The following is a 72,089-nucleotide window of genomic DNA, read 5'->3' as shown; positions in this document are numbered from 1 at the left end:
CCGTTGCTAAAATGCTTGTTAATTTGTTGTATGCAGTGCTGTGCCCATTGTACTGCTATCGTCAGAAGCACCCAGTCAACCTGCTGCTGCTCGGCGTTTTCACAGTGGCCATCAGCTTCGCTGTGGGCATGACATGTGCCTTCACTAGCGGTAACTGTCTCCCCCACCATGAATTATGTTCTTGCCCGCAGATCCTAGCTTCTTCTTGAGTCTTCTAATATAATGCCCCTCTCGTTGTGTCAATTCATTACATGTGTATGACCAGTAAGCTTGTTAGTCACTATGTATGGCAATTGGATAGTTGCTGCCAATTTGCCATGGCCATGCAAATGTTAGGCAACCCATGTGACTGTAGCTGATGCATTTTCCCGGTTTGTGTTGAGGGCTAAGTTGGTCACCTTTTATGACTGTAGCTGTTGGTCACCTTTTATGATATGCTTGTCTGAGTTAAGCATTTGTGATGTGCTTGTCAGATTTAGCATGCACGTACTTAATTGTTTGGTCAAATTTACATGGAAGTTAATTTCTGTGGTAGAAGAGATGTACGAGATGATTTTTTTAGAAAAGGAGGATGACCCTCGGCCTCTGCATTTGGAAGATGTACGAGATGATAAGAAAGCAATTAGTTCATTTAATTAGTGGCTAATTTTTCGAGTTCTATATTATGAAATAAAGAAACCGCTAAAATAAAATATTCCGGCATGTGCACATGCAAGGTCATTTTGGAGGCTGTGATTCTTACAACGGTGGTTGCTTGAGCCTCACTCCTTACACCTTCTGGGCTGTAAAGAGGGGCAAGGACTTCAGCTTCCTTGGTCCTTTCTTATTTGCTTCTCTCATCATGTTGCTCATCTTTGGGTTCGTTCAGGTCAGATATGATGCCCATTTATCAGGCTTCTCTATTCTACAATCAATCAATACTGATGATGGCTTCTCTAAATATACGGATCTTCTTCCCGCTGGGCAAGCTCTCTCACATGATCTATGGCGCGCTGGCGGCACTCATCTTCAGTGGCTACATTGTCTATGACACGGACAACATCATCAAGCGTTACACCTATGACGAGTATGTCTGGGCCGCTGTCTCGCTCTACCTTGACATCATCAATCTGTTCCTGGCCCTGCTGACCCTGTTTAGTACGGGTGACAGCTAAAGCGCATCGCCCTGCCCCTGTTCACGAGACCTCGACTTGAAGAATTGTATAGGCTGCTCTTGCTTGCACGGTGAAAATGTTGGTTAGTAGTTTATTAGTTGAGTTGATCCCTAGCTAAGAGAGGAAACTTAAGAAAACTGCTGTGTGTGTGTTCTTTCTATGGATGGTGGGTGTGCTGTTCACATGCTGGATTGGTGGTGTGCTGCTGCGTTTATGATATCATTTCTTACTATAACGGTTTCTGAATTCTGATATGATATCATCTGGACGAGCACAATATTGTTTCCCAGCTCCTATGAATTGGTCTCTTGGCCCGTCGTACGTTTTGATGGCGTCTGCCCTGGACTATGAAATAAACTCACAATCAGACCGATTCTCTGCCAGAACTAAATCAAAGAGACGCCCGTTCTCATTTAGTATGAACAAACTGAATGTGTTTTCCATTGGTAACACGTTGAATCGGTACTGTTCAATGGCTAATGACTTTGTAGTGTATGTACGTTCAAAGAGAATGGTGCTTGAAGATTTCATCCACTTAAGTTTGATGTGAGCACTGATTAGAGGGACTGAGGCGCGGCCGGTTCACCACTACCGCACGAGAGCAAAACCCCTGTGTGCTCCTCGGTGGCGAGCTCCGCAACTGCTCCGCTGGGAGCTTCTTGTACCACGTCACACGCTCGTGCTCCATGCCGACGGCGGACGAGACGGGACGCGGTGGCAGCACTGATGGGTGGAGATACAGGGGAAATGATGGCAGCTAAGGTTTGAAAGCCGCTAGTTGGCTTTTAATAGAGGGGCCAGGGCTGGGTTTGGAGGCGCGAGACAACTCGGGCAAATGGGTTGTGTAGCTGGGGAGGGGGACGGGGTGTCGGAGAGCCTCTTTTTTTGTCCAGGCTGTCAAAATATGGATTATTTTTTAGCAATAATTCATAGTTTGCTCTTCCGAATTATGAAAGTAGACTCATCAAGAGAGGAGGGAATGTCCTCTTGTAGAAGGTTTTAGAGAATCTTTTTAACCGATCTTAACTCATGAAGGATGCACAACTATGTCTACTACCTAGCAAAATGTTGATAGCTTCTCACTTTACAATCATATTTGAATCATTTTTGTTGGTATGGATCTTATCAAGTTGTAGTAACTTTTTTTAAAAGTTCACCTAGGGGAGAGATTCCCCACCTGAATTTTTATTTCAAAAAGGGCAGACCCATATTGTTACAACAAAAAGATAAAAGGAAACACACAGAGAGAGGGGGGGGGGGGGGGGGGGGGGGGGGGCTTGGGGGTAGTTACATCACACACTCGAGGATTTAAATGGAAGCAACCAAGCCATCAGTCGATCTCACCTTGGTGGATGGCTAGCATGCAAGGCCTCCAGAGAACAACACTGTTGCGACAGTTTTTGACGAGAAGGGGAAGCGGTGGTTGAAGGCCACACGTGAAAGTTAAATATGTTTTGGTGCTTCCAAAGTTGTCAGCGGCACAACCACACCTGCGCAAAGAGATGTCACTTGGGCAACGGTGGCTAAGACATCTAGGATATGGAGCTGCCAGATATTGACATTGTCCAGGACGAACATCAGGCACATCCCAAAAACAACCGGTAAAGGGGCAGGAGAATATCAGATGGTTAGCCGTCTAAATGACAACAACACATAGGGGGCGTCCAACACCGGTAGCATCGATGATTTTCTTCCAGAGGAAGACATCCCGCGTGTCGATTCTAGCCTCGACCAGGAGCCACCCAAAGTAACACACCCACGAGGTGCTGCCTGCAACTGAGCTAGATTAATCAGCAAATGGCCTGGCCTATCGCCAAAACAACACATGTCGTAGAGGCAGGTGTGGCCAGCACGTCCTTGGCGCCGACGCAACAAGTGAGGGAGGCGGCTGGGGAGATTGAGATGGTCAGATGGATGGGAGGGGTCAGGTTAAGTTTTTTACTTGGAAGGTGTTAGGCGGGCTTCAATGGGCTTGCATGTAATGCTGATCAGTGATGGGCACATATTTTCGCTCGCCACTAGTAATTGATTATTAGTTAAGGGCACCCCTTCTGACCCGCCACTAGTGGTGATTACCATTGGCAGGCGTTTTCTAGGGTATCACTTAGTTTTGTCTTAAAAGGGAGATACCAATGCTTAGTATGGATGAGAATATTCTAGCAATGGGTTACCCAAGGAGTTCCCGCAAAATTGTTCATTGCTTCCATCACTACAAGATTGAAATATTCAATGAGGTGCTTGATAGAAACATAGCTAAGATGAATAACCGGTTCAGTGAAACTTCAACAAGGTTATTGATATGCATTGCTAGTCTAGATCCTAGAGACTCATTTAGTAGATTTAATCATGAGAACCTGCTTGAGCTTGCATCTATGTACTTAGTCGACTTCGACCCAGAAGAATTATATCATTTGGATGGTCAGCTCAAGATATACATTGATATGATGAAAAGGTATCATGTTTTTTGTGATTGTGACAATATTGCTAAACTTGCCCTCAAGTTGGTTGAAACTAAGGAACATTTACAATTTCATTTGGTTTACCGGCTCATCAAACTTAATTTGACTTTGCCAGTAGTGACGACATCTGTTGAAAGAGTTTTCTCAACCATGAATATCATAAAGATAAATTTGAGAAATAAGACATCTGATGATTGGTTGAATGATATGAAGGTATGCTATGTTGAGTGAGAAATATTTGCCGGAATTGAGGACAGGAAGATTAGAGAACATTTTCATAGCTTGAGAGACCGTAGAGGCCATCTACCAAACCCTCCTCGTATACTTACAACTTAGGGTAATTTTTTTTGTTATCTATTGTTTCAAACTATTTGCTTACTTTTTCTAAGACATATATTGATAGCCAACTTGTTCACCTGCTGTAGGCATCTATTAGTCATGGAGTTGGGCATTCTGGGCCATGGAATGAATGATTCAAGTGACAGGAGTCCATGTTAGTAGTTCTCTATGACGTTCATGTTAGATTTTGTGTTTTTTGGTGGTTAGATCACCTAGTTGTTGAGAATTTTGAGCTGTTCTAAATCGTTGGTTATGTTGATTCTCGAGTGCATCTTGCTTCATATTTGAATTTTGTGAGATTTGGTTCATTTCCCCTATATTGTAAGTATACCACTAGAAGTTGCATTTAAATTTTTTGCCAATTTTTAGGTTTAATTTTCTGTTGTTGGGGCATTAAATGAATTTCTAGGTATTTAATGGAGGTAAACTTTTTTTTGTTTTTTAAGTGAAAATGAAGTTTGGAAAATATGAAACTTAGCATGGAGTCATGGTATGTCATGTAGGCATTGTGTTTAATTTCTCAGTGAGTTAGAAAAAAGTCGTGATGTATTTCACTTAGAAATTGTACTCAACATACACCATTACATGTATCATCTTTGGGGAAGGAACTAGGTTTCAAGAGGGAATGAGCAAGTTTACATGTGAAGCGACCGCTGTTTCGCCAGTTGGACTTGAGATTGTTTTCACACTCAACATACACCATTACATGTATCATGTAAAAAAATTGGCAATTTCTTGGGTCTGTTTGCTATATTTAAGCCATTAAATGCATTGCTAGGCTTCTAATTGATACAATTAAAATTTGAACAGTAGGTACATGACATAACCGTTAGGAATTGGTTGAAAAAAAATCTTATTGGTGATATGATTTTTTCTAAAACAGCGGACCATTGGCAACAGAAAAAACAGCACAAAAAGAAAACAGCGTCCAGCGAACGAGCGGGCGGACAGACGAGCGAACAGCGCAAACTAGCGTTCTTCTTCGGTTCGCGCCGGAACTGGAACTGGTGTCCATGCTTCCAAAACCATTACTATCAACATTCAACAGTAGAACATGCCAACTAAGTCCAGTCAAAAGGATGTACGTACATGCTACGTACACTGGAATTCCACGCCCCGGACGACGAGGCACAGCTGTTTCCCCCAAGTGCAGTGTACGCACTCGCCGCGATTGGTGGACGAGCTCGCCGTCGCCGGCGCGCGCGTAGCTTACGGGCGATGTGTTGTGCCGAACCAGATCGTGACCTTGGCGCGTATTCCATTCCACGTACTAGGCCAGAGCAAACGTCTACGTACCGTGCCAGCAGCGCTGGAAAACGGGAGCTGGCTAGCAGTGGTGGACCGCGTGCCTTGCCAAACTGCCTAATTACATTACATCCTAGCTTGCGTTGTTCGTATAAATAGGGGGTGAATGCTTGGTTCATTTCATGCAAACCGCACGCACGTACGACGTACGTACCAGGTGCAGAGTTTTGGAAGATCTAGCTGCACTACTGGTGCAGAGTTTGGTTGCAGGAAGACGTACTAGTGGAGATGGCAGGGCATCGTGCCTGCATGTTTTCGGTGGCGTTGGCCCTTCTTGGAGTGCTTCTGGCATCCATTCCTGCAGGCAATTCCCTTCCCTTCATATTATCTATCGGTGAGCAAGCTAGAGTACTAACTTCGGTTGCGCGTTTCACTATTGGAAAACACAGAGGTGCAGTCCATCGGCGTGTGCTACGGCGTCAACGGCGACGGGCTGCCCTCGGCCAGCGAAGTCGTGCAGCTCTACCAGTCCAACGGCATCACCGGCATGCGCATCTACTTCCCGGACGCCGACGCCCTGCAGGCCCTCAGCGGCTCCAACATCGGCCTCATCATCGACGTGGCCAACGAGGACCTCGCCTCCCTCGCCTCCGACCGCTCCGCCGCCACCGCCTGGGTCCAGACCAACGTGCAGGCCCACCAGGGCCTCACCATCAAGTACATCGCCGCCGGCAACGAGGTGGGCGACCAGGGCGGCGACACGGGGAACATCCTCCCGGCCATGCAGAACCTCGACGCCGCCCTCGCCGCGGCCGGGCTCGGCGGCATCAAGGTGTCCACGTCGGTGTCGCAGGGCGTGACCACCGGGTTCCCTCCCTCCCAAGGCACCTTCTCCGCCGGCTACATGGGTCCCATCGTGCAGTACCTGGCCACCACCGGCGCCCCGCTGCTCGCCAACGTGTACCCCTACTTCTCGTACGTGGACAACCAGGCCCAGATCGACATCAACTACGCTCTCTTCACGTCGCCGGGCACCGTGGTGCAGGACGGCGGCAACGCGTACCAGAACCTGTTCGACGCCCTCGTCGACACGTTCTACTCCGCGCTCGAGAGCGCCGGCGCCGGGAGCGTCAACGTGGTGGTGTCGGAGAGCGGGTGGCCCTCAGCCGGCGGCACGGCGGCGACCACGGACAACGCGCAGACGTACAACCAGAACCTGATCAAACATGTCGGGCAAGGGACGCCCAAGAGGCCCAGCGCCATCGAGGCCTACGTGTTCGCCATGTTCAACGAGGATAAGAAGGGCCCGGCTGAGATCGAGAAGCACTTTGGGCTCTTCAACCCGGACAAATCGCCGGCGTATCCCATCAGTTTCTAGAAGGCGGGACACATCCATACGCCTACGTACGTAGCAAGACAACAAACATTTCCTTGCTCAGCTAAAATAAACTACTGCGGGCTTTGTACTTCCTTGAATAAGCTGCCTCTACTGTAGAATGCGAACATCATGCTTTGCACCGATGGTGGAAAAGGTCCCAAATTATTTGGATGACGAAAGCGCTCAAATTGTTTAACGGAGACAAACAATAAGAGGCACCCTGGCAATACTGTGATCTTTCTTTTACCACTTCCTTCTGTCGAGCCCTAGGTGCCGGTTGGGTAATAATTTCACTGGATCAACCGCTCCCTTGGCCGTCGGATCTGACATAAGTCACGATCCTGGGACGTCCTGGCAATAGAGAACTCCCACATGCAACATTTCTGTTGTATGTTCGGCAACATTTTATTTCCGTGGTGATTCTAATCAAGGTATATCGTTATGTGTGTACGTTTATAAGCAGTAATAGCTTTAGAGCATCTCCCACCAGCAAAAAAAGGAAGAAGCTCTAGAGCATCTCTAGCCGATCCTCAAAAATGAGAAGTATCTGGCCGAGTAAGCTAGTGGAGTATACTACTCCACTAAATTTTAATCGGACTTAGCCCATCCCCTAAATAAACAGAGTAAAATTTTCTTTTCTCATTTGCATTTCATTTTAGGCCACTGAAACAGATTTAATTGCTTCTTTATTTCATTGAACAATATTTTTATACATTGGAGTACATAATTCACCAACTGTTCGCAACGAGAACAAAATCAAAGAAAACAAGAACCACAATTAGACACTTTAATACATATCCAGCTTCCATAACTGCTCCACTAGTTGGATTAATATTTTCTCTATGTCTTCACTGTTAATTCCCTCAATTGACAACTCGAGCTTGCACGCTTATTTCTTCCTCAGTTCCGACGAACAAAAAGATGAGCTCAAGAATAAGGACACAGTGATAAAATGGGACAAGGAATTGGTGATGGACCCAACCTAAAGATCATAAAAGAAGAGGTAGAAGCACGAACAACTCTACCGTGGTGTGCACAGCCGCTCCCCACACCCCCACCCCCCACCCGCCGCGCGTGTCGTGCGGGCGCCGACGAGATGCCATACACGCGAGGCATCGGGGTGACCAAAGACAATGTCCGCGCCTGGTGCACGGGGGTTGTTCTGTTCGTGCCGCCTCCTCCCCCCCTCCTCTCCGCAACAACGAGTACACAAGCGGCGCACAAGGTCTCTCCCAAGGCCGAGGTCCGAAGGGATCAGGGGTAATGGAGAGAGGCAGGATCTTTCCAACCGGCGTAGAGGGATGCAGATGAGCCATGGGAGCCGGTGCCAAGCGGCGTTCTGCAATCGCCATCGCGAGAGAGAGATGTCGCTTTTGTGTTTCTTTTCTTCTCAATTTTTCTATAGAACATTTTTTCAGTGTCGCTCACGCTACGACAGAGAGTGGTGAAACTAAATGGGCTAGTTGTGGCTCAATTAATCAGAGGGCTCGGAGTAGCTGCCCTTTAGGACATCTGGTCCATGAATTGGTAGACGTGGCCAGCCGGGAGCGGACGCCAGATCTAACGACCAAGAACGAAAATCAACGACATGAAACACACCTGATGTGAGAAGACTCAAAAGTGGTTCAATTTTACTGCCATAAATTGCTACTCATTCCCTCACAAAGAATTCAACGGTGCTTACATTGCTAGTTAAATAAATTAGTGGAACATGGCTGAGTTACAAAACCTAACATTAATTTAGACTAAACTGTTGCACTTCTTTGTAACTACAAAATATATTCTCCACGTATGATTTTGCCGCTTAGTTTTCATTGTGGTTACCAACTGTGTAATTTTATTTCTAAATATTAAAGCACACTATTTCTATTAAATCATTTTAACATTGGTCATGAAATTTTCAATCCACAAAAAATGAAGTACATCTTATAGAGTGCTTGATGTGCTCTCTTTTTCGAGACACCGTCAGTTTTGTAATTTAACTAGATTGTTCTAGATTAGAGAAAAGATATAGGATTACAGGTCTTCATAGATTAATTGAATTGCACACATATGTTTCCTTTTGTCTATTACAGATGTGTTAAATATTATTATAGAAAGCTATAAATGTGAATGAGGTTTCTAGAATGCATCCATATCTATATTATGTGCAAGTAATTACATGGGTAATTATCTTCGTAATAAATATAAAATTTAACCATATAAAAATATATATTACTGTTTTGTCTATGAACTGCTGTGTTGCTTGTTTATTAGTTCTCCGATGATCAAATATGTCTTTCATGCTCCTCGGTTCTACAATCAACTGACAACATGTGCATACCATGCATTTGGTCTTGGATTAGCATCATTTAGCTCAACTCGCATGGAATGGATCTAGTTTTTTTTGATGCGTTTGTATGAAAATGTTCTCTTTGTACTTAACAAACATTAGCACTGGTAAGAGGTATGCGTGAAAATTTGCGCATCATCTTTTTTTCTTGGTTCCATCAGTGTGTAAATCAACCCCTAAAATAATAGTGACTTGCACAACACACCTTGACTGGCTGAACATCACAAATCAAAATTTACGCGAAAAGCTTTTAGGTTGAAAATAATGTTACACATAACTTTTTGTATTTGTTGGCTCTAATATTTTATATCCGAATATCTTCAATACATACAAACTGGATAACTAATGAGGGCCCCTAGTTGATTATCAATATTGCACTGGTCTAGAGCCGGCTCTATGTTTGTGACTAGTTATCCGACACCTTTTGCACCCATTTGTCGATAAATTAGCTTTGATAGCCATAAAGATTTTTGCAATCTCAGAAGTGTAAAAAATTACAATTCAAGTTTGTGGGCTTGGGAATCAACATTGGTGAGGACCTAGGAGGCACACTTGTCTTTTGGCCGATATCATGTCCATAGTTATGTATCATTGCATTTCATGAAAAAAAAGTGTAATTGCGTATTTTTAAAATGATGGTGGATAGACATTTAATTCGTTACATATGTGAGGGTCTATGTAAGGAGTGATTTTTTTTACTCTTCAGCTCCATGCAACACTTTATTTTGAAAATTAAAAAAATGTAACCGCCCAAGCAATAAACAAAGATTCCATAGTGTGCATATTAGAATGCAATATACATTGGAAAAAAGGCACACACAATGACCTAAGATAAACATTTGTTGCACTAGCCGCAGTTGTATATCATCATGTTATGTTTTTCTATCAAATTCAGAAACATAACCATTTTCCTGTCAATTTTTTCAATAAATAGGTATATTTCGGCATCCTCTCCCGAAATCACTTTTTTCATTTAAGTGTTTTTTCTAGTAGCTTCAATAAAGTGATAGCTCACTAGACCTATGGAGACATTATACATTTATTTTTAAATTTTCAAAGAAAATTCTTTAAATCTTAGTCATATTTAGAGCCATTTAATGAAAAATTAACTGTGCTAGCTTAAATTTCTAGGTATAGATAAGTCAGGATACACAACCAATGTCTTAGGAACCATGTCTCTATAACATTAGGCGGGTTGTTTTGGACGTTTATAATACATTTGGCTGGCCAATATTTTGGTCAAGCTTTTTCTTGCCATGAGTTGATTAAAATTGGCTAAAATTTAAACTAGAGTTGCTAACTTGTCATGGGCAAATCAATATATTGGCAGCCATGCAAACAAGCACCAAACCTTTGGTTACTACTAAATTAGGAGTGCGGAATGGTTTACCCTCAGAAGATTTATTTTATACAGTAGGTATTGGTAACCATCCAAACTCATTGGACTCTTTTCTGGGACGCGCCACATGAGGCCGTAAGAGCATGTAGAATCGGACTCCCATCCCCCCTAAATGCTAGGACGGACTACCAAGACACCTCCCAGACCGAATATACACGCACTCGGACCCCAAAATCGCCCATACTTTAGGGTTGTCCAAAATGCTCACGCCTAAACACATGTGGAGATCGGGCGGAAGATGCAACCTATCGAAGAACTTCGCACCACTGAGTCACGCCGCGTCACTTACCTTGCGCAGAGGAGGAGTACGAGGAGGTGCCGGAGGATGCGGCGCCAGAGGAGGAGGAGGCAGAGGTAGGCATGGAGCTTGAGCCCAACGGATTTGGGATGGAGGAAGCGTGGGAGCAGTCCACCTCGCCCAAATTGTTGAAAATATGCCCTAGAAGGAATTAATAAAGTTATTAGTATTTCTATTTCCATGTTTATAATTTATTTTATATTTTCATGCCACAATCGCAATCGTTTTTGAATGTGATATTCGTAGAAAAACCTATTTGCATGTGTCCAAAATAAAAACCAATCAGATCCCTAATCAAGCCTCTAGACTAGATCACGCATTGTTGATGGTTCTATTTTCCTAACCATGAGCATCCTTAATGTAACGAGAATGTTAAAAATAATTAAAACACATTGTTAGAGTAACTATGATGTTGGATAGACCCAACTTACGAAATAGTATGAGATCACGTCGACAATATGTTGTCCTTGTTTTCGTATGAAGTGTCAACATTTTTATTCTTTTAACGTTTACTTAAGTCCTTAGACTATGAGAATATCATAAACCGGGATGACACATGATTACATTGGGTTACAAGATGTCACCCCATAACTAGATGGTTATAAAGGTGACTTCCAAGTATACCTAAAAGTATGTTGTGGTGTTTGATACGTCAACAATGTGATTTGCTCCTATGGCGATGGAGATATATACTCTGGGCCCACTCGGTATTACAATGTCCATCATCGCTGGGCCAAGCATAGTGATTAAGGTGTTAGCAAGGGCACATAGAAATACGGAAACAAGAAAGGTGTACAAACCGGTAATGAGGATAACAAGATGTAGTGATCAAAGGGTTGATCACGAGGATACAGTACAAGTCTTGCTTCGGGTTTTGTAATGTGTCACAAAGAGAAGGCAATTTTTTCTGTGTTGAAAAATATTTGCTTGATAAAATCTTCGTTGGTAATGCGGGAATCATTATGGGTGTCCAGATCCCGATAATAATTATTGAACGGAAGGTGTTCTGCACTTGTCGGTATATTATCACACATGTAGGATCATACGCCTAATGACTCGTGGTAATGTTTCAGAACTAGGAGATGATGGAGAACGAGCTCTGGAAGTGTTCCGGATGATACCGGAATTGTTTTGGGAGGTCCTGGGAATGTCCTAATGATACCATGAAGGTCCCAGAATGTATTAGAATGCCACGAGAGCTTTTGAAATGTTCCAGAACCTTCCAGAATATTTGGGAGGGTCCTTAGAGGGCCGCTCCATGCTGGAGTTGTAGGCAAGGCACCCCAAGGGCCCAAGTCGGCCAACACTAGGGAAATCTGGGGGCAAGCCACCCAGGAGAGAGTCCTAGGAGGACTCCACTACCCAGGTCGACCGACCCAAAGAGGGCCTCCTCCCAAAGTGGGTTGCCCCCTTCCCCCTATCTGTGTGTTGGGTTGGGTTTGGGGGGGGGGGCGCAGGTTAGAGGCACACCAAAGTACCGGAGGCCGACCCGTCGCTACCACTCTCTCTCTCTCTCCCTCTCTCTCTCTCTCTCTCTCTCTCTCTCTCTCTCTCTCTTTCCATGAAGTGTTGCAGTATCTCTAGATCGGGAGGCATGGATACCTCTAGATGTAGGAATCAGTGAGCTTCACCAACTCTTCTTCCTCTACTTCCGGTGCATAGATCGTTGGTGAGATAATCATTACTTGTACCTCCATAGTGTTTCTGAGATCTATGTGCGCGACTTTTTTTTCTTATGTAGCACGTTCCCCTACTAAAGCCGCGGAGGTGGAGCACCACGTGGCTGAGGACGTGCACGTAGGCGATGCCACTTTCACTGGGCTCGTCGTGGATCCCGGCCTCATGGCCAAGAACCATGCCATCATGGAGTTGATCCAGTCCCGGTGGGAGGTGGTGGAAAATCGTCGCCTTATCCACCTCGCCAACATGAGGAAGGAGCGGCTATTCGCGGACGCCGACAAGGAGGAGGAGGAGGCGCTGGAGTTCCACCCCGCCGCAAATGACCATGAGGCCGGAGGCTCCAGAAAGGAGGTCATCAACATTTCCTCGGACGAGGAGTAGCATTAGTGTAGTCTATATTGAATGTAGCTCGTATTAACCTATGTATGCAGTATATACGATGAAACCTACGCGTTCGCAGACGTTTAGGGGTCATATTTGTCCAGCCCAATTGGAGATGCTCTAACTTGCTTTCTGTTAGACTTAATCTTGATTCGTGTATCTGCATAGTTTGTTTTTCGTTATGCATGTAGCTTAGTTTGTCTAGGGAGTAGTTGTCCAACGAAACTTCAGCGGAGGCGTGCGGAGAAGGCGAGATGCCAAGGCGTCGTGCGATACGACGATGATGTCGAGATGCCAATGGTGGCGTGAGGCTGCAGTGCTGCGTGCGGCAGCGTGGCCGTGTGATGCGGCAAGTGCGACGAAGGCTGGAGTGTGGGGCTCTATGAGCATGTTTAGCCGGCTGGGTTGATCCGGTTGTGAGCTGCATGCAAGTCCTAGTCCTGGGACGTTGGAGTGAATCAAGGAAACAAACTGGCTGCATGCAAGTAGTTGGTTAGCTAGCTTTGTGTGTGTGCATGGGTTAGTGGGTTTAGTGGCCCGAGTGGAGGCTGGGTTAGGGCGTGCGTGAGCCAGCCCGCTGTATATATATGTGTTGATCAGATGAATGAAAAGTAGGCCGTGAGGGCTGTAGAGCAAAATGTGGCGAATACGTTCACCAAAGAGAAGAGCCCGTGGGCAAAGCTTTGTGCTCCTTCTTGGTGCGTTGTGTGTGTGTGGGTGTTCTTTTGTGTTTGAGAGAAACAACCAGAGAAAGAGAGAGGGAGCTGTGAGAGGCAGCACCAATGTAGAAGAAGAAGAGCGGCGCTGCAAGGAGGCGGCGCCAACAATTGGCATCAGAGCCTGGTCGATCCGGTGGCGGCGTCGGCGGCGTGGTGGACTCCATGTGAGATGGAGGCCGGTGGCGCAAGAAAGAGGCTTGTGGCAGCGCGAGGCCGCTGGTGGCTTTGACGGCGCGAGGCCGTTATGAGGAGAAGTTGGTGTGGCGATCGGCGCCGCGAAGGCGTCGTCCACGTGAAGAGATGGCCGCCACATGCGGCAAGAGGCCGTGGTACTCGGCGCTGCGATGGCGTCGTCTACGGCAAGACGGTGTGGTGATTGGCGTTGCGAGGACGTCATCCACGACAAGATGGTTCATAGTGACCGCTGCTGCGACGGCGTCGGTGGCGGTGCGTGGCTGGTTACGGCGCTGCGATGGCGTCATCAAGTGATGGCGGGTGATCCACATCAAAGATTGTGATGATTGGAGAATCAAGATTAGGGAGGAAAATGTTAGACTTAATCTTGATTCGTGTATCTGCATAGTTTGTTTTTCGTTATGCATGTAGCTTAGTTTGTCTAGGGAGTAGTTGTCCAACGAAACTTCAGCGGAGGCGTGCGGAGAAGGCGAGATGCCAAGGCGTCGTGCGATACGACGATGATGGCGAGATGCCAATGGCGGCGTGAGGCTGCAGTGCTGCGTGCGGCAGCGTGGCCGTGTGATGCGGCAAGTGCGACGAAGGCTGGAGTGTGGGGCTCTATGAGCATGTTTAGCCGGCTGGGTTGATCCGGTTGTGAGCTGCATGCAAGTCCTAGTCCTGGGACGTTGGAGTGAATCAAGGAAACAAACTGGCTGCATGCAAGTAGTTGGTTAGCTAGCTTTGTGTGTGTGCATGGGTTAGTGGGTTTAGTGGCCCGAGTGGAGGCTGGGTCAGGGCGTGCGTGAGCCAGCCCGCTGTATATATATGTGTTGATCAGATGAATGAAAAGTAGGCCGTGAGGGCTGAGAGCAAAATGTGGCGAATACGTTCACCAAAGAGAAGAGCCCGTGGGCAAAGCTTTGTGCTCCTTCTTGGTGCGTTGTGTGTGTGTGGGTGTTCTTTTGTGTTTGAGAGAAACAACCAGAGAAAGAGAGAGGGAGCTGTGAGAGGCAGCACCAATGTAGAAGAAGAAGAGCGGCGCTGCAAGGAGGCGGCGCCAACAATTGGCATCAGAGTCTGGTCGATCCGGTGGCGGCGTCGGCGGCGTGGTGGACTCCATGTGAGATGGAGGCCGGTGGCGCAAGCAAGAGGCTTGTGGCAGCGCGAGGCCGCTGGTGGCTTTGACGGCGCGAGGCCGTTATGAGGAGAAGTTGGTGTGGCGATCGGCGCCGCGAAGGCGTCGTCCACGTGAAGAGATGGCCGCCACATGCGGCAAGAGGCCGTGGTACTTGGCGCTGCGATGGCGTCGTCTACGGCAAGACGGTGTGGTGATTGGCGTTGCGAGGACGTCATCCACGACAAGATGGTTCATGGTGACCGTTGCTGCGACGGCGTCGGTGGCGGCGCGTGGCTAGTTACGGCGCTGCGATGGCGTCATCAAGTGATGGCGGGTGATCCGCATCAAAGATTGTGATGATTGGAGAATCAAGATTAGGGAGAAAAATGTTAGACTTAATCTTGATTCGTGCATCTGCATAGTTTGTTTTTCGTTATGCATGTAGCTTAGTTTGTCTAGGGAGTAGTTGTCCAACGAAACTTCAGCGGAGGCGTGCGGAGAAGGCGAGATGCCAAGGCATCGTGCGATACGACGATGATGGCGAAATGCCAATGGCGGCGTGAGGCTGCAGTGCTGCGTGAGGCAGCATGGCCGTGTGATGCGGCAAGTGCGACGAAGGCTGGAGTGTGGGGCTCTATGAGCATGTTTAGCCGACTGGGTTGATCCGGTTGTGAGCTGCATGCAAGTCCTAGTCTTGGGACGTTGGAGTGAATCAAGAAAACAAACTGGCTGCATGCAAGTAGTTGGTTAGCTAGCTTTGTGTGTGTGCATGGGTTAGTGGGTTTAGTGGCCCGAGTAAAGGCTGGGTCAGGGCGTGCATGAGCCAGCCCGTTGTATATATATGTGTTGATCAGACGAATGAAAAGTAGGCCGTGAGGGCTGAGAGCAAAATGTAGCGAATACGTTCACCAAGGAGAAGAGCCCGTGGGCAAAGCTTTGTGCTCCTTCTTGGTGCGTGTGTGTGGGTGTTCTTTTGTGTTTGAGAGAAACAATCAGAGAAAAAGAGAGGGAGCTGTGAGAGGCAGCACCAATATAGAAGAAGAAGAGCGGCGCTGCAAGGAGGCGGCGCCAACACTTTCGTTGCCTATTCACAAAAAGAAAGGAAAAAAAAGGAAGAAACACAAAACTTGCTTTGGTTGCCACGATGACCAAGGGCTATGGTAGACTAGTACAGTCGATTCAATCGGGTGTGAACCACTACCACTCTCAGTCCAGGTTAATAACACCTGTGCCACAAGCCCACAAGGCACTCACAGACAATTAGCTTAGCTGGGGTTTTAGTGGCAACTGGCAAGGAAGCAACAAAGGACGCACTGTGGATGCCATCATCAGCCCTTAAGACGGGCCAGGTCAGCGGTCAGCGCGGTGAGGAAATTCCACGAGCCAGACAAGCTCTATGTGTCGCCAAGTTCTCTCCCAGCGATGGAATGCGACCTGCAGCGGCACGTCGACGACCTCATCGCTCACGGACGGATCGAGTCAATCACCGCAACGCGCGTAAGATAAAATATGGCCGGACTGGATGGTGACAACCGTTCAGCCGGTTTCCACAGACCAACGAACAAGTTGCGCCGGCGGCCGGTCTCCTCTCATGCCAGCACTACACATGCTGTAGGTGCCATGGAAAATGGAAACCGAGAAGAAACTAGTAATGGTGTATTATTGGGCCAAACTGCCGGGTAGTTCTGAGAATTATTATTGGGCCAAACTGCCTGGTAGTTCTGAGAATTTTTTGTGTATATAAGAGGCGAGTGTGCTTGGTACATTGCATCCAAATAAGGGGGAAGACACCTCAAAGATACACAGACATAAGCGAGGAGGATGGCGAAGCAAGGTGTAGACGTCGCAGTGGCGCTGGTCCTTGTTGCCTTCGCAGCATTTCCAGCAGGTATATTTAGCACACGATATCGTAGTATTTGGGCGGTGATTACATGCTGTACCTAACGCAACAAATCAAACTCATTAGCTCTTGCATGCCGCATTTTTTTTCTCCAGTGCACTCCATCGGCGTCTGCAACGGCGTGCTCGGCAACGACCTGCCGGCGCCGAGCGACGTCGTGAAGCTCTACCAATCCAAGGGCATCAACGCCATGCGGATCTACGAGCCGGAGGGCAACGTCCTAAATGCTCTCAGCGGCACGGGCATCGCCGTCCTCATGGACGTCGGCAAGGCGCTACCCAGCCTCGCCTCCAGCAGCTCCGCTGCGGCCGCCTGGGTAAAGGCCAACGTCTCCTCCTTCCCGGGCGTCTCCTTCCGCTACATCGCCGTCGGCAACGAGGTCATCGACAGCGCCGGCCAGAAGACCATCCTCCCGGCCATGAGGAACGTACAAGCGGCGCTCGTGGCCGCCGGCCTCGGCGGCAGCGTCAAGGTGTCGACTTCCGTGCGGTTCGACGTGGTCAAGGACACATCTCCGCCCTCCAACGGTGTGTTCGCGGACACATCATTCATGGGGCCCATCCTTGAGTTCCTGGCGAGCACCGGCGCACCGCTGCTGGTCAACGTCTACCCCTACTTCGCCTACGAGAAAGACCCGAAGAACATCCAGCTCAACTTCGCTACCTTCGTGCCAGGCAGCACCACCGTGAACGACAACGGGCTGACATACACGAACCTCTTCGACGCCATGGTCGACTCCATCTACACCGCGCTGGCGAAAGCCGGCAGACCCGGGGTTAAGGTGGTCATATCCGAGAGCGGGTGGCCGTCGGACGAAGGTTTCGGGGCGACGGCGCAGAACGCGCGTGCGTATAACCAGGGGTTGATCAACCATGTCGGCAACGGCACGCCCAAACGGCCCGGGCCGTTGGAGACGTACATTTTCGCCATGTTCAACGAGAACAAGAAGGACGGGGAGAAGAGCGAGAAGCACTTTGGGCTGTTCAATCCGGACATGTCGCCGGCCTACTCCATTACTTTCTGAATGGAATGCGACAAGCGCTGGATATTTTGCGTTCGAATAAGCTGCCTGGCAATGCAATTGCAAACTGCATGCATCTAAGTCAACCACTCGTGTGTGTTATGTCTTCTTTTTTCTTAAAAATGTCCCAAAAAACACGTCAAAAATGAAAAGAAAAGGACTGAAATCCACTTTTTTACATGCCATATTTAACTCTCAATTTTCTGTGTCAATTTTGCCCCGTGTGTTCATTTCTTCTGAGTCGCGACAGCGCACTTCATTTTATCGACGGAAGTGTTGGGATACAAAGGTTGCTAGGAGGATATGAAAGCCACACATGGCGTTCCAAACCCAAGCTAGTAGCCATTTTTGCAATATTGTGAGCTTCAAATTATGCTCGCGCTTCTCATGGCATATTTCACGTGCAGAAAACTAGTCTTGCCAGGGGTAAGCTCTCACAATCATACAATAACCACCTAGATGACGTGTCGTCCGAAGGTCGTTTGCGACTCTCAGACAGTCAATGGTGAAATAGATCTTGCGCATTGCCAAATCTTCTACTAAAGCTTGAGCTTCTCTGCACCCATAGGTCGAGAGTTTCTGGGTCGAGTACTCCCTCAAAAACAACTACGGACGCCCCCCCTCCCACCCCCCCTGCCCCCGCGCGCGGAAAACCCCCTGGTGTAATTCACCCCAATCGCACCTCGGTTCTGACTTCCGAGTCTTCGCTACTGCCGCATCGGCATTCAGTTTTGCAAACCCTTCAGGTGGGGGCTTCCACACACGAGTTGGTTTGGGAGCCGAAGGGTTGCATGGCATGTGCCGACCGCACCTCATCAAGGTATCTGGCGATAAAAATGTTTGGAACTCCCCTTCATGTATTGCTTTCCACCGCGCCCACCAAATAGCCCAGAGAGTAACAAGAACCTCGACCAGCTGATCCTATTGACGTGTGTTTACTAGATTGAAGAGCCACAACTTTGCATTTGGGGTCTCACCTCCAACCAATGGTACAATAACATCATCCTCCCACATTGCCCACACTGCTCTTGCTATGTTACAGTCCATTAATGCATGTGAGCATGTCAGCATGAATCAACGTGGAAACAGCCTCGCATATTCATTTGCCCCGTTCTCCCAGTACAGGCCTACCCGGCCCAACGTGGAAACATGTTCCTTTTTCCTGTTTTCTTCTCTCCCGATGAATCCAACCCGCTCTACACCTGAACGGCACCAGCACCTCCAATTTTCTTTGGCGAAAAGGCCTAAGGCCATATTAAGTATCACAGGTGCTTACAAACATACCCGTACAAAAAAGTAGAAAAACAATTTAAATCTTGGGGATGTTGAAATCTTCTTCCTCCTGCATCCACGGATAGCGCGTCATGGCCATAGCTCAATTCCGTCTGTAGTCATCCTCCTAGGGGTCAATGATGAAGAGGACCACATACAATAGCTTGAACCCCACTTTGATTATGTTCATGGCCACGGCCGGTATGTTTGTCTTGTCAGCGTGCACCGGGATACAATAGATTACCCATGTCGCAACATTGAACATAACCGATATGCATGACTATAGCTCATTTGGCTCGACCTGCTTATTTCTCGTGATTCCGCAAAATGTTGGCCTACATTCATAAGTTCGGGCGGAGTTACACACGGAGAAAAAGCAACACGTCGAAGTTCGAATGGTTGTGTGCATGCGTGCAATGTGTTGCGTGTATCTCAATGAGGTACGTGACAGGATTAATGTCCACTAGTTGGTTCGCCGGATAGATTGAATCCTCCAAGTAGAACATTGAGATCTTCTCGAATCGAGAAAGAATCATAGTTTAAATGGTTGTTGAAATCATAGTTGTAATCCATGTTTAATTCTAGAATGAATTTTCTTCATTGTTGAGGCGGGGAAGGAAGAGGTCTTTAGCCAACGACAAACGGATCCCGCATGGTGATTCTGAGTTTGCGCATCGCCTTGGCAGCCTCCATATTATTATGAAGCGTGTTCCATATGATAGATGACAATCGATAAAATGGGGACTCTGCTAGAGTTGCTCTTACAAATCTATCATAGACTACTACAGTCGATTAGGGTGTGAAAACAACGCCACCCTCTGACCCTCAGACCTTGTTGATAGTACCCGTGCCACAAGCGTACACAGGCAGATAGCTTATTTGAGGAAGCAGCGTACTCTTTTTTTTGCGGGGTAAAAGGGAGTTTTATTATAAAGTCACAGTGTTACAATCGAGAGGCCAAAGGTCCTCAATACATGGTGGAACCGAATGAACCCACACAGCCGTGGTTCTCTCGGTGCGGCTATAGTTTGCCAACCGATCTGCAACACTATTCTGACTCCGATGTAATTTCTGAGGTAAAAACTCCCTTTTCATCATCAAGTCTTTATAATCTCCAGTATCAAATGCCCATATGCTGATTTGGTGAGATCATCATTCGCCAATACTGAAAGAGCAGTCGCCGAGTCCGACTGCACCACCACCGGAAGAACTGTGTGTTGAATAGCCAAGGCCATACCCTACATGATAGCATGGATCTCCGCCTCCAATGCATCATTACAATTAAACATGTAACGATAAGCCGCTAGTAACACCGTACCTGATCCATCTCTCAACACGATTCCGGTTGCTGCTGACCCCTCTTCCTGTCGGAAGGACCCATCAACAGAGAGCGCGGCGGTCGCCGTCTTAGGAGCCGGCCATGGTGGCGCTGGTTGTTTGATCTGAGTGTCGGTCTTCTGCTCCGAGACCGGCATTTTACCTTTTATTATTTCTTCCGTGGTAAAGCGACTAGCGAGCCGAATGGATTTGTAGTAACTATCCAGATACTCCACTGTTGCCGCCGCTGCTGGCACCTCCTTGCCATGTGCGCAGTCATTCCGCAGCTGCCATATCCTCCACAGCAGCATGATCACCATGTCACGAACCTGATCCAAACATGGCATGAGCAAATTCAGGAGCCATTCCTTGCCAGTATTGATCAGAATATTATCCGAAGGGAGAGGCCACCTTTCCCGCATGTGTGTCCACAGGGTATGTGCATGATCGCATGTGATTAAGGCATGGAACTCATTCTCCTCCTCCACACCACATAGCAGGCAAGTAGACCGCTTAGAAACATGTCTGTACTTCTTGCATGCTGCCGTCGGCAAAGCCCCGACCACCACTTTCCAAACCGCTATCTTCATCTTCTGTGGCACCGATAATTTCCAAACATAGTTCCATATTGATCTCGTGCCTTTTGGTACGTCTGAAGATGCCCCCCTGCGTAGGCAGCATCATGAGCACTTGTAGCCAATTTACACTAGTAGAAAAAGGGTCAAATGTGAAGCACATTAGTGCCGGTTTGAATTTGAGCCGGCACTAATGTGACCATTAGTGCCGGTTTCAACGACTAGGCGGGCGAGCATCATTAGTACCGGTTCGTGGGCAACCTTTAGTACCGGTTCATGCCATGAACCGGTACTAATGAGGTTGTGTCAGGCTATGGTCAGGCTGGGGCCCCACGAAGACCTTTAGTACCGGTTCATGCCATGAACCGGTACTAGAGTTTCTTTGTAAGCTGATTTTTAGTCCCACCTCGCCAAGAGAGAGGCAATATGAGCGGTTTATAAGCCGTGAGTGCACAGACAATGACGAAGAGTTGCAATGCTCACCTGCATGTTGATTAGCTTCAAGTCTTGCGGAATAGCATAGATTGCACTGAGCTATGTGCAGTGCAGTCTACACTATTCCGAATGACTTGAAGTAAATTAACCAGCATTGCACCTCTTTTTTATTTTTAATAACTTATTTGAACTCCGGACTTTTTTTGTGTTCAGTATGCAGCATTCAAAGCGACATCATTGTAGGATCGAAAGTATGTCTAGAGGGGGGGTGATTAGACTACTTGACCAAATAAAAACTTAACTTTTTCCCAATTTTAGTTCTTGGCAGATTTTAGCTATCTTAGGACAAGTCAAGCAATCATCACACAATTCAAGCAAGCATGCAAATAGTATATTAGCAGCGGAAAGTAAAGCATGCAACTTGCAAGAATGTAAAGGGGAGGGTTTGGAGAATTCAAACGCAATTGGAGACACGGATGTTTTTCCCGTGGTTCAGATAGGTGGTGCTATCCTACATCCACGTTGATGGAGACTTCAACCCACGAAGGGTAACGGTTGCGCGAGTCCACGGAGGGCTCCACCCACGAAGGGTCCACGAAGTAGCAATCTTGTCTATCCCACCATGGCCATCGCCCACGAAGGACTTGCCTCACTAGCGGTAGATCTTCACGAAGTAGGCGATCTCCTTGCCCTTACAAACTCCTTGGTTCAACTCCACAATCTTGTCGGAGGCTCCCAAGTGACACCTAGCCAATCTAGGAGACACCACTCTCCAAGAAGTAACAAATGGTGTGTTGATGATGAACTCCTTGCTCATGTGCTTCAAATGATAGTCTCTCCAACACTCAACTCTCTCTCATAGGATTTGGATCTGGTGGAAAGAAGGTTTGAGTGGAAAGCAACTTGGGGAAGGCTAGAGATCAAGATTCATATGGTAGGAATGGAATATCTTGGTCTCAACACATGAGTAGGTGGTTCTCTCTCAGAACGTATGAGTTGGAATGGTATATGTGTTCTGATGGCTCTCTCTTCGAATGAAGAGGAGGTGGAGGGGTATATATAGCCTCCACACAAAATCCAACCGTTACACACAATTTACCAATCTCGGTGGGACCGAATCAACAAACTCGGTCGGACCGAAAAGGTAAACCTAGTGACCTTTGGAGATTTTCGGTGGGACTGACATGCAACTCGGTGGGACCGATATGGTTAGGGTTAGGGCATAACGTAATCTCGGTGAGACCGATTACACAAACTCGGTGAGACCGATTTTGGTAATAGGCTAACCAGAGAGTTGGTCAGGTAAACTCGGTGGGACCGATTTGCCCTTTCGGTGAGACCGAAAAATTACAAAAAGGAAACAAAGAGTTTACATTGCAATCTCGGTGGGACCGATTCGCTCTTTCGGTGAGACCGAAAAGTTACGAAAGGAAAACAGAGAGTTTGCAATCCCATCTCGGTGAGACCGAGATCCCTATCGGTAGAACCGAATTGCTAGGGTTTGGCAGTGGCTCATGACAAGTGAAACTCGGTGGCGCCGGATAGAAAGAATCGGTATGACCGAGTTTGGCTTAGGGTTTAGGTCATATGTGGATATGGGAAAGTAGTTAAGGGTTTTGGAGCATATCACTAAGCACATGAAGCAAGAGGCTCATTAAGCAACACCTTATCCCTCCTTGATAGTATTGGCTTTTCCTAAAGACTCAATGTGATCTTGGATCACTAAAATATAAAATGAAGAGTCTTGAGCTTTTGATCTTGAGCCAATCCTTTGTCCTTAGCATTTTGAGGGTTCCACTTTCACATCCATGCCATGCCAATCATTGAGCTTTCCTGAAATAATCATCTTGAAATAGCATTAGCTCAATGAGCTATATGTTGTTATGAATTACCAAAACCACCTAGGGATAGTTGCACTTTCAGTCATCAATTTCCAACATGTTCTGACATCATTTGTTGTTTTTTGGTCATTTACCTAATTGTTTAGAGAGCTAAATGACCGTGAAATTGAAAATCACTACAAAATGAATCCTGAAAATGTTGAAAACTCGGCACGGTATCATCATATCACCCGCATAGCATGCGCGAAAGAGTAGAGAGGGTCACGGCAAAAACTGGACGCACTTCGTGTACAAACTGGACAAACTCTTTCGGAGTATCAGGGTTTCGGACGAGAACTCATCTGTTACACGGCCATTTCAATGTTTTTTAAACTTATTTGAACTCCGGACTTCTTTTGTGTTCAGTATGCAGCATTCAAAGCGACATCGTCAATTTCCAACATGTTCTGGCATCATTTGTTGTTTTTCGATCATTTACCTAATTGTTTAGAGAGCTAAATGACCGTGAAATTGAAAATCACTACAAAATGAATTCTGAAAATGTTGAAACTTGGCATGGTATCATCATATCACCCGCATAGCATGCGCGAAAGAGTAGAGAGGGTTTCGGAGTATCAGGTTTCGTACGAGAACTCATCTGTTACACGGACACTTCAATGTTTTTTAAACTTATTTGAACTCCGAACTTCTTTTGTGTTTAGTATGCAGCATTCAAAGCGACGTCATCAATTTCCAACATGTTCTGACATCATTTGTTGTTTTTCGGTCATTTACCTAATTGTTTAGAGAGCTAAATGACCGTGAAATTGAAAATCACTACAAAATGAATCTTGAAAATGTTGAAACTTGGCATGGTATCATCCTATCACCCGCATAGCATGCGCGAAAGAGTAGAGAGGGTCACGGCAAAAACTGGACGCATTTCGTGTACAAACTGGACAAACTCTTTCGGAGTATCATGGTTTCGGACGAGAACTCATCTGTTACACGACCACTTCAATGTTTTTTAAACTTATTTGAACTCCGGACTTCTTTTGTGTTCAGTATGCAGAATTCAAAGCGACGTCATCAATTTCCAACATGTTCTGACATCATTTGTTTTTTTCCGGTCATTTACCTAATTGTTTATAGAGCTAAATGACCGTGAAATTGAAAATCACTACAAAATAAATCCTGAAAATGTTGAAAACTTGGCATGGTATCATCATATCACCCGCATAGCATGCGCGAAAGAGTAGAGAGGGTCACGGCAAAAACTGGACGCACTTCGTGTACAAACTGGACAAACTCTTTCGGAGTATCAGGGTTTCGGACGAGAACTCATCTGTTACACGGCCACTTCAATGTTTTTTAAACTTATTTGAACTCCGGACTTCTTTTGTGTTCAGTATGCAGCATTCAAATAGAAGAAAAGAAATAATGCAGAAAATAAAAAAACTATACAAAAAAATTACTCAAAAATAAATAGAAGAAAATAAAAAATGCAGAAAAGAAAAAAAATATACAAAAAATTACTCAAAAATAAATAGAAAAAAATAAATAATGTAGAAAATAAAAAAAATATACCAAAAAATTACTCAAAAATAAATAGAAGAAAATAAATAATGCAGAAAAAAAACTATATAAAAAACTACTCAAAAATAAATAGAAGAAAATAAATAATGCAGAAAAGAAAAAACTATATAAAAAATTTGTTGGCGCGCTGCCCAGTGGGCCTGCCAGATCTAGGGTGTGCAAATGCAGGCCCAGAAGGTCCAGCAGGCTCACAGGGCAACGCGCCCTAGTTAATTAGGCCCAGAAGCCTGCTATATAGAGAAGCTCGAAGGAGCAGCCGCGGCTGGGTTTATAAACCAGTGCGGCTGCCCTTCGCTCGGCGAGGTGAGACTAAACATTGTGCACCGCCGGTGGCAGCGCACAACCTTTAGTACCGGTTGGTGGCTCCAACCGGTACTAAAGGGTGGGTCTTTAGTACTCGTTCGTGGCACGAACCGGTACTAAAGGGGCCGTTTCCCGCCCCTTGGCCTGACGAAAATTGGCCTTTAGTACCGGTTGGTGGCTCCAACCGGCACTAAAGACCCCTCCTATATATATGGAACCTACGAAGAAATCAATTTTTCGCCCACCAGTAGTTCTTCTCGATCCAAACTTCTTCGTCGCGCCCATCGCCCCATCGCGCGCCACCTTCGCCGTCCCCGCCGCCTGTCGTCGCCGTCACCGCCGTCGGCCACGCCACCTGTCGTCGCCGTCACCGCCGTCGCCCCCGCCACCCGTCGTCGCCGTCACCGCCCAGCCCGTCGCCCCCGCCGCGCCCGTACATCGTCGCCGCCTCTCGCCCGCCGCGCCCGTCCCCCCGTCGTCGCCCGCCGCCGCCCGTACGCCGCTGCCCCCCGGTCATACACACACACAGACAGACACACACACACACACACACAGACACACACACACACACACACCACACACACACCTTGTTTTTACTTATTCTATTTTCTGTTGTTTAGATTAATGTTAGATAAATTACGTAGATAATAATGTTAGAATGTTAATGTTAGATAAATTATATGGAAAAGATGTTAAATATTAATGTCAAATATATTTTACATGAATTAGAACAAGTTGAACTAGTTGAATTAGTATAGCTAGATATTAATTAGGTATATATATGAGATTTGAACTAGTTGAATTAATATAGCTACTTTATTTTTAGTATGAAAATTAATAGAACAAGTTTATTTTTAGTAAGAAAATTTAGGTATATGAGATTTGATGATCTAATCAAAATATTACTATATAGAACTACCTACTTTATTTTAGTAAGAAATTAATAGAACTAGTTTATTTTTAGTAAATGCTTAGTTGAATTAATAGAACTAGTTTATTTAGTTGAATTAATAGAACTAGTAAGTGTTTAATGTTTCACCTATATATGAACATATATGTTAGATATTAGATATAAATTATATCTTAGATATATATTTAATTTAGTTATATGAGATTTCATTATCTAATTAACAGAACTAGTTTAGTTGAATTAATTAGTTGAACTAGTTAGTTGAATTAGTTCAATTAATTAGGTATATTCTTCGTAAGTGCTTAATTGAACTAGTTGAATTAATAGAATTAGTTGAATTAATAGAACTAATAAGTGTTTAATGTTTCACCTATGAACATAGGAATGTCGTCTGACGACGAACACGATTTTATTATGTGCGAATACTGCGAAGACTAGCGCGGCCTGTGCGGCAGAAATTTTCTAGTTGATGATAGATGCTTCAGCATTAAGCTGGATGAGAATTTCGAAGTGGATACAGTAAGTCACAACGACAAGTCTTTTTTCGTAATTAAGCATGACTTATGCTTCATTTGCTTCACCTTTTAATTTTAATTTTTCACTATTCTACGAGCGTATCCTCTGTCATGCAAGAATTTTTATCTTGGATAAGATAGGTTTCAGTCCTAACGAAACTATGGAGGTAAAAATAGTTTACTTGAAGACCAAGCATGGTTATACCTTCAACGTCAAATTATACAATGCAGACACATACACCTATTTTGAATGCAAAACTTGGCAAGCACTATGCAAGGCTTATGCATTTGAGCTTGATATGGTTATCACCTTTGATATTCGTTCGGAAGATGATATTGAAGGTAATAGAGACATCTGGGTCGATGTGCAGACGCCTGCAGTTCTACCATTATGTGAGTTTCTCAACCATATTTATGTCTTCGATATGAGATTATTTGAACCAGTTGAATAATTAATAGATCTCAATTTATATTGACAGCTTACTTCTAATCAAGCAAACATGTTCGGCACTTGGTAGACATGACCGTCCACTACCCCGGTACTGAACTAAACTGCGAGGAGACAAGTCATTATGTTTCATGGCTTGAGGATCTTGATGCTGTCAAGACAAATTTCTTTCCTGCACTTAGAAATGTTAGTACTCAAAACGTGTGACCAATAGTGTTCGTACTGAACTACAGTCACATATATTTAGGAAAGATGGTAAGATTTCTACTATTTCTCCTCAGTGCATCTTTTGCATACATTATTTTTTAAGCTAAACTTCATTGCTAAGTATGTTACTATATACGATGTTCTTCAACTGGGACTCCCGATGAATGTTGTGCCTGATTGGATCGAGACTAAAGGTTGTTGGGTTTCGTAGTAATTTCAAAAAATTTCCTACGCACACGCAAGATCATGTGATGCATAGCAACGAGAGGGGAGAGTGTTGTCTACGTACCCACGCAGACCGACTGCGGAAGCGTTGACACAACGTAGAGGAAGTAGTCGTACGTCTTCACGATCCAACCGATCAAGCACCGAAACTACGGCACCTCCGAGTTCGAGCACACGTTCAGCTCGATGACGATCCCCGGACTCCGATCCAGCAAAGTGTCGGGGAAGAGTTCCGTCAGCACGACGGCGTGGTGACGATCTTGATGTACTACAGCAGCAGGGCTTCGCCTAAACTCCGCTACAGTATTATCGAGGACTATGGTGGCTGGGGGCACCACACACGGCTAAGGAATAGATCACGTGGATCAACTTGTGTGTTTCTGGGGTGCCTCTGCCTCAGTATATAAAGGAGCCAAGGGGGAGGGGGCCGCCGGCCAGGAGGAGGGCGCAGGAGGAGTCCTACTCCTCCCGGGAGTAGGACTCCCCCCCAATCCTAGTTGGAATAGGATTCGCGAAGGGGGAAAAGAGAGGGGGGGCGGCCACCTCTCCTTGTCCTAATAGGACTAGGGGAGGGAGGGTGGCGCACAGCCCATTTAGGGCAGCCCCTTCTATTTTCCACTAAGGCCCACTAAGGCCCATATAGCTCCCCGGGGGGTTCCGGTAACCTCCCGGTACTCCGGTAAAATCCCGATTTCACCCGGAACACTTCCGATGTCCAAATATAGGCTTCCAATATATCAATCTTTATGTCTCGACCATTTCGAGACTCCTCGTCATGTCCGTGATCACATCCGGGACTCCGAACAACCTTCGGTACATCAAAATGCATAAACTCATAATATAACTGTCATCGTAACCTTAAGCGTGCGGACCCTACGGGTTCGAGAACAATGTAGACATGACCGAGACACGTCTCCGGTCAATAACCAATAGCGGGACCTGGATGCCCATATTGGCTCCTACATATTCTATAAAGATCTTTATCGGTGAGACCGCATAACAACATATGTTGTTCCCTTTGTCATCGGTATGTTACTTGCCCGAGATTCGATCGTCGGTATTCCAATACCTCGTTCAATCTCGTTACCGACAAGTCTCTTTACTCGTTCTGTAATACATCATCCCGCAACTAACTCATTTAGTTGCAATGCTTGCAAGGCTTAAGTGATGTGCATTACCGAGAGGGCCCAGAGATACCTCTCCGACAATCGGAGTGACAAAACCTAATCTCGAAATACGCCAACCCAACATGTACCTTTGGAGACACCTGTAGTACTCCTTTATAATCACCTAGTTACGTTGTGACGTTTGGTAGTACCCAAAGTGTTCCTCCGGTAAACGGGAGTTGCATAATCTCATAGTTATAGGAACATGTATAAGTCATGAAGAAAGAAATAGCAACATACTAAACGATCGGGTGCTAAGCTAATGGAATGGGTCATGTCAATCAGATCATTCTCTTAATGATGTGATCCCGTTAATCAAATAACAACTCATTGTTCGTGGTTAGGAAACATAACCATCTTTGATTAACGAGCTAGTCAAGTAGAGGCATACTAGTGACACTTTGTTTGTCTATGTATTCACACATGTATTATGTTTCCGGTTAATACAATTCTAGCATGAATAATAAACATTTATCATGATTATAAGGAAATAAATAATAACTTTATTATTGCCTCTAGGGCATATTTCCTTCAGTCTCCCACTTGCACTAGAGTCAATAATCTAGTTCACATCGCCATGTGATTTAATAGCAATAGTTCACATCACCATGTGATTAACACCCATAGTTCACATCGATATGTGATCAACACCCAAAAGGGTTTACTAGAGTCAGTAATCTAGTTCACATCGCTATGTGATTAACACCCAAAGAGTACTAAGGTGTGATCATGTTTTGCTTGTGAGATAATTTTAGTCAACGGGTCTGTCACATTCAGATCCGTAAGTATTTTGCGAATTTCTATGTCAACAATGCTCTGCACGGAGCTACTCTAGCTTATTGCTCCCACTTTCAATATGTATCTAGATTGAGACTTAGAGTCATCCAGATCTGTGTCAAAACTTGTATCGACGTAACTTTTTACGACGAACCTTTTTGTCACCTCCATAATTGAGAAATATTTCCTTATTCCACTAAGGATAATTTTGACCGCTGTCCAGTGATCTACTTTTAGATCACTATTGTACTCCCTTGCTTAACACAGTGTAGGGTATACAATAGATCTGGTACACAGCATGGCATACTTTATAGAACCTATGGCTGAGGCATAGGGAATGACTTTCATTCTATTTCTATCTTCTGCCATGGTCGGGCTTTGAGTCTTACTCAATTTCACACCTTGCAACACAGGCAAGAACTCTTTCTTTGACTGTTCCATTTTGAACTACTTCAAAATCTTGTCAAGGTATGTACTCATTGAAAAAACTTATCAAGCGTCTTGATCTATCTCTATAGATCTTGATGCTCAATATGTAAGCAGCTTTACCGAGGTCTTTCTTTGAAAAAATCCTTTCAAACACTCATTTATGCTTTGCAGAATAATTCTACATTATTTCCGATCTACAATATGTCATACACATATACTTATCAGAAATGCTGTAGTGCTCCCACTCACTTTCTTGTAAATACAGGCTTCACCGCAAGTCTATATAAAATTTATATGCTTTGATCAACTTATCAAAGCGTATATTCCAACTCCGAGATGCTTGCACCAGTCCATAGATGGATCGCTGGAGCTTGCATATTTTGTTAGCACCTTTAGGATTGACAAAACCTTCTGATTGTATCATATACAACTCTTCTTTAATAAATCTATTAAGGAATGCAGTTTTGTTTATCCATTTGCCAGGTTTCATAAAATGCGGCAATTGCTAACATGATTCGGACAGACTTAAGTATAGATACGAGTGAGAAAATCTCATCGTATTCAACACCTTGAACTTGTCTAAAACCTTTTGCGACAATTCTAGCTTTGTACATAGTAATACTACTATCAGCGTCCGTCTTCCTCTTGAAGATCCATTTATTTTCTATGGCTTGCCGATCATCGGGCAAATCCATCAAAGTCCATACTTTGTTCTCATACATGGATCATATCTCAGATTTCATGGCCTCAAACCATTTCGCGGAATCTGGGCTCATCATCGCTTCCTTATAGTTCGCAAGTTCGTCATGGTCTAGTAACATGACTTCCAGAACAGGATTACCGTACCACTCTGGTGCGGATCTCACTCTAGTTTACCTACGAGATTTGGTAGTAACTTGATCTGAAGTTACATGATCATCATCATTAGCTTCCTCACTAATTGGTGTAGTAGTCACAGGAACAGATTTCTGTGATGAACTACTTTCTAATAAGGGAGCAGGTACAGTTACCTCATCAAGTTCTACTTTCCTCCCACTCACTTCTTTCGAGAGAAACTCCTTCTCTAGAAAAACTCCGAATTTAGCAACAAAAGTCTTGCCTTCGGATTTGTGATAGAAGGTGTACCCAACAGTCTCCTTTGGGTATCCTATGAAGACATATTTCTCCGATTTGGGTTTGAGCTTATTAGGATGAAACTTTTTCATATCACAACCCCAAACTTTAAGAAACGACAACTTTGGCTTCTTGCCAAACCACAGTTCAGATTGTGTCGTCTCAACGGACTTAGATGGTGCCCTATTTAACGTGAATGAAGTTGTCTCTAATGCATAACCCCAAAACGAGAGTGGTAGATCGGTAAGAGACATCATAGATCGCACCATATCTAATAAAGTACGGTTATGACATTCGGACACACCATTATGCTGTGGTGTTCCAGGTGGCATGAGTTTGTGAAACTATTCCACATTGTTTTAATTGAAGACCAAACTCGTAACTCAAATATTTTACTTCTGCGATCATATCGTAGAAACTTTCATTTTTGTTACGATGATTCTCCACTTCACTCTGAAATTTCTTTGAACTTTTCAAATATTTCAGACTTGTGTTTCATTAAGTAGATATACCCATATCTGCTCAAATCATTTGTGAAGGTCAGAAAATAATGATACCCGCCGTGAGCCTTAACACTCATCGGATCTCATACATCAGTATGTATTATTTCCAATAAGTCAGTTGCTCACTCCGGAGAACGGAGTCTTAGTCATCTTGCCCATGAGGCATGGTTCGCAATCATCAAGTGATTCATAATCAAGTGATTCCAAAATCCCATCAGCATGGAGTTTCTTCATGCGCTTTACACCAATATGACCTAAACGGCAGTGCCATAAATAAGTTGCACTATCATTATTAACTTTGCATCTTTTGGTTTCAATATTATGATTATGTGTATCACTATGATCGAGATCCAACGAACTATTTTCATTGGGTGTGTAACCATATAAGGTTTTATTCATGTAAACAGAATAACAATTTATTCTCTTACTTAAATGAATAACCGTATTACAATAAACATGATCAAATCATATTCATGCTCAACGCAAACACCAAACAACACTTATTCAGGTTCAACACTAATCCCGAAAGTATAGGGAGTGTGCGATGATGATCATATCAATCTTGGAACCACTTCCAACACACATCGTCACTTCACCCTTAACTAGTCTCTGTTTATTCTGCAACTCCCGTTTCGAGTTACTAATCTTAGCAACTGAACTAGTATCAAATACTGAGGGGTTGCTATAAACACTAGTAAAGTACACATCAATAACATGTATATTAAATATACTTATGTTCACTTTGCCATCCTTCTTATCTGCCAATCACTTGGGGTAGTTCCGCTTCCAGTGATCAGTCCCTTTGCAGTAGAAACACTTAGTCTCAGGCATAGGACCAGACTTGGGCTTCTTCACTTGAGCAGCAACTTGCTTGCTGTTCTTCTTGAAGTTCCCCTTCTTCCCTCTGCCCTTTTCTTGAAACTAGTGGTCTTGTCTACCATCAACACTTGATGTTTTTCTCGATTTCTACCTTCGTCAATTTCCGCATTACGAAGAGCTTGGGAATCGTTTCCATTATCCCTTGCATATCATAGTTCATCACTAAGTTCTACTAACTTGGTGATGGTGACTAGAGAATTCTGTCAATCACTATCTTATCTGGAAGATTAACTCCCACTTGATTCAAGCGATTGTTGTGCTCAGACAATCTGGGCACATGCTCACTAGTTGAGCGATTCTCCTCCATCTTTTAGCTATAGAACTTGTTGGAGACTACATATCTCTCAACTCGGGTATTTGCTTGAAATATTAACTTCAACTCCTGGAACATCTCTTATGCTCCATGACGTTCAAAACGTCTTTGAAGTCCCGATAAGCCATTAAGCATGGTGCACTAAACTATCAAGTAGTCATCATATTGAGCTAGCCAAACGTTCATAACGTCTGCATCTGCTCCTGCAATAGGTCTGTCACCTAGCGGTGCATCAAGGACATAATTCTTCTGTGCAGCAATGAGGATAAACCTCAGATCACGGATCCAATCCGCATCTTTGCTACTAACATCTTTCAACACAATTTTCTCTAGGAACATATCAAAATAAACACAGGGAAGCAACAACGCGAGCTATTGATCTACAACATAATTTGCAAAATACTACCAGGACTAAGTTCATGATAAATTTAAGTTCAATTTAATCATATTACTTAAGAACTCCCACTTAGATAGACATCCCTCTAATCCTCTAAGTGATCACGTGATCCAAATCAACTAAACCATGTCCGATCATCACGTGAGATGGAGTAGTTTCATTGGTGAACATCACTATGTTGATCATATCTACTATATGATTCACGCTCGACCTTTCGGTCTCCGTGTTCCGAGGCCATATCTGTATATGCTTGGCTCGTCAAGTATAACCTGAGTATTCTGTGTGTGCAACTGTTTTGCACCCGTTGTATTTGAACGTAGAGCCTATCACACCCGATCATCACGTGGTGTCTCACCACGAAGAACTTTCGCAACGGTGCATACTCAGGGAGAACACTTCTTGATAATTAGTGAGAGATCATCTTAAAATGCTACCGTCAAACTAAGCAAAATAAGATGTATAAAAGATAAACATCATATGCAATCAAAATATGTGACATGATATGGCCATCATCATCTTGCGCCTTTGATCTCCATCTCCAAAGTACTGTCATGATCTCTATCGTCACCGGCATGACACCATGATCTCCATCATCTTGATCTATATCAATGTGTCGTCACACGGTCCTCTCGCCAACTATTGCTCTTGCAACTATTGCTATCGCATAGCGATAAAGTAAAGCAATTATTTGGTGCTTGCATCTTATGCAATAAAGAGACAACCATAAGGCTTTTGCCAGTTGCCGATAACTTTAACAAAACATGATCATCTCATACAACAACTTATATCTCATCATGTTTTGACCATATCACATCACAACATGCCCTGCAAAAACAAGTTAGACGTCCTCTACTTTGTTGTTGCAAGTTTTACGTGGCTGCTACGGGCTTAAGCAAGAACCAATCTCACCTACGCATCAAAACCACAACGATAGTTTGTCAAATAGACTCCATTTTAACCTTCGCAAGGACCGGGCGTAGCCATACTCGGTTCAACTAAAGTTGGAGAGACAGTCGCCCGCAAGTCACCTATGTGCAAAGCACGTCGGGGGAACCGGTCTCGCGTAAGCGTACGCGTAAGGTTGGTCCGGGTCGTCTCGTCCAACAATGCCGCCGAACCAAAGTATGACATGCTGGTAGGCAGTATGACTTATATCGCCCATAACTCACTTGTGTTCTACTCGTGCATATAACATCAACATAAATAACCTAGGCTCTGATGCCACTGTTGGGTTTCGTAGTAATTTCAAAAAAATTCCTACGCACACGCAAGATCATGTGATGCATAGCAACGAGAGGGGAGAGTGTTGTCTACGTACCCACGCAGACCGACTGCAGAAGTGTTGACACAACGTAGAGGAAGTAGTCGTACGTCTTCACGATCCAACCGATCAAGCACCGAAACTACGGCACCTCCGAGTTCGAGCACACGTTCAGCTCGATGATGATCCCTGGACTCCGATCCAGCAAAGTGTCGGGGAAGAGTTCCATCAGCACGACGGCGTGGTGAAAGATCTTGATGTACTACAGCAGCAGGGCTTCGCCTAAACTCCGCTACAGTATTATCGAGGACTATGGTGGCTGGGGGCACCGCACACGGCTAAGGAATAGATCACGTGGATCAACTTGTGTGTTTCTGGGTGCCTTTGCCTCAGTATATAAAGGAACCAAGGGGGAGGGGGCCGCCGGCCAGGAGGAGGGCGCAGGAGGAGTCCTACTCCTCCCGGGAGTAGGACTCCCCCCCCCCCCAATCCTAGTTGGAATAGGATTCGCTGAGGGGGAAAACAGAGAGGGGGGGCCGACCACCTCTCCTTGTCCTAATAGGACTAGGGGAGGGAGGGTGGCGCACAGCCCATCTAGGGCAGCCCCTTCTCTTTTCCACTAAGGCCCACTAAGGCCCATATAGCTCCCCGGGGGGTTCCGGTAACCTCCCGGTACTCCGGTAAAATCCCGATTTCACCCGGAACACTTTCGATGTCCAAATATAGGCTTCCAATATATCAATCTTTATGTCTCGACCATTTCGAGACTCCTCGTTATGTCCTGATCACATCCGGGACTCCGAACAACCTTCGGTACATCAAAATGCATAAACTCATAATATAACTGTCATCGTAACCTTAAGCGTGCGGACCCTATGGGTTCGAGAACAATGTAGACATGACCGAGACACGTCTCCGGTCAATAACCAATAGCGGGACCTGGATGCCCATATTGGCTCCTACATATTCTACGACGATCTTTATCGGTCGGACCGCATAACAACATACGTTGTTCCCTTTGTCATCGGTATGTTACTTGCCCGAGATTCGATCGTCGGTATTCCAATACCTAGTTCAATCTCGTTACCGGCAAGTCTCTTTACTCGTTCTGTAATACATCATCCCGCAACTAACTCATTTAGTTGCAATGCTTGCAAGGCTTAAGTGATGTGCATTACCGAGAGGGCCCAGAGATACCTCTCTGACAATCGGAGTGACAAAACCTAATCTCGAAATACGCCAACCCAACATGTACCTTTGGAGACACCTGTAGTACTCCTTTATAATCACCCAGTTACGTTGTGATGTTTGGTAGTACCCAAAGTGTTCCTCCGGTAAACGGGAGTTGCATAATCTCATAGTTATAGGAACATGTATAAGTCATGAAGAAAGCAATAGCAACATACTAAACGATCGGGTGCTAAGCTAATGGAATGGGTCATGTCAATCAGATCATTCTCTTAATGATGTGATCCCGTTAATCAAATAAGAACTCATTGTTCATGGTTAGGAAACATAACCATCTTTGATTAATGAGCTAGTCAAGTAGAGGCATACTAGTGACACTTTGTTTGTCTATGTATTCACACATGTATTATGTTTCCGGTTAATACAATTCTAGCATGAATAATAAACATTTATCATGATTATAAGGAAATAAATAATAACTTTATTATTGCCTCTAGGGCATATTTCCTTCCAAGGTACCATGAATATTGTTAGCTTACGGCCAAGATATCCTACAATGCACTTTAGTGCATTCAGGATTTCTAATAGCGAGGAATGCTTAATAGTAAAAGACTGGAGCAAAATTGTGAACGATCACAGAGAAGTACTAGGGGGCAGCAATCAGAAGCGCAACTCACGATTAGGAGACAGGTTCATCTGCATGCTCCAATATGATGAATCAGCAAAGCTATACATGTTCTATGCTATTTTACCAGAGAGAGAGCAGCAGGAGTGATTAATTAGCTAGTTCATGCTTTTAGTACTTGTCCTCTCATGTTCGTGTTCTTCGTCCTGAACTTAATCTCAACGAGTGATTTGCTTTTGTGGTGTTATGAACGCTAATAATATCATTACCATGTTGAACTCGATGATATCTTTGCTATGAACACCGTTGGTGATGATATATATGATGCAAGAGTTTTTATATTAATTAATATGATGATGATGATGAGTTATTATATCATTTATGAAAGAAATTGCATATTAGTTTCAACTGGATGGATTCTAGCTAAGTGATCAAGTATATGCCATATCCATATTACCTCGATCACTTCAGTAGGTGATCAAGTATATATAATATGGATATGACATATACTTGATGACTTAGCTAGGATCCACACGCATCCAGTCAACTAATCACCTAATGATTTAACAACTCATTATAATGTAAAACAATCACTAAATTAAATTGAAAACACAAAATTAAAGTAAAAATAAAAAATAAAACCAAAACACACCAAAACATTTAGTACCGGTTGGTGTTACCAACCGATACTAATGTCCTACGCGCCCACGGAGCTGGCTCGTGCCACGTGGTTGCCCTTTAGAACCGGTTCGTGCTGAACCGGTACTAAAGGGGGGGGGGCTTTAGTGCCTACAATTTAGTGCCGGTTACCGAACCGGCACTAAAGCCCCTTACGAACCGGTGCTATTGCCCGGTTCTGCACTAGTGTTATAGGCACTCTTTACTGAAAATCGTCCATTCTTCTCCGGGAACCATGAGATAAAATCGCAATGTTTCCTTGGGGACGTTCTTATTTTCAGTATGTGATCAACATCCATTTGCTCAAAATGCTGTGACAACCTATCCATCCTCCATGCACCATTCCCGTCCAAAAAGTCAGAGACTCGATTTAGGCGGGACGTGCGCTTTGGAGTTATAGGTCTGAACGAAGATGCTCTCGGTATCCATGGATCCCTCCATGTTCTTATACTTGAACCATTACCCACTCGCCAAATAACTCCTGTCTTTAGTAACTCGAGGCCATGTAATATACCCTTCCAGACCGCCGACCCCTGGTTAGGGAAAACCGTATCTAAAAGGCTGCCTGAGGGAAAGTACTTGGACTTCAACAATCTGGCACATAGACTTTCCGGAGTTTCAATGAGACACCAAGCTTGCTTAGCAAGAAGCTCCTGGTTAAACGCCCTCATATCTCTGAACCCCATACCACCCATTGACTTTGGTAATCTCATTTTATCCCAACTGAGCCACGCCATCTTGTTTTTTCCATTCTCAATACCCCACCAGTACTGACGTATAAGCCGGGTTAACTCATCACATACTGAAGCAGGGAGTTTAAAAACACTCATGACATAAGCTGGGATCGCCTGGGCAACTGATTTTATCAGGATTTCCTTATTACCAGATGACATATACTGTTTGCTCCAGTCAATCAATCTCTTCCTTAATCTATCTTGTACCGTTTCAAACTTTCCTTTGTTCATTCTACCTTCAGGCACTGGCAAACCAAGGTATTTAGGCTCAAAAACCTCTTGTTCAATTTCCAGAATTCTCTTCACTTCATCCACCACCGCAGGTAAGCAGGATTCTGAGAAAAGGATGGAACACTTTGCTGGATTAATTAGCTGGCCCGTGGCCAACGCATAGATGTTCAACAAACCTTTCACCATGTGTGCCTGCTGTTCTGAAGCTTCAAAAAACAAAAGTGAATCATCTGCAAATAGTAGATGAGAAATCTCCGGGGCCCTTCTACAAATCTTCACCCCTCTAAGACCATCCTCATTCATTGCTTTATTTAACAGAGCCGATAATGCATCAGCAATGAATAGGAAAAGGAAAGGGGACAACGGGTCACCTTGACGTAGCCCTCTCGACGGGGTGAAAGACTCTAAGATCTTGCCATTGAACTTCACCGAATATGTTACGAAGGAGACGCAGGCCATAACTCGGGCAACCCAAGCAGGTGAAAAACCCCATTTGTGTAAGGCCTTCTCCAAAAAACCCCAATCGACTCGGTTATATGCTTTAGATAAATCGAGCTTGTAGGCACAAAAAGCAGGGTCATTTTCCTTTAGAGACTGAATATGATGTATGCATTCGAAAGCAATTATTGAATTGTCTGTGATAAGTCTCCCAGGAACAAAAGCACTCTGATTTTCAGCGATCAACTCCCCTAGTAGGGGTCTCAACCTATTCACCATACACTTTGAAACAATTTTATAAACCACATTGCACAGACTGATTGGGTGAAAATCTTTCAATTCTTGTGGGTGCTGAATCTTCGGGATCAACACGATCGCCGTTTCATTAACCCCCTCGGGCATAGTACCACTCACAAAGAATTTTTGTACTGCACCAATGATGTCGTTTTTCAAATCGTTCCAGTTTCTCTGGTAAAACCGGGTCGGAAAGCCATCAACACCCGGGGCTTTTAGTGGTCCGATTTGGAATAACGCATCTGAGATCTCCACTTCTGAATATGGAGCATCAAGAGCCATGTTCATTTCTTGGCTGACCTTGGGAAGAATACAGTCCAGAACCGCAGAATAATCAAGGGTAGGATCCTTAGTATAGACTTCCTGAAAATATGAGGACGCCATTCTCTCCATATCAGTTGGTGCATTACACCAAGTCCCATCTGCTCTACATAGACGTTGGATATAATTCCTCTGCACCCTCCACACTGCCCGGCGATGGAGATACTTAGTATTGCGTTCCCCCTCCTTAAGCCACGTGATCCGTGACCTTTGGAGCCACATCATCTCCTCCCAGTAGAGGAGCTCATCAAGTTGGTTCATCTTGAGCCGAATTTGAGATCGATCAGCCCCATCCAACTGTAACTTCGCTAGCTGACCTCGCAATGCCTCTATCTCCTTTAACACATTGCCAAAATTTTCCCTGCTCCATGCCTTTAGATCCTTCATGAGATTTTTCAGAGCTTCGGCGACCGAACCCAGATCGCCTAGTTGAGGATTTCCAGCCCATGATCGCGACACCACCTCTACCAGAGCCGGGTGTCTTTCCCACATAATTTCATAACGTGGTGCTTGTCCATGTTGCTTTGCCATCTGAACCACGCCCATGCGGATTAGGACTGGGCTATGGTCAGAGCACGATGTTGCTAGATGGATCACCTGTGTAGAAGGGAAGAGGTCACGCCACGCCTCATCCGCACAAGCGCAATCCAGTCTAACTTGCACATTACGATTTCCTTCCTGTCCATTATTGTATGTGTAAGGAATGCCTGAAAATCTCAGGTCTTCTAGTTCACATAGAAGCAAGCAGTCCCTGAAGGCTAGCATTTGCGTTTCTGATCTCAGCGTCCTAGAAAGATGCTCCTGTTGCCACATACCTTCATTGAAATCGCCACAAACTAACCATGGATCTTGTGAGCTTGCCCTAAGACGAGCCAGGTGATCCCACATTAAGTGTCTATTCTCCGTTCTAGGCTCTCCATACACAAAAGTTCCTCTCCACGAGGATCCACCTCCCACATCATCAACAAGAACATCAATATAGCGGCTGCAGGAGTCCAAGACAGTCACGTTCAGGGCTTCATCCCAAAATAGACCTAAGCCATCACTTCTTCCGTTCGAACTCACTCCATGGAAACCCTTTAATCCCAACCTCCACTTCAGCTTTTCCATTCTCACTACATCTTGTCTGGTCTCACTTAAGAAAACTAGACTGGGGATGTTGGCTTTAGTGAGGGCCAACAACTCTCGAACTGTCCGGCGCCCCCCCCCCCCCCCCCCCGGCAGTTCCATGCGAGGATATTCATTGTGTCCGGCGGTCCTCCTCGAGGGAGGCCACCAATATCTCATTATTTCCACCTTCCTTTGAAACTTTCAGCCTTTTGTTGCTTGAGTCACTGCTGGCAGGCGATTTATTTTTTGTAGCCTCCAACCCGCTACCATCTGTGATAGCCAACGTAGCCTTAGGGGCACCTGAGATGTTGCCAAGCCCCTTCCCAGCGTCATCCATATTCAGACGTTTCCTTGCATCTTTGTCAACCTCCATCCTAGCCACGGCCTGTTTCAGAGGGCTTGTCGCCGTATCCTGGGTTTCAGGATCTGAAGCCTCCTTTCTTGGTGCTGACGGAGGTGGCTGGCCATCCCCTTTGCCCGCCGGTCGGGGGCCCGACTGTCTTACAGGTGCATGTTGTCCTGGTCTAGACGGCCCATCCACATAAAGCCAGTCACCATACTTCATCTGTTTCATGTCATGTATGCCTTGTCCACACTCCTTATGATCATGACCAATCAGTTCGCAGACTTTGCAAAAACGAGCTAACTTCTCATAGCGAACAAAGTACACCTGCCTCTCCTTTGCTCGCACAATACTGACAAACTTAGTGAGGGGGCTTTTAATGATATGGTTAACCCTAATCCTCACATAGTCCCCCCTTGTATTGCCATTCAAACGCATCTCCAAAATCTCCCCAGCTCCCTTCAACAGTTTCTCAACTATGTGATCCTTGCAGTAGGGATCTGGTAACTTGTGAATCTGGAGCCATATGGGCATGTGATCAAACACCACCTCTTCTGCACGACTGAAACCATCGTACTTACACAACAGTACCGCCATGTTGCGGAACAACCACGGCCCTTGCTTCATGATCCTCTCCCAGTCACCCAAGCACGCGGCTTGGACGACAAATCTGTTCGGTCCGACCGGGCGGAATCTGACTCCCTGCGCTGGATTCCACGCTGCCCGCATCTCCTTGTAAAAGGCTGATGCCGAGAAGGTTTTGTCGGTATGAACCCTAGCAAGGGCTAACCAACGAACGCTCTCTTCGATTTCCGGGTCGTCATCATCAATCTCCACATCATCAAATTCTTCCTCATTGAGATCCAACTGGTCGAAGAAGTTTTCTAGATCGGGATCTGCAGTTGCACCGCCGCCGCCACCATAACCACCCCTACCACCGCCATCGTTGGTCGCCGAGTTCGCATCCGAGGAGGAGGCCATCCCGAACGAGGCGACGTAGTGCAGGGAGAAACCCTGCGAGGGTCGCCGGGAGGAAGCCATCCCGAACGAGGCGACGTAGTGCAGGGAGAAACCCTGTGAGGGTCGCCGGGATCGGACGTAAAACTCTGAGGGGACGAGTCGCCTCAGAGGAAGGAAACCCTAGTCGCGAGAGCTAGGGGAAGCAGCGTACTCTCAGTCCTTGTTGATGTTACTTGCTCGAGGAAGCAACAAAGTGCGCATAGTCGAGGCCACCATCAGTCCCCGAGACGGCCCAGGTTAGCGGTCAGCGCGCCGAGGAAATTCCACGAGCCAGACAAGCTAGCCATGGCGCGGCTCTCTCTGTATGTATATTGCCAAGCTCTGCAAGCGACCGGTACCGGCACGTCGTCGACGACCTCATCACTCCCCGCCGGGTTGAGTCAATTAATCACCACAACGATCGATATATGGCCGGACCGATGGTGACCCCCGTTCAACCGGTTTCCACAGGCCAACGAACAAGTTGCGCATGCGCTTGGCACTTAGCACGTACAGCAGGCCGCTATGCTAGTGGTGGAAAATGGAAACGGGTAAGAAATAAAGAAACTCTGGTGGTGGACCTGGAACCAACGTCGGAACGTGTGCTTGCGCCAAACTGCGGGATAGCAGTGCTGAGAATTTGCATATAAAGTGACGACTGTGCCTGGTATAGAATACATACACTGCATTTCGTTGCAACACATACACACCAAGCTAAGATCGTCGATGGCGAAGCAAGGGGTTGCTCCCATGCTTGCCGTGCAGGCGCTGGTCGTCCTTGTTGCCCTCGCAGCATTTCCAGCAGGTACTATATCCATGATTGTTTAAGATGCATCTATACATCTATGCATTCTGTTGTAATCATACATGAAAATATATTTATAGAGCATAAAAGGGTGCAGTGCTTACCGGGCAGCTAATCCGACGATAACTAAACATTTATGCCAGGAATCAGATATTACTAATTGCTTCATTATTGTATTTTTGACGTACACAAGAAATCAAACTCATTACTAGCTCTTGCCGCACATTAATCTTTTCAGCGCAGTCTATCGGCGTCTGCAACGGCGTGATCGGCAACAACCTGCCGGCGCCCAGCGATGTCGTTAAGCTCTACAAATCCAAGGGCATCAACGCCATGCGGATCTACGAGCCGGAGAGCAACGTCCTCAAGGCGCTCAGCGGCACGGGCATCGGCCTCCTCATGGACGTCGGCAACGGCGCGCTAACCAGCCTCGCCAACGACCCCTCCGCCGCGCCCGCCTGGGTCAAGGCCAACGTCCAGCCCTACCCGGGCGTCTCCTTCCGCTACATCGCCGTGGGCAACGAGGTCATGGACAGCGCCGGCCAGAAGACCATCCTCCCGGCCATGAAGAACGTACAGGCGGCGCTCGTGGCCGCCGGCCTCGGCGGCAGCGTCAAGGTGTCCACGTCGTTGCGGTTCGACGTGGTCACCGACACCTACCCGCCCTCCAACGGCGTGTTCGCGGACCTTGACTACATGGGGCCCATCGTGGACTTCCTGGCGAGCACCGGCGCGCCGCTGCTGGCCAACGTGTACCCCTACTTCGCCTACAAGGGCGACCCGCAGAACATCAAGCTCAACTACGCCACCTTCATGCCGGGCACCACCGTGAACGACGACGGCAACGGCCTGACCTACACCAACCTCTTCTACGCCATGGTCGACTCCATCTATGCCGCGCTGGAGGACGCCAACAAACCGGGGGTGAAGGTCGTCGTGTCCGAGAGCGGATGGCCGTCGGCTAGTGGCTTTGGGGCGACGATGCAGAACGCGCAGGCATACAACCAGGGATTGATCAAACATGTCGGCAATGGCACGCCCAAGAGGCCCGGGCCGTTGGAGACGTACGTGTTCGCCATGTTCAACGAGAACCTGAAGACAGGGGAACCGACAGAGAACCACTTTGGGCTGTTCAATCCGGACAAGTCGCCGGCCTACTCCATTAGCTTCTGAGTACACGACGACCGGTGGATATTCTGTGTCCGAATAAGCTGCGTGGTAATGCAAAATGCATGCACTTCAGTCAACCACTCGTGTGTGTGTTCAATTTATTTTCTTAAATCTCCAATAAAACTAGTAAAAAAAGAAAATAATAGGATTGAATTCCACCTTTTACATGCCATATTTTACGGGAAGATCTTAGGTCCAGCCGGCGGAAAACTCAAACGCATCATCCGCTTTCTATGAACAACACGTGTCCCAAACAAAATATTTCTGCAAATGGCCCTTTGTTGCAAAAAATTCTGCAACATGATCCCCGTTGCAAAAAGGTGAAGAAGAACAAAATTGCAACAAGACCACTATTAAAAAAAAATCTGCAACATGACCTTTGTTACAAACAAATTGCAACACGATCTTTGTTGCAAAAAGGTGACTGAGAAAAAAAAATTGCAACACGACATTTGTTGTAAAAAAATTCCGCAACAACACCCTTGTTGCAGAGGGCCTCCTGCAACACCACTCTTATTGCAATGAGTGGTTGTTCACGTGGATAGATCGGATGACCATTACCATGTCCATCCAATGGCTGGAGAGGCGGTGGATCTTTTCTTATTATCCACGGGCCGACGCCTAGCACTTCCGTATTTTACTCTCAATTTTGTGTGTCAATTTTGCTCCATTCTCCCTGTGGTGGCCTACACAGGCCAATAACTCAGCTGCCAAAACAACGTGCAGTCTTTTTTTTTTCCTTTTCAGTTGTTGAATTCTTTTTATGGTGCTAAATACCTAAAAAACTACTATTAAAATAAAATACACATTAAACAATTACATTATATATTTCAAAATGTTCATAGATATACAAAACTATTCTTTATATATTAAAATAATAATCATATATTAAAAAATGCTTACCATTTATTTTAAAAATGTTCACCATGTTTGAATGAATAAAAATTGTTACCATATATCTTAACTCCTAAGCCATCGTGGCTTGCAAACTGCATGTTCTTTTCCACAAAACAATCTGGCGTTAGACCCATCAGATATCTTTCCTTCTCCATAAGAAAAGCTCTTCTCCTCCCATCAGTGTTACCGCCGGTCCGTCCCATCTCCGATGACTTCTTGGCCATGGAGGTGTGGAGGATGTCGGTCCCAGGGACGATTCTAAGGGGAGGGGGGGGGGGGGGCGCGATCAAGTGGTCCCTCGGTAACGACCAGCGATCCCCTAATTTTTCTGCTTGCGTCCATGTTTTTTTAAGGTGTACTTGCATCCATGTATGTAACCTGCTTCGCCTCCCCCATCCTCAAGCCCATGTACTGGTACAGCCCATTAGATTTTTTTTGAGTCGGTACAGCCCATTAGATATGGAGCACAAAAATGCCAAACAGGCCATCGTGGAAAACAAAGAGCCCCTGTTAGTTACAGCACGAACAAATCCACATATCGCGAGGTAGTCTGTTCGTTTCCAAGCCGCCACCCGCTGCTGAGATCGAGACTTACCTGGTGGCCGCTCTGATCAGATCTCTCCACCGCGCCACTGTCGAGAAGCGGAGAAGGATAGGGGACGTCGGGACAGGGAAGTGTCATCGCGTTGATCCATAGACATGTTGCCCGTTGCCCATTGTCGTCGGCCCGTACACACGGCGGCTGAGCGATAACAATACAAGGGGGAAAGGTAATCTGTTCTCACACGAGATTGGTTCATGCCTTCAAAAACCATAGAAGTATAATCATACAAACTATAAGCATTAATCGTCAAGTATAAGATTTTCATTTAAGTATTAGTGCTTGTGAAGATATGAAGAGAAAAAGAGCCGAATCCATACATAAAATTTTCAAACCACTTGGTTCAAGCTCTCAACCATCCGAACATGATGCTACAGTACAATCTAGTGAAGTGAACCAGCCTAATCCTAACTAAGGCTAAAGACTTCCATTGATGCTATGAGGTAAGCAAGAATTGTTTATTTTTCAAGAAATTTATAATTTCTTAATACATGATGTCTATTAATTATTTTCTGTTGATTGCATCAGGTGGTTACTTTTTCAAGCATGCCCCTTTAGAGAAAATGGCGAATATGATGATTCCAAGAACCAAGGTAATAGCCCAAGCGTAATTTAATTGATACGCAAGCTCCTATTAAAAATGTCACTAATAAAATTTGACGAATCTACATCTCTTGTGTCGTTGTCTTTCTATTAGTGCTCAGATTTTCTCTCTTTTTCCTCTTATCACTATAACAGGCTGGTTAATTCTGTTAAGAAATTAGTGGAAAGCGTGTTAACCTAAAAAATCTCTAGTGCCGTTGTCTTCGCCCCCCCTATGGTCAAATCCTGGCTGCGTCCTTGGTCGGTCCCCCGCCGGCAGGAGGGACCCGTTCTCGTTCTTGTTAGAGTCAGCGTCTTGGTTGGGGTTGTGTGGCGGCGGTGATGTCCCTTAGTAGGAATGATGTCTCACGTGTTTTATCCCCGTCCCCATGGTGTGTCTAGCATCGTTGGAGGGCGTATGGAAGTTTGTCTCCATCGGATCTTGCGGGATTCGGTCGGTGCTAGTCTTCGGGGATCTATTTGAATCTGGTCTTCGTTCGTCTTCGTTTAGGTGTTTACAGGTTTGATCCTTCTGATCTACGACTTTCTTCATTGGCGATGGTTGCTACTCTGGTGCGCTGGTCCTATGGGGCCTTAGCACGACGACTTCCCGACTGTCTACTACAACAAGGTTTACCTGGCTCCGGTGAGGGAGGGGCGATGACGGCGGCGCGCCTTCGGCTCTCTCCAGTGCTTGTAGTCGTCGCTAGGTGGTCCACAGACATAGTTGTAATTTTTACCCTCTGTTGTTCTTTATACTGTCATGATTAAAGATGAATAGATTGAAAGTTTCTTGTTAAAAACAATGAATTTGTTAAAATAAAAAATAAAATAAAACTAAAAACTAAAAAAGAAAGGAAAAAAGAAAAAAAACATCAAAAACCTAAACAAACCAGAATAAAATATAAATAATATAAAAACCCTTTGAAAACCCAAAACCCAAAAGGAAAAATGAGAAGAGAAATAAAGAAACGGTAAAACTGGTGTGCACAACTGTACCGCCACTACCGGACTCGCGGTCTATGCCTACGGCCAGGGGCCGTCGGCATAGGTCCTTTGCCGTCGGCATAGGTCCTTTGCCGTCGGCATAGGTCCTTTGCCGTCGGCATAGATCTATGCCTACCGCTGCCGTCGGCATAGACCCGTCGGTGTAGATATCGTCAGCGTAGTCTTGTCAGACCGTCGGCGTAGTATAGCCGTCGGCATAGGGGCCTATGCCGACGGACGGGGTCAGCCGTCGGCATAGTTTAGCCGTCGGCAGTGTTTTTCCGTCTGACGGCAACGGACGGCGCCGTCAAAAGCGCGGGCGAGTCATGGGACGCCATGTGGCAGAGGTACGCCGACGACTTGGCCGTCGGCATAGGTATAAATCTATGCCGACGGCCTAGCCGTCGGTGTACCTCTGCCACATGGCGTTCCGTGGTACTCCTGGTGGCAGTGCTATGCCTACGGCAAAGCCGTATGCATAGATGGAATCTATGCCGTTGGCATAGATACGGCAGAGTTCTGGTGGGCGCCGTGCCGCGGATCGGTGACGTGGCAGATATGCCGACGGCTGCCGTCAGCATACCTACGCCGCGGATCGGTGATGTGGCATGCGGAGATATGCCGACGGCCGCCCATCCCGACCGTCGCCATAGGTTTGACGACGTTAGCCGCTAGTCACGGGCGGGGTCGCCGGGCCCACAGTTATATTGACGGCTGATTTATGCCGACGGCTGCTGTCGGCATGTCTGCGGCTAGGTCGACGGCCGTTCTGTGCCGACGGCGGCCGTCGGCATAGATCCACGTAAGCCGACGGCCAGGACTAGGATGTCGGCATATCTCAAACTAGGCCGACGGCAGCCATAGGCATAGGTTTGGCCGTCGGCGTATGCCCGTTTTCCGGTAGTGTGCCCCGGCGCTTTGCAGCGACACAGTTTTCTCTCCCGTTAGGCCCTATACAATGCAAGGTGCTTGGAGTAGATGCTTAGAGAAATAAAGCAATTTTTCTCTAAGCACTGGTGCTTATTTGTAGAGAGTAGATGCTTAATTAAGCGTCTATCATGTAAAAATAAGCACCGATGCTTAAAAAACTCAGTTTATTTTACTAAACATCTCCCTAAGCACCTTCCATTGTACACGGCCTAAGCCACGAACAGGGCGAAGAACCGTTTTCCCATCCTCAACCCGTTTTCTCTCTCGTAAGCCACGAACACGGTGAAGAACCGCTTTCCCATCCTCAACTAACAGCGCGGCGTAAATCTACAAGGACCCATGTAGGTTACTCCATACCACACTAGTTGAAAAGTTCAGTACCATACCACACTAGTTGAAAAGGACTTAGACCTCTTTATAAGGAATTCGCTTTCACATGATATTAAAACTTGAGAAGAGAAGTGGTTATGTGCGCTCCTCCTCTGCCGCTCGCCACGTCGCGCCGCGCCGTGTGTTGCGGGAATGAGCCTAGCCGAGCCGAGCTCACACCTATGCATTTATTTTTGCTTGTCAGGAATGGAGAGTCTTTGATAGTCGGGCCATGATCTGAGATGTCAGATCGTGGGCTGCTGTTAATGATTCAGACGTGGGTCCAACCCACGTCTCTTCACTCGGCCACGCCCATATATTGGAGGCGTCGGTCAACCCTAGCCGCCACAAAGAACATATCACATCTGCTCCACGGTCACGGTCAGTCCTTTTGCTGCCGCCGGTGATCCCATCCCGTTCACCGCGCACACGGTTAATGAGAGAGTAGTCCTCCGAAACACTGGCTCTCCAGATTCTGTACGGGAGGGAGGCAATTAGGTTTTTGTGAAGCGACTGTTACGCGACTGCTCACTGCCGTTCGTCCACATCCACTGCATTGTCTACGTTCCGCGTCATCACCATGTCCACCGCCAATGACGTCGATCATTCCGCCACCGAGAAGAAGACCGCCGCGGCTTCTGACTGGCCTACTGAAGAGTATAACTCATTTACCCCGCTTCTGTTTCTTTCTGTCTTGACAGTACAAGTTGTGCACGTAGATATTTCTATTATATGTCTAGTATATGCTTATCTAGATTGTAATCAGTATGTTATTAATTCTTTCAATTCAATGTTCATGATTTATTCACAGATTAAATTAACCGAAAAATTGCTAATATACTCGACAAGATGTAGCATTGTTAAAAACCATCTGGATGCAATCCGCCAAAAAAATAAATCTTCTGGATGTAATTTAGCAATTCTGAAACAGAAATTTCTGGTATTTTCCAATAACCGGTTCGGCCATCCGCAATGCCGGGTGAAAAAAATGTGTACCAGAGAAAAATCCTCGTGGAAACCAAACTGTGATCTCTGGATTCACGTGCAGCGCCAGAATTGATCACACCCAAGAGAACTAATAGTAGCTATGATGGGCAGTATTCAGTTGGAACGGTACTAGGCTACTTAGCTATGGTACACCGTACCGTGCCGCGGCGTGGACAGTGTTCCGCCCGTCCAGTCCTTAAATGGATGCTGGCACTTGGCAGAGGCTTTCAACTCTACACCACCATTGGCGGCTGCCACGCTCCTCCATCTCGACCAATTCGGTCCTGTCCGTGCAGGTGCAGGTGCCCTTGCAACGCTGCAGCAATGGCGTCCGTCTCCTACCTCGAGCTTACTCTCGCCTCGCTCTGCTTCGTCTTGTTTTACTGCTTCCACGTCAGGTCCAAGCGCAAGAACCCGGCGCTCCCGCTGGACTGGCCGCTGCTGGGCATGCTCCCGGCGCTCCTCGCCAACCTGCCACGCCTCCACGACTGGGTCACCTCCGTCCTCGCCGCCAGCACGCTCAGCTTCCGCCTCGCCGGCCCGCCGCGCTCGGGGATGCAGCTCTTCACCACCGCCGATCCGGCCAACGTTCGCCACGTCTTCACCTCCAACTTCCCCAACTACCCCAAGAGCCCCGAGTTTGCCCAGATCATGGACATTTTCGGCGGTGGTATCTTCAACGCCGACGGCGACTCCTGGCGCCGCCAGCGTGCCAAGGCGCAGCTGCTCATGTCCGGGCCTCGGTTCCGAGCCTTCGTGTCCCGCTGCAGCCGCCGCAAGGTCGAGCGCGACCTGCTCCCGCTGCTAGCCCGCGTCGCAGGCGTCGGCGCCGGCGAGTGCGACCTGCAGGACGTGTTCCTCAGGCTCACGTTCGACATTACAACCACACTGGTCTTCGGCGTCGACCCTGGCTGCCTGGCCGTCGGCTTTCCGGAGGTGCCATTCGCGCGCGCCATAGATGACGCCATGGATGTGATCGTCGTCCGCAACTTGCTCCCGCTGTCGTGGTGGAAGCTGCTGCGGCGGCTCGGGGTCGGGTACGAGCGGAAGATGGCGCTGGCCTGGCGCGACATCGACCGGTTCATCGGCGACACGATCGCCAAGCGGCGGCAGGCGGTGAAGGCCAGAGGCGGGATCGAGGACTCCGCGGACCTGCTCTCCTCCTACATTGACGACGACGACGACGACGCCGGCAGCGGCACGGTCGTCGACGTATTCCTCCGGGACACGACCATGAACCTTATGATCGCCGGCCGGGACACGACCGGGTCGGCGCTGACCTGGTTCTTCTACCTCCTCACCAGGAACCCGGGCGTGGTGTCCAAGATCCTCGCAGAGCTCGACACCAAGACCACCACCACCACCCTGGACGGCATGGTGACCTTCGACCCGGACGAGCTCGGCCGGCTGGTGTACCTGCACGCGGCCCTGTGCGAGTCGCTCCGGTTGTACCCGCCGGTGCCGTTTGAGCACAAGGGCGTGGTCGCCGCCGAGGCGCTGCCGAGCGGGCACGAGGTGCGGCCAGGGGACAAGATCTTTGTGTCGCTGTACGCGATGGGGATGATGGAGGCCGTGTGGGGCAAGGACTGCCGGGAGTTCCGGCCGGAGCGGTGGATCGGGGAGGACGGCAAGCTGCGGTACGTGCCGTCGTACAAGTTCATCTCCTTCAACTCCGGGCCGCGGACCTGCCTCGGCAAGGACATGGCGTTCGTGCAGCTCAAGGCCGTGGCGGCCGCCGTGGTGAGGAACTTCGAGGTGGACGTCGTGCCGGGGCACGTCATCGAGCCCAAGATATCCATCGTTCTCCACATGAAGAACGGCTTCAAAGCCAGGATCAAGAAGAGGCAGGTGATGAAGATCTGATCCAGAGTTAAAGTTAGGCTGGGTGCGCGCGCGCTCCCTGTCTCCATCGTAACAGGCTCATGAATATTTCGAATAAAAATCTAGAACAATATCTTTATCTTTATCTTTACCTTTTTTTACTATTAAAAGGAATAGGTATTCTTGATTTGGTTTAGTCCTTTTCGTTTGGTTTACACACGCTAAACAATTTGGGCCAGGTACTTGTATGTTGATGGGTCTTTTATGTGCTTTCATAGAGATCGCGAAAAATAATTGGGTCAAAATAAATCAACATTGTGGGACAATCTATGCACCTTTCATATTTACTAACCCAACTCGCTCTAAATATACGAGTGACAGTCATCATATTTAGGGCGAGCTAATTAAGCGAATGAGCTAATAAAGGAAGGATTGTAGACTTAAATAGAATATTTAAATGGATGTGATTAATTAAAAAAAGGATTATGGGTAAATCGGTGAAATAACTAAAAAAAGATTCTGGTGTTAATAAATTGTAGAATATTTAAATGGATGTGGTTAATTAAAAAAGGATTATGGGTAAATCGGTGGAATAACTAAATAAAGATTGTGATGTTAATAATTTTTACATGAAGGATTTGAGGTAAAAAGTAGGATACTTAAAAGGAAGGATCCAATGTGCTGGGGCTACTAAATTAGAAAAGGAAGGATTTGATTCCCGACTAAAACGGATGAGGGCGTCATGGTAATTAATGAAAGGATTATACTTAAATGCTATTAAAAATGATTATACTTAAATGGAATCAGTGGGGGATTATCCCCGGCAAAGAAAATATGAACATGGCTAAATTGCAACATATTTTTTTATGTTCATTTTGTAAAAGAATGCTACGTTGCAGCATGTTCTTTATAGTTAATCCGGTGCTGTAGGACATTATACTTGAACAAAATATTAATTTTTCCCGTTACAACGCACAGGCATATGTGCTAGTAATAATAAAGGATGGAGGCTTTCATAGTTCTTCATCCGTCGTCGTTTTATATTCGTCAATTTTGTGTTAAATTGTAAACGGGTGTGTCTAGGACACATCTAGATGTGCTATAGTTATTGCACATCTAACTGAGTGAATCAAGCATATAAAGAGGAAAAGAAAAAAGAAAAAAATATCCACACGAATATCGATGTAAGATTAATGACATAAAATTTAGATGTGCAATACTTATGATACATCTAGATGTGCTTTAACAAAACTGTAAACATACAAATTGACGGCTCGAATTTGAAAGGACATATGAACGTTTCGCAGAAACCTGACCAGCTAGGTCCAATCGGAAAAAACAAACATGCAAACTAGTAGACCAGGTAGGAGTCGTAGCGATCGACCTGGCAAGATATTTATGAGCTAGCTAGGAGTCCTAAAAATCAACCTGGCCGAAGAATTAGGTTAGTTCTACATTCATCAGTACTCCTGCAAGTCGGCTTGCCTGGCGCGTATATATGTAACTTTAACATAACTAGGAAACTTATCCCAAAATACAAGGAGACCAGATGCTTTATAAATTATAATCCACTCGATTTTCTTTGGAGGAAGTTTAGCGCCGTCGAGCGAATAAAACCGAGCGCCGGTGAGATTATAACTGGATGAGGCGGTAGATGCGAACGGTGGTGTGTGTCACCCAGCTCGAAGCATGCGAGGAAGACAAGCAGGACGACGTTGGAGCCGAGCGGGACGCCGGAAAGATTATATGGGAAGAGGTGGCAGACGCCGATGACTGACCCAGGCGAGGAAGACGTGCCGGATGTGTGGGGTGGTAGCCGGGGATCCGAAGAGGATTCCTGAGGGCCGCGCGAGCATGACCAGATCGTCACCGAGTCGGATCGGTCGCTTCATGTTGCTGAGCTATCAGAGGACGATGCAGAGGCTCGGGTCGAAGGCGGCCATGGTGGATGGATTGCCGGTGGCCACGCGAGAAAGAGGAAGTATCCAAGGCTTGGAAGCCGGCCATCCGGGTCGATCTGCCGGCGCAGCGGCCAGCCGGTCGGGAGGTTCAAGGTGAGCGGGTTGGGTGGGTCGTCGGCAGTCACGCGAGGGAGCTCATGTGGCGAGGCTCAGTGCGCGAGATGCCGCAGAGCAGTGGTGCAGCGAAGCGGTGACCACGATGGTAGAGCGTTGGGGAGAGAGATCGGTTAGGGGAGGCCCAATGCTGGCGGAGGCACGAATTAAGGTGGAGCTCGAGCACCACACGGCGAGCGACAAAAGGAGTCGCACATGCATTGAGGATGACGATAGGAAACCTTATCTCTTCGGCCATTTGAGACTAAGCCCTTCTAGTTTCTTTTATTGGCAAACAAGTCATCCGACTTAATACTACATGAACACAAGTCATCAGGCACTTGTGTGATCTGCGGTAATGGTGAGGAGGACGAATTTCATGCAGTGGTTGCTTGCTCAAAGAGCAGAGCGCTGAGACATGCACTGAGAGACATATGGGGGTTGCCTCATGAAAGGGAGTTCAGGTTTACTGGGCGTGATTGGCTGCAGGTTCTACTGGACTCAGTCCCAAAGGATTTACGTGCAAAGATTCTGCTCTTGCTATGGAGATGCTGGCACTTGAGGGATGACTGCATCCATGGTTCAGGCAAGGAATCGATATCAGGTTCGATACTTTTCCTGCAGAGATGTGCACCGCGGCCCAGTGGAGCTGGAATCAGACTGTAAATCCATAGTAGACACACTCACGGCTAATGTGACTAACCGGGAGCCATACTATGGTATTCTACATGACTTAAAAGCAGCACTCGCTGGCTTCCAGGAGTTCAGAGTCAGTTTTGCCCCCCGAGATTGCGATCATCTAGCCCATGAACTGGCGGCTGAAGCTAGACAAAACGGAGATCAGTTGATCATTGCAGATGTTCCAGTCAGATTAAGACATCTGGTCCAATCCGAGTGTGACCCTGCCTGAGTTTGTACTCTGGCCCTAAAAAAAAAGATTTTGGTTAATACCGTAGTATATCATATCGGTTGAGTCCCAAGGCATTGAGCTATGTTGATGGATGGGTCGATCATTACATCTGCAATGGACCCCAATATACTAGTGCTATTCTTTACAATAAGTGCAACAACTATGTTTTGCAATTGATTTTTTTTCTCTTGCATATCATGATGTAAATTCAAAAAAGGATTATACTTAATATGACTACAGCATATTATATTTTGGAATCACAAGGTATTGATGGCATCTACTGCGTAATTTGCAGATTATCCATCAGTACTGTGAGGTCTACATCTTGTCATTTTGATAAGATGACTACCTTCGAAGTGATCTTCCAAATATTAATATTATATGTGACTACCTCAAGATATCATAAGGTAATACTGGCATCTACTGCAAATTTTGCAGACTATCCACTATTACTGCAAGGTCTACATCATGTCATTTTGACAGATGACTACCTTCAAAGTGATTTCATACATTTTGCATAACATAAGGTAATAGAATTATGAACATCTACTGACAAAAGTCAGACTATGTTTTTCTATTACTGCGAGATCTACACCGCATCCGGTGACTATCTTCAAAGTGTTATTCTATAAAAATGGAGGTCTACACATATGAGTGTATAGCATCAGCTATCATAAAAAAAAAAATTTGCTCCTCTGAAGCAATTGTTGTTGTTCACTAAAAAAAAGATATTTACTCTCATAATAAAAGGTATTCATGCATGAACACTACATGCTGAAATGGCAAATATTTTCCACAAATATCATTTATTCAAGCCTCATTTTGCTTTAATATGTCATAGACAACTATGCAAATATTTGCACATACCAGTAATTACCTTCTATTACATTGGTAAAATACATGGCAGTGGAGCCTATGTCACTATTTTAATTATAGTGTCGTCCATTCATTAAAATGGATACCATAATTTATAGAAATTGTTGAGTGTCTCAAACACTATTGATAGGTCCACATCAAATTGTGGTTATACTTTTATAGTGACTAACCAATGATAAACATGAAAAGTCTATGTGTTTTGGCAGTGACTCTGAAGTCACATATTTTCTCAAGAATGAAGTCCAAAACATTAGCAATGATTTCATCACATCTGTTGTATTGAAGGATACACCCAGGTTCACCAAGGATCATCTTGGCCATGAGTATTTTCATGTAACACATGCCTGACATTTCCAAATGCACTAAATTCAAGATTAGGTGGGAGTATTTATTTTAAGATGATTCATGACATCAGTCATTGTGTCCACCCGTGGCCTATTGCCACTACAACTCCACCTTCTGCAATGGCTATTCTCTTGATAGCTAAGTATATACATGTTGCATTTTATATGTCATCAACTTCACTTAGTTCTCAAACTAAGTAATTATGGATGAATATTTATTCACTACAATTTTTCGCTTGAGAGAAACATGCTGCCATGAGCACATCACGATTGATCACCCATTTGATTTCAAAACATCAAGTCTATTGCATCTCACAATTCTGTCACTTTAATCAACTTTAAGTTGAGATCTCGTGATCATATATTTTCCTATATACAGATCCAGTTGAAAAGCCCTTAATGCACTTTACATCCTCTTAAGATGGTACTACCTTTTTTTATGATCAAGAAACATGGAATTTCTTAAAATCATCTGATTCACCCAATGGGTGCTATACCATAAATTAAAATTCATGCTAGTATCGAGAATAGTATGCAAGTTAGTTGTCACAAAATAGAACTATGAGGAATTCGAACTAAAGTTGAGGCTAATAGACAACCAAAGACGGAATTATCTCTTAATAAGAATCGTTCATTTTCAAATGATCAAAAGACAACTCTCAAGTTTATCAGATGTGTGGTTATATAAATATTGTACCTATGATTACCAAACCCTCAAACATATGGCCGAACCACATCACAAATTTATTAAAAGGAAAATAAGTTCAATGGGATAAATTTGAAAATTTGCAAATAACAACCAGATTCCGGTAAAGAATTGTTCTCAAAATCTTCATCAGAGGAGGACCAAAATCTAGTGCAGAAAATGGAGGATGAACTCATTTGCACTCAATAATATCGGAGACCTTAGGTAATCTCCTAATTATTCCCAAAAATAGCATTAACCTGTACTTGTACTACTACATGTAGCAGGATATTCAATATCCCATCACTTGGATACAATATTTAATAAATTTGATAGTATGGTTAAATTCATACTAAGTATTGTTGCGTACGAAATAATTTTCTAAATATTAATAAATTAAATGTCTATTTTGATAGACTTACCCATCCTGGTTTGGGGATGATTAGAAAATTATTGACAATTCTGTTGGTCACAACTTAACAAGTTGCAAAATATCCCAAATCATCAGATTTTATGCGCACTACATGTGCCATAGGGGAAATCAGTTTTAAGGCACTCTCACCTTAAAATTCTAAATGAGCCACTCAATCTTCCTTGAATACATTAAGAAGACATATGTGGATTAGTTAACCATTATGTGGAATTATTTAGATACTTCATGGTACTCATAGGAACATTTATAAAATGATTTCAAGTGTGTCTCTTATCACACACAAACATGCATGATCTTACTAAATAAATTGCTCAACTTATCAAAGTAGGAGCAAATTCTCCTGAAAACAGGATCGAAAAACCCATTCGAATGGACAATGTCATTGAAATCATTTCACAAGCAATGTCCGATTATATTTTTGTACTCTATGTACATACCCAGAATGGTTTAACTAAATTTCTTATCAAAGATAGTGAAATGAATTACATGACCAATCTTAAAGAATTGTAAATTTACCAGCCTCTTGCTGGACACATACGGCCTTACACACCGTAAGTATGATCTAAATCATACCAACTGCATTTCATACTACTTCCCCTTGTAGTAACTACGTGGAAATCAACAAAGTATTTCCCATCTGCGATAATTCGGTTACATACCGATATCACCACTCCAGCATACATCAATGGGCACTCACAGAAAATCGGGGATCTATGTGAGGAATAATAATTCATCCGTCAATCAAAATTATTCATAGTCCGTACGCTGATTGCATCAGCAATAAGGATATTTTCGGCATTAGGGGGAGATAAGTACCACAAAGAATGCCGAAAAAATAAATTAGAAATGTTATTGACATTCAATCCTTATATCCACGTCTCAAAGAATCTGAACTAGAAGTTTAGAGAATTATATATTTGCAACACATTGCAAATCTGCCACATACATTTACTAATGACAAGGTGTTACTAAATTATATATTCCTGCAGTAAAGTGTCAGAAGAGTGGAGGTACCTGATAAACCACTCTTCTCCCCGAATGAGAGCAAGAGGGGAGAAAATCTGACAATACGAGATATAACTCATATGCTTCCGCGGAAACAGAGGAAATCACATCCTCAACTAGTAAATGTAATTCAACATCAAGTTGAAAGACACCTCACTGGATGCTCATCATCCAATGCCCGGCATAAAGGTGCACAAATGTTTTGGTGCCGGGACATCGAAACACCTTGACTCCATTTGTTGTAGGAAATCACAAGGAGTTAAAAAGGAGTACATATTTTATCCACAAACTTCAATGATTCCATCAGAATCATATAAACTAAAGACTGCATTTGTCGACATATATTTCTTCTCAAATTGCTAAAACCTTTTGGGCCCAGAACCAAAATCCATGGTAGAGTGCCTCTTGCACTCATATTGGTTCACATAAAAAGGAAGCAAGTAATGAAGGATAGCACTCGCTCAACAAATGAGTGGTATTTACTGCAGTAATACCTACTCCTCATAAGTATCTTCCATATGGAATACTAAAAACTTCTCATTCATAGACAAAGTCAATGAGGTGGTGAGAAAGCGAGGCTTGTAGCAAAAGGGTTCACGCAGAGATCCGACATCGATCACGATGTGACATACCCTTCTGGTATTAGTGGAATTATGTTTCGATACTAAATATCATAGGCAGTACGAATAATACCATGCAGTTAATGGATGCAGTGACTACATACTCATATGGATCACTCATTTCGGATATCTATTTTAAAGTTCCTGAAGGGCTTAAAATTCCGAATCCAAAGATAAATCGTAGCATGTTTTGTGTAAAACTTCAAAGTCACTCTATGACTTGAAATAGTCGGAAATCATATGGTACTACCGACTAAATGAGTTCCTTCTTCAAAGGGATTACTCAAAGAATGATGATTACTTCTGTGTTAATAAGGAAATCCAAAATTTGTTTTCCTTATATCACTTAGTGTATATCGATGACTTCATCATCAATGTCTATACAAGACCTAAACATATACAAAATCATCTCAAGGCGGAAAATTTGGATTAAACCAAATTTAGCTTAAGTTTACAACTTGAGCATTCTCTCAAGAATACATATCAGTCTACATATATCCAAAACATATTTGAGAAGTTCAATGTGGATATATCACACCAACAAAACGTATATGGTCGATATGAGGAATATTAACTTATATCTCAAGTTCATAATAAATCTTGAACAATTCCATCAGGAAAATCAAGATTTGACCATGATATTGGCTCTTTACTTGATCCCAACAAAGCCATATCAATGACTGAATTTGATGGAATAGCCTTCTTATGGAATTCATATAAATAGAATTTAATGGCTACTTCCCCTTATCATTCTGACATAATTACTTTATCTAAAGGCATTGAAAATATGGTTGGCTTAGCAGAATGATTAACCACACTCAAAACCATGTGGTTGAGATTCATCAGAGTAACATAACTTGATTTATCAAGATGCTACCACTTGTATTACTCAATACATACAGGTTATATGAAGAGCAATATCACAAAGCACATTGCTCGAGATCACTTATCCTCATGAATTATAGAAAAGTGATGAAACAGTTTGCAAACAAAATATTGGAAAAACCGACATATTATTCATAATGTCATGATCATGTCAATGTAATTGATATGAGACATCCTCCAGATTTGCAAAGTTTAGGGGGAGTAATCTCCCAAAGTATAACCTGTTAACAAACATCAGATTACATATATTGTACTCTTTTTCCCTTCACGAGTTTTTCCCTAATGGTTTCTCATAAAAGGTTTTTAATGAGACAATATAGATACAAGTGTTCATATATGTCATATCATTTTCTCCTTATATTTTTTTCCATTGGGTTTTAAAGGAGTTTTCGATGGCATATATAATCGCACTCTTTTCCTTTATGAGTTTTCTCTCAAAGTTTCTCATAACGGTTTTTAACGAGGCATGTCATACTTTCTTTTTTCCCTATCGGGGTTTTTAAAGAAAGTACTCAAGACATATTAATTGTTCTCTAAACTCATCGATGATTTTTCTCCTTCTTCAAAGGTTTTTATCATATGAGTTATCAAGAGACAATAATCATTATATGTTGCATCATTTTCTCCTTATTATTTTTCCCACTGGGTTTAAAGGAGTTTTAGCAACATATCTGCACTATTCTCCTCATATTTTTCCCACAGGGTTTTTGGAGGAGACTTTCAAGATGAAGATGATGAACGTTCAAGGCAAATACATACTAGGAGGAGTCTATCAAGATGATGTATATTCACAAAGACAAGCATTGATTAGGGGGAGTGTTAGGAATTAATTAATTAGGTTAATTAACTATTAATCACTGCTATGTCGGTGCCACTTTTGGCAACTGCCTCCTTTTGTAACCGCCTTGTAAACTGGGTATAAATACCCCAATCTTCAATCAATAGAATAATTGTTCATTCATATATTTGTTTTCCATTCGCTCCTCTCTCTCGATTCTCTCTAACACTGAGAAGGCTGGGACCTGCCTCCAAGGTCCTGTCGGCGCCAGTCGGGTTGACGTGCGCGTCGTCTACACTTCTACTAAATTGCTGGCTACGTGCATATCTGTATGTGTGCTGCTGCAAAATATTTGGATGTGTGTGTGTTTGTGTGTGTGGCGTGTGGTGCTGCTAACTTGCTGTGTACAGTTGGTTTCCAAGAGAATTACACTGAGATATTACACACGAGGATATGATCACAAGAGGAGAAATATGTAGATTGTTCTAGCTCCATAATTATTACAAGGAAACGCCGCCTCCCAAGAACAAACTAACCACTTTCCCAAGAAAGGAGGAGAAAAGGAATAACCAAGTAAGCAAAAAATACTGAGAAGAAGAGAGAAAATACGTAGTGATGTTATATCTGTTTCCAAGTCATAGCATTGCAGTTTTTTAATTACTAGGAAAATTGCCCGTGCGTTGCAACGAAAAAAAATAGATGCATGTATCATTTAACTTTCCAAATGAAAATTCAGTTCATGGTTTAAGTAATAAGAAAGAAACATTTGTTTTTTTGCGGGTGCAAAGAAAATACATACTTCTATCTAACTATATGAGCAATACCAACCATCCAGAATCCACGTCGCATAATAAACATATATATTGTTTTACAGCAAATTCAAATTTCTACTTTTTATAATCAAATTTGACTTTGTGTATATCACTTGACGTAATAATTTGTGAAATTTCAAAGTTTTTGAAGTTTTGTAGGTAGGTACACAACAGGGAAGTACGTGCGAGCAAAGAAAATACATGTCTGGATATGAACATTATCCACAAGCTTGTTTGTCCCTCGCACATAGTTTCCCCTCCCATCCCAAATCGCTCTTGATTTTCTAGCGCATGTGACTATCGAATGATTCATCTTTGAGATGTTGACTGAAACATCGCTTCATGTCCAGGGTGAAAACTCTTGTCTCGGTCTTCATTTGTTGGGCTCAGTAGCGACGAAGTTGTGTTGTTACCTTGTTGAAGGCAGCGTCTACTTGTTTGGATGTCGCTCTTCATCGGTTGGTCATGACAAGCAGGATGAAAATCCGTTTCTAGGCCGTCTTCTACCGGACGTGATGATGATGGTGCGAGAACTTTTATCCCTTCTTGAAAGGGTTGTTGCGGGAGAAGTCGACTTAGTCGTAGGTGTTCGTATCTAATGGTTCAACCCATGGTTGACTTTGGTATTTATTCTACTTAATAATTAATAGAAATATTTGGGTGCATCACAAGGACGCAGACGTCGGGTGTCTAACCTTCTTTAAAAAAATATTTACTAACTCGATCGGTTTCATCCCATGGCCCAAGTGGACATGCACCCGCACAACACGTTCAACAAGGTACGACACAAGTTCGTCGCTATTGAGCCCAACCAATCTAGACCAAGACAAGAGTTTTCACCCTGAACATAAAGTGATGTTCCAATCAACATCTCGAAGATGAATCATTCGATGGTCACATGCGCTAGAAGATCAAGAGGTATTTGAGATGGGAGGGGAAACTATATGCGAGCGACAAACAAGCTTCTGGATAATGTTCATATTCAGACATGTATTTTCTTTGCTCACAGGTACTTCCCTGTTGTGCAGCTTCCTACAAAACTTCAAACACTTCGATAAAGTTTACTAATTACTATGTCAAGCGATATACACAAAGTCAAATTTGATTATAAAAAGTAGAAAATTCAAATTTACTGTAAAAAAATATGTTTATGATACAATGTAGATTCTGGAAGTTTAGTATTGCTCATTGTTAGATATGTATTTTCTTTGCACCAACAAAAAAATGATATGTTTTCTTTCTTATTACTTAAACCATGAATACAATTTTCATTTGAAAAGTTAATGATACATGCCTCTATTTTTTCCTGTTGCAACGCACGGGCAATTTTCCTAGTATTATCAAAGTCTGTAAATACTGGAATCCGGTATGTTCAGCAATTTAGTTTTTTAGGGAGAAATATAGTGCTCCCTCCAGGGAATATTCATTTCTGAACCCGGGCTCATCTACTTCCGATGAACAATAAATTTAAAAAAAAATGAGGTTTTTTTTGTGAAAGATGCTTGAACGTGTGATGTCCATGACAAATTTCATCATGTTCTGACATCTGAGGAACTCGTGGCAAAAAAAGAAGAAAACGGTTTAACCAGTGCGCAAACAGTAAACTTTTTTAGAGACCCCAATTTTTTCTTGCGAGTTACTTAGATTTCCAAACATGGTAAAAATTTGGCACATACATCACGCACTCAAGCATCTTTCACCACAAAAAAATTCAGAAGTTTTTTAATAGATAAGCCCGGGAGCCAAAACGCCGCTTCCTCCCCCCGTTTCTTTTTTACTCCGCATATAAATTGGTCTTAAGTCAAACTTCATGAACTCTAACCTGTTTTATATTAAAATATATCAACATCTATAATACAAAAGATATTAAAAAAATGAAAACTAATTCCGTGATGCAATAATATTGATCGATAGCATAAATGTTCATATTTTTCCTATAATGTGATCAAACTTTACGAAGCTTGACTTAAGACAAAAATTACATGTAAAGTAAAAAAATGAAGGGAATAGTCGACAATATTGATATTGTTATTACCCTTAGAAAAGAAAATTAGTGAAATACAAACTAAAACAAAATCAAAATGAAGTTTTTTCAAAGGAAGAATGAGATAGTGACATTTATATTACCTTGTAAGAAAAAAACAAAAAAACCAAAACAAATAACGAAAAATATTACACCAATTTATAGAAAAAATGTGTTTTCTTATAATATGGAATATAAGCATGTAATAATAGAATTCGGCAAAGAAGAAATTTCCTAAGAAATAATAAATTTGTGGCATTGGTATTACCCTTAAAGAAGAAAGAAAGTAAAATAAATACTAAAACAAGTAATGATAAAATGTGCACAAAATTTACCCAAAATTGTAGTTTTTATAATATGAAAGTATAAGGGTATGATAGTGGAAGTTTCATTAAAAACAAAATTTCCTAAGAAGGAACGAATTAGTGGCATTGGTATTACCATTAAAGAAGAAAGAAAAATAAACTAAAACAAAAAAATCATAATCAAAATAATTCTTTCTCTATGAAAGGATGAATTTGTGGCAATGGTATTAACCTTCAAGAAGAAATAAAATCAAAATAATGAAATTTTCTTAGCATGAATGAATTAATGGCAATGGTATTACCCTTTAAGAAGAAATAAAATGAAATAAAACTAAAAGAAAATCAAAATAATGAAATTTTCTAAGTAAGAATGAATTAGTGTCATTGGAATTACCCTTCAAAAATAAATAAATAAATTATGGAAACTTTGCACACCGTTTACACGGAAATTACACTTTTTTATAAGAGCAACACTACGCGTCCACTGGTGGATAACTAGGAAAATCCACCGTTGTCAAGATCGTCTTCTACGGTGATGACACCGCCCTCCAGCACCTTGGCTGCATCGACTCCGATGCGCAAGCCAGACCCGGCGACCGCCGCTGCGGGAGACTTGCAAGGAAGTGGTAGGCCTTTCGCCGGCGGCGCAGAACTCTACCCTACCCCGCGTCGTCGTTCATGCCACACTCTTCCTCCCATCCACCAATGATGGCCGCATCCGACTATTCCTACACGAGGATGCAACACCCCAGAGTCAGTCGTACTCATGTCGATTGATGGCTCAAGAATTTGTGATGATTTAGTAGCGATTCTTGCTTGGTTTCACCGGAATTCTTATTACTCTTCAGATATTTCTAACGCTAATCCCTCGGAAGAGAAGAAAAATCCATTTTCCCAGTGTTCGGCAGAAAATTCAATTATGGAAGGAAACCAAGGTGGATTGCTGCAAATCAATCCAAATGGAACAACTTTCCTGAAGAAACCCAAGTCAGCAGGCGCATCAGAGTAAAAGATGGCATTCCATACGACCGCAAATGGTCGTATGGACTGACATCAGCTCCACCACGTCTATACAAGTAACTTTTGTGAAGGGCCCAGGAGAGGAAGAGAACCGAGCCGCCGCCACACCACCCAGAACAGGAGAAGAGAGGATCTAAAGAACCTTCAGAGATCATCTTAGTTTTGGTCCTTTCATCTCCATCATCACCACCACCACTTTCACTATTGTAAGAGGAACTCCAATTGGAAGAACAATTGTAACTCTACTCAATATCATCCAGAGATCAAGACTATTTGAATTATCCATTTCATCTTATTGTGGATCTTCCGGTATTATCGATATGGTTTTCATGGGTTCCCCTCTTATCTTTATTGTGATTGATTCCCCTCTTATGGTGTGTGAGTAATTCCGGCCCCTAGGTGTGGGAGATGTAGATAAGTGGTAAGATTAATCTGTGACTATTCTATATGTTGTCATGTGCGTTCGTAGTAGTATGATCTATCTAATTTGTTGTTATGATGTGATGAACTCAATGCGTGTTGTCCAATTGAAGGACCCAGGCAACACGATCTCAAGACCTATACATGTAACATGTATTGTTTAGAAAATTTGTGACCTCTAACGTGACAAGGTGGAGATGTCTATGAGACCGAAGATATAACGGTGATCCATTAAACTTATTGGTTGGTTCCGGTCCAAGGACCTTAATTTTGGAAACGACCACTCTATGGCAACGGATAAGTAGGACCATAGAATGAAATATAATCCCACATGGAGGAGTTTCATAACTTTAGGGAGGACCACTTACAGAACACTTATATCAAATGCTATGAGTACAATACAAGGTAACTGGTATTACCGTCGCACTGGCACACTTTATATATTTTTACCATTACCTGAAATCCCTCTCCACCTAATCTCTCCATTGCAGGAAACACAACGTTTAGTCTCAATCAAGTTATTTACTTTTATTAGTTCTTATAGCCGTCAGCACAATTCCCTTTATATTTGTCAAGCTTGTTTATTCGTGATTCAGGACAGTAACTATCGGTGTCAAAACCGGCGGATCTCGGGTAGGGGGTCCCGAACTGTGCGGCTAGGCCGGATGGTAACAGGAGACAGGGGACACTTTGTTTTACCCAGGTTCGGGCCCTCTCGATGGAGGTAAAACCCTACTCCTGCTTGATTAATATTGATGATACGGGTAGTACAAGAGTAGATCTACCACGAGATCAAGGAGGCTAAACCCTAGAAGCTAGCCTATGGTATGATTGTGTATGGAGTTGATTCTGTCCTACGGACTACAACCCTCCGGTTTATATAGACACCGGATAGGGTTAGGGTTACATAGAGTCGGTTACAATGGTAGGAGATCTTGAATATGCGCATCCCCAAGCTTGCCTTTCACGCCAAGGAAAGTCCCCTCCGGACATGGGACGAAGTCTTCAATCTTGTATCTTCATAATCCAGGAGTCCGGCTGAAGGTATAGTCCAGCTACCCGAACACCCCCTAATCCAGGACTCCCTCAGTAGCCCCTGAACCAGGCTTCAATGACGACGAGTCCGGCGCGCAAATTGTCTTCGGCATTGCAAGGCGGGTTCCTCCTCCAAGTCCTTCACATAAGATTGTAATCACCAAGAGTAGTGTCCGGCTCTGTAAAATGAGTTTCCACATATTGCCATAAAGAGAATAATATTAGCACAAATCAAATCTGCTGACGTATCCTGCAGTGCGCCATCACACTACAGCCAAGCCCTTTACTCGAATCGTTTTTATTTTTCCACCTCAGCATGTTTTGCGAGGCGGTTTCCTTGGCACGTCTTGTCAAAGCAGAGATCGTGTGCCCCCCTTTTACAGGATTCTCATCAATACGGACGTGGGTAACCCAATCGTGCCCGTTAGCACTTTTTCTCGATTAAAGGCGAGTCTCAAACGGTTACGGGGAGGGCTCTTGGTATTCGACCTCTTATAAAGAGACCAAGGCCTTACTCCTTTTTCAATCTCAAACGAGTTCGCCCGCCGCCTCGAGTTCCAACACCCTAGGCTTCAGATTTCAGGCGCTTCGAACCTTCGACAATGTCCAGTTCCGACCTTCAAGGCCGATGGATGCCCTCCTCTGTCACGGAGGAGGACGTGCTAAAGTTGAGAGAGGCTAAGTTCTTGACCGCTGAAATTCCGCATAGGTTGCCTGTTCCAGGGCAAGCTATTCCCAGCCCCCAGCCCGGTGAGAGCGTAGTGTTCATGTCTCACTTCCTTCGGGGGTTAGGCTTCCCGATGGATCCCTTCGTGAGGGGGCTGCTGTTTTATTACGGGCTGGAATTTCATGACTTAGCTCCGGAGTCCATCCTCCACATTTCTTCATTCATCGTTGTGTGCGAAGCGTTCCTCCATGTTACCCCTCACTTCGGATTATGGCTCAAGACCTTTGGAGTGGAGCCGAAGATGATCGAGGGACGGCATGCAGAGTGCGGAGGCGCTGTCATAAGTAAGAATGCCGATGCTCCATGGCCCGAGGGCTTCTTTCAAGAGGAGCTCGGCTTGTGGCAACGAGAATGGTTCTATTGTTGGGGAACGTAGTAATTTCAAAAAAATTCCTACGCACACGCAAGATCATGGTGATGCATAGCAATGAGAGGGGAGAGTGTGATCTACGTACCCTTGTAGATCGACAACGGAAGCGTTTGGTTGATGTAGTCGTACTCTTCACGGCCCGACCGATCAAGCACCGAAACTACGACACCTCCGAGTTCTAGCACACGTTCAGCTCGATGACGATCCCCGGACTCCGATCCAGCAAAGTGTGGGGGAGGAGTTCCGTCAGCACGACAGCGTGGTGACGATCTTGATGTACTACTGTCGCAGGGCTTCGCCTAAGCACCACTACAATATTATCGAGGACTATGGTGGAAGGGGGCGCCGCACACGGCTAAGAATATGATCACGTGGATCAACTTGTGTCTCTAGGGGTGCCCCTGCCTCCGTATATAAAGGTTCAAGAGGGGGAGGCCGGCCGGCCATCATAGGGCACGCCAGGAGGAGCCCTACTCCCTCCGGGAGTAGGACTTCTCCCCCAATCCTAGTTGGAATAGGATTCGCGAGGTGGGAACGGAGAGAGAGAGAAGGAGGGGGGGGCGCCGGCCCCCTCTCTCCTTGTCCTATTCGGACTAGGGGGAGGGGCGCGCGGCCCAGCCCTGGCCGCCTCTCCTCTTCTTCCACTAAGGCCCATTAAGGCCCATGTACCTCCCAGGGGGTTCCGGTAACCTCCCGGTTTTCCGGTAAAATCCCGATTTCACCCGGAACACTTCCGATATCCAAACATAGGCTTCCAATATATCAATCTATATGTCTCGACCATTTTGAGACTCCTCGTCATGTCCGTGATCTCATCCGGGACTCTGAACAACCTTCGCTACATCAAAACGTATAAACTCATAATATAACTGTCATTGAAACCTTAAGCGTGCGGACCCTACGGGTTCGAGAACAATGTAGACATGACCGAGACACGTCTCCGGTCAATAACCAATAGCGGGACCTGGATGCCCATATTGGTTCCTACATATTCTACGAAGATCTTTTATCGGTTAGACCGCATAACAACATACGTTGTTCCCTTTGTCATCGGTATGTTACTTGCCCGAGATTCGATCGTCGGTATCCAATACCTAGTTCAATCTCGTTACCTGGCAAGTCTCTTTACTTGTTCCATAATACATCATCCCGCAACTAACTCATTAGTTGCAATGCTTGCAAGGCTTAAGTGATGTGCATTACCGAGAGGGCCCAGAGATACCTCTCCGACGATCGGAGTGACAAATCCTAATCTCGAAATACGTCAACCCAACATGTACCTTTGGAGACACCTGTAGAGCACCTTTATAATCACCCAGTTATGTTGTGACGTTTGGTAGCACACAAGGTGTTCCTCCGGCACACGGGAGTTACATAATCTCATAGTCATAGGAACATGTATAAGTCATGAAGAAAGCAATAGCAACATACTAAACGATCGGGTGCTAAGCTAATGGAATGGGTCATGTCAATCAGATCATTCAACTAATGATGTGCTCCCGTTAATCAAATGACAACTCTTTGTCCATGGTTAGGAAATATAACCATCTTTGATTAACGAGCTAGTCAAGTAGAGGCATACTAGTGACACTCTGTTTGTCTATGTATTCACACATGTATTATGTTTCTAGTTAATACAATTCTAGCATGAATAATAAACTTTTATCATGATATAAGGAAATAAATAATAACTTTAGTATTGCCTCCAGGGCATATTTCCTTCAGTCTCCCACTTGCACTAGAGTCAATAATCTAGATTACACAGTAATGATTCTAACACCCATGGAGCTTTGGTGCTGATCATGTTTTGCTCGTGGAAGAGGCTTAGTCAACGGGTCTGCTACATTCAGCTCCGTATGTATCTTGCAAATCTCTATGTCTCCCACCTGGACTAGATCCTGGATGGAATTGAAGCGTCTCTTGATGTGTTTGATTCTCTTGTCAAATCTGGATTCCTTTGCCAAGGCAATTGCACCAGTATTGTCACAAAATATTTTCATTGGACCCGATGCACTAGGTATGACACCTAGATCGGATATGAACTCCTTCATCCAGACTCCTTCATTTGCTGCTTCCGAAGCAGCTATGTACTCCGCTTCACATGTAGATCCCGCCACGACGCTTTGTTTAGAACTACACCAACTGACAGCTCCACCGTTTAATGTAAACACGTATCTGGTTTGCGATATAGAATCGTCCGGATCAGTGTCAAAGCTTGCATCAACGTAACCGTTTACGATGAGCTCTTTGTCACCTCCATATACGAGAAACATATCCTTAGTCCTTTTCAAGTACTTCAGGATGTTCTTGACCGCTGTCCAGTGATCCACTCCTGGATTACTTTGGTACCTCCCTGCTAAACTTATAGCAAGGCACACATCAGGTCTGGTACACAACATTGCATACATGATAGAGCCTATGGCTGAAGCATAGGGAACATCTTTCATTTTCTCTCTATCTTCTGCAGTGGTCAGGCATTGAGTCTGACTCAGCTTCACACCTTGTAACACAGGCAAGAACCCTTTCTTTGCTTGATCCATTTTGAATTTCTTCAAAATCTTGTCAAGGTATGTGCTTTGTGAAAGTCCAATTAAGCGTCTTAATCTATCTCAATAGATCTTTATGCCTAATATGTAAGCAGCTTCACCGAGGTCTTTCATTGAAAAACTCTTATTCAAGTATCCCTTTATGCTATCCAGAAATTCTATATCATTTCCAATCAGTGATATGTCATCCACATATAATATCAGAAATGCTACAGAGCTCCCACTCACTTTCTTGTAAATACAGGCTTCTCCGAAAGTCTGTATAAAACCAAATGCTTTGATCACACTATCAAAGCATTTATTCCAACTCCGAGAGGCTTGCACCAGTCCATAAATGGATCGCTGGAGCTTGCACACTTTGTTAGCTCCCTTTGGATCGACAAAACCTTCCGATTGCATCATATACAACTCTTCTTCCAGAAATCCATTCAGGAATGCAGTTTTGACATCCATCTGCCAAATTTCATAATCATAAAATGCGGCAATTGCTAACATGATTCGGACAGACTTAAGCATCGCTACGGTGAGAAGGTCTCATCGTAGTCAACCCCTTGAACTTGTCAAAAACCTTTTGCGACAAGTCGAGCTTTGTAGACAGTAATATTACCGTCAGCGTCAGTCTTCTTCTTGAAGATCCATTTATTCTCAATTGCTTGCCGATCATCGGGAAAGTCAACCAAAGTCCATACTTTGTTCTCATACATGGATCCCATCTCATATTTCATGGCTTCAAGCCATTTTGCAGAATCTGGGCTCACCATCGCTTCTTCATAGTTCGTAGGTTCATCATGATCTAGTAGCATGATTTCCAGAATAGGATTACCGTACCACTCTGGTGCGGATCTTACTCTGGTTGATCTACGAGGTTCAGTAGTATCTTGTTCTGAAGTTTCATGATCATTATCATTAGCTTTCTCACTAATTGGTGTAGGTGTCGCAGAAACAGGTTTCTGTGATGTACTACTTTCCAATAAGGGAGCAGGTACAGTTACCTCGTCAAGTTCTACTTTCCTCCCACTCACTTCTTTCGAGAGAAACTCCTTCTCTAGAAGGGATCCATTCTTAGCAACGAATGTCTTGCCTTCGGATCTGTGATGGAAGGTGTACCCAACAGTCTCCTTTGGGTATCCTATGAAGACACATTTCTCCGATTTGGGTTCGAGCTTATCAGGTTGAAACTTTTTTCACATAAGCATCGCAGCCCCAAACTTTAAGAAACGACAACTTTGGTTTCTTGCCAAACCATAGTTCATAAGGCGTCGTCTCAACGGATTTTGATGGTGCCCTATTTAACATGAATGCGGCCGTCTCTAAAGCATAACCCCAAAACGATAGCGGTAAATCAGTAAGAGACATCATAGATCGCACCATATCTAGTAAAGTACGATTACAACGTTCGGACACACCATTACGCTGTGGTGTTCCGGGTGGCGTGAGTTGCGAAACTATTCCGCATTGTTTCAAATGTACACCAAACTCGTAACTCAAATATTCTCCTCCACGATCAGATCGTAGAAACTTTATTTTCTTGTTACGATGATTTTCAACTTCACTCTGAAATTCTTTGAACTTTTCAAATGTTTCAGACTTATGTTTCATTAAGTAGATATACCCATATCTGCTTAAGTCATCTGTGAAGGTGAGAAAATAACGATATCCGCCACGAGCCTCAATATTCATCGGACCACATACATCTGTATGTATGATTTCCAACAAATCTGTTGCTCTCTCCATAGTACCGGAGAACGGTGTTTTAGTCATCTTGCCCATGAGGCACGGTTCGCAAGTACCAAGTGATTCATAATCAAGTGGTTCCAAAAGTCCATCAGTATGGAGTTTCTTCATGCGCTTTATACCGATATGACCTAAACGGCAGTGCCACAAATAAGTTGCACTATCATTATCAACTCTGCATCTTTTGGCTTCAACATTATGAATATGTGTGTTACTACTATCGAGATTCATCAAAAATAGACCACTCTTCAAAGGTGCATGACCATAAAAGATATTACTCATATAAATAGAACAACCATTATTCTCTGATTTAAATGAATAACCGTCTCGCATTAAAGAAGATCCAGATATAATGTTCATGCTCAACGCTGGCACCAAATAACAATTATTTAGGTCTAATACTAATCCCGAAGGTAGATGTAGAGGTAGCGTGCCGACCGCGATCACATCAACTTTGGAACCATTCCCTACGCGCATCGTCACCTCATCCTTTGCCAGTGTTCGCTTAATCCGTAGTCCCTGTTTTGAGTTGCAAATATTAGCAACAGAACCAATATCAAATACCTAGGTGCTACTGCGAGCTCTAGTAAGGTACACATCAATAACATGTATATCACATATACCTTTGTTCACCTTGCCATCCTTCTTATCCGTCAAATACTTGGGGCAGTTCCGCTTTCAGTGACCAGTCTGCTTGCAGTAGAAGCACTCAGTCTCAAGCTTAGGTCCAGACTTGGGTTTCTTCTCTTGAGCAGCAACTTGCTTACTGTTCTTCTTGAAGTTCCCCTTCTTCTTCCCTTTGCCCTTTTTCTTGAAACTAGTGGTCTTGTTGACCATCAACACTTGATGCTCCTTTTTGATTTCTACCTCCGCAGCTTTCAGCATTGCGAAGAGCTCGGGAATAGTCTTATTCATCCCTTGGATATTATAGTTCATCACGAAGCTCTTGTAGCTTGGTGGCAGTGATTGGAGAATTCTGTCAATGACGCAATCATCTGGAAGATTAACTCCCATCTGAATCAAGTGATTATTATACCCAGACATTTTGAGTATATGCTCACTGACAGAACTGTTCTCCTCCATCTTGCAGTTATAGAACTTATTGGAGACTTGATATCTCTTATCCGGGCATTTGCTTGAAATATTAACTTCAACTCCTGGAATATCTCATATGCTCCATGACGTTCAAAACGTCATTGAAGTCCCGATTCTAAGCCGTAAAGCATGGCACACTGAACTATCGAGTAGTCATCAGCTTTGCTCTACCAGACGTTCATAACATCTGGTGTTGCTCCAGCAGCAGGCCTGGCACCCAGCGGTGCTTCCAGGACGTAATTCTTCTGTGCAGCAATGAGGATAATCCTCAAGTTACGGACCCAGTCCGTGTAATTGCTACCATCATCTTTCAACTTTGCTTTCTCAAGGAACGCATTAAAATTCAACGGAACAACAGCACGGGCCATCTATCTACAATCAAACATACATAAGCAAGATACTATCAGGTACTAAGTTCATGATAAATTTAAGTTCAATTAATCAAATTACTTAAAGAACTCCCACTTAGATAGACATCCCTCTAATCCTCTAAGTGATCACGTGATCCAAATCAACTAAACCATAACCGATCATCACGTGAAATGGAGTAGTTTTCAATGGTGAACATCGCTATGTTGATCATATCTACTATATGATTCACGCTCGATCTTTCGATCTCAGTGTTCGAGGCCATATCTGCATATGCTAGGCTCGTCAAGTTTAACCTGAGTATTCTGCGTGTGCAAAACTGGCTTGCACCCGTTGTAGATGGACGTAGAGCTTATCACACCCGATCATCACGTGGTGTCTGGGCACGACGAACTTTGGCAACAGTGCATACTCAGGGAGAACACTTTTATCTTGATAATTTAGTGAGAGATCATCTTATAATGCTACCGTCAATCAAAGCAAGATAAGATGCATAAAAGATAAACATCACATGCAATCAATATAAGTGATATGATATGGCCATCATCATCTTGTGCCTGTGATCTCCATCTTCGAAGCACCATCATGATCACCATCGTCACCGGCGCGACACCTTGATCTCCATCGTAGCATCGTTGTCATCTCGCCAATCTTATGCTTCCACGACTATCGCTACCGCTTAGTGATAAAGTAAAGCATTACAGCGCGATTGCATTGCATACAATAAAGCGACAACCATATGGCTCCTGCCAGTTGCCGATAACTCGGTTACAAAACATGATCATCTCATACAATAAAATATAGCATCATGTCTTGACCATATCACATCACAACATGCCCTGCAAAAACAAGTTAGACGTCCTCTACTTTGTT

At 44.5% G+C, this 72,089-nt stretch overlaps 4 protein-coding genes and 1 pseudogene across 4 annotated transcripts; all 5 read left to right on the top strand.

Annotated features, from left to right (window-relative positions):
• Positions 1 to 1,210, top strand: part of LOC123059350 (protein LIFEGUARD 2-like) — a 35,391-nt pseudogene extending 34,181 nt beyond the window's left edge.
• Positions 1,211 to 5,329: 4,119 nt separating this feature from the next.
• On the top strand, positions 5,330 to 6,749 carry LOC123059348 (glucan endo-1,3-beta-glucosidase, acidic isoform). Its single transcript, XM_044481928.1, has 2 exons — positions 5,330 to 5,561; positions 5,647 to 6,749. The coding sequence occupies exons 1-2, from the start codon at positions 5,486 to 5,488 to the stop codon at positions 6,573 to 6,575; spliced, it is 1,005 nt and encodes a 334-aa protein (XP_044337863.1). The 5' UTR covers positions 5,330 to 5,485; the 3' UTR covers positions 6,576 to 6,749.
• Positions 6,750 to 16,318: 9,569 nt separating this feature from the next.
• On the top strand, positions 16,319 to 17,777 carry LOC123063409 (glucan endo-1,3-beta-glucosidase GIII). The gene is made up of 2 exons (XM_044487175.1): positions 16,319 to 16,566; positions 16,674 to 17,777. The coding sequence occupies exons 1-2, from the start codon at positions 16,500 to 16,502 to the stop codon at positions 17,600 to 17,602; spliced, it is 996 nt and encodes a 331-aa protein (XP_044343110.1). The 5' UTR covers positions 16,319 to 16,499; the 3' UTR covers positions 17,603 to 17,777.
• A 23,775-nt stretch (positions 17,778 to 41,552) lies between these two features.
• On the top strand, positions 41,553 to 43,073 carry LOC123063408 (glucan endo-1,3-beta-glucosidase GIII). Its single transcript, XM_044487174.1, has 2 exons — positions 41,553 to 41,826; positions 42,065 to 43,073. The coding sequence occupies exons 1-2, from the start codon at positions 41,748 to 41,750 to the stop codon at positions 42,997 to 42,999; spliced, it is 1,014 nt and encodes a 337-aa protein (XP_044343109.1). The 5' UTR covers positions 41,553 to 41,747; the 3' UTR covers positions 43,000 to 43,073.
• A 5,452-nt stretch (positions 43,074 to 48,525) lies between these two features.
• LOC123059347 (alkane hydroxylase MAH1-like) lies at positions 48,526 to 50,428 on the top strand. Its single transcript, XM_044481927.1, has one exon. It carries the CDS (start codon positions 48,554 to 48,556, stop codon positions 50,210 to 50,212), a length of 1,659 nt encoding a protein of 552 aa, XP_044337862.1. The 5' UTR covers positions 48,526 to 48,553; the 3' UTR covers positions 50,213 to 50,428.
• The last annotated feature ends 21,661 nt before the right edge of the window (positions 50,429 to 72,089 follow it).

The sequence above is a fragment of the Triticum aestivum genome, chromosome 3A, assembly GCF_018294505.1.
Source record: "Triticum aestivum cultivar Chinese Spring chromosome 3A, IWGSC CS RefSeq v2.1, whole genome shotgun sequence".
NCBI lineage: Eukaryota > Viridiplantae > Streptophyta > Magnoliopsida > Poales > Poaceae > Triticum > Triticum aestivum.
Note: the sequence above shows the minus strand (reverse complement) of the source record. Positions and strands in the feature narration are given on the sequence as shown.

What these genes read in the sequence shown, in the direction of transcription:
- LOC123059348 (XM_044481928.1), top strand. Translation starts at nt 5,486, where the DNA reads ATGGCAGGGCATCGTGCCTGCATGTTTTCGGTGGCGTTGGCCCTTCTT. An exon ending in TCTGGCATCCATTCCTGCAG is followed by an intron (nt 5,562 to 5,646) that starts GCAATTCCCTTC and finishes TGGAAAACACAG; the next exon opens with AGGTGCAGTCCATCGGCGTG.
- LOC123059347 (XM_044481927.1), top strand. Translation starts at nt 48,554, where the DNA reads ATGCTGGCACTTGGCAGAGGCTTTCAACTCTACACCACCATTGGCGGC.
- LOC123063409 (XM_044487175.1), top strand. Translation starts at nt 16,500, where the DNA reads ATGGCGAAGCAAGGTGTAGACGTCGCAGTGGCGCTGGTCCTTGTTGCC. An exon ending in CTTCGCAGCATTTCCAGCAG is followed by an intron (nt 16,567 to 16,673) that starts GTATATTTAGCA and finishes TTTTTTCTCCAG; the next exon opens with TGCACTCCATCGGCGTCTGC.
- LOC123063408 (XM_044487174.1), top strand. Translation starts at nt 41,748, where the DNA reads ATGGCGAAGCAAGGGGTTGCTCCCATGCTTGCCGTGCAGGCGCTGGTC. An exon ending in CCTCGCAGCATTTCCAGCAG is followed by an intron (nt 41,827 to 42,064) that starts GTACTATATCCA and finishes TAATCTTTTCAG; the next exon opens with CGCAGTCTATCGGCGTCTGC.